Genomic DNA, 72,089 nt, shown 5'->3' on the forward strand with positions numbered 1-72,089 from the left:
GTTCGAAAATGTCTATATAACTTTTTTGTACATTTGGTATGAACACGTTTAAAAGCCAAAAAATCTCTGATTAATAAAAAATATATAGTGTATTTAAAAAGAAAAAGAGTTTATCGCCGCTGATTCCATCCTGTTGAACGCTCCTGTAACCTCCTCCCTTATTGGTCCAAAGTTTCCATCCTCGTCCAATCAGCGTGCGCGACCGAGCCCCGGGACCTCGACTCGCTCCAGCCAATCACAGCGAGCCTCCTCGAGTGGCGCAGACAAGGGGGTTTCTCCGCTAGTTTGACGCTCTTGCCTTCACTTTGACCCGGTGTCAACAAACAACAACAATCCTGTCCCGGGACCAGAACATTCTTTTGTTTTTAAACAATAATAACTTCATAACGTTTCTCTTCCTCGTGGATACAAAGTGTGGGAACTTGCCTTTTGTTTTTTAACGCGGAGAAAAGTTCCTTTTTTTGGGGGAGTTGATCTCGGACTCGGCGGGGAAAGTGGACCTGGTCCACGGACTGAACCTACTTTTTTTTTAAAAGTTAGGATTCAAAGTGTTGGTTCTTCGGTGTTGGAGCAGAAGCCTCCCCAGGAGGAGGAGGAGGATCCGGTAGTCCCTGGTTGGTGCTGGTGGTGCTGGTGGAGGAATGACCGCGTTGGCTGGGTCGTACCCCATGATGATGCGACCCACGCTGGCTCAGAACTACCCACGCACAGGGTTCCCTCTGGAAGGTAAAACTCGGTTGATCCTGGAGATTCATATCAGTGTAAATCTTCTATTTATGGTTCAGATTATTATTATTTTTTTTTAAATAAAGTTCATTATTTTGTATCAATAACTCCAGAGTTCTGATTTTATTTTATTTTCTTCAGTTTCCACTCCGTTGGGTCAAGGCCGGGTGAACCAGCTCGGGGGAGTCTTCATCAATGGCAGGCCTCTGCCGAACCACATCCGACACAAGATCGTGGAGATGGCCCACCACGGCATCAGGCCCTGCGTCATCTCCCGGCAGCTGCGGGTCTCCCACGGCTGCGTGTCCAAGATCCTGTGCCGGTACCAGGAGACCGGGTCCATCAGACCCGGGGCCATCGGAGGCAGCAAACCGAAAGTAGGTGGAACGTTACAATTAAGTTAAGGAAAAAAATCAAATAAAAAAAGACTGAACGCTAACTTTTTGGGGGGGACTCTGCAGCTCGGGACCACACCGGACCTGGAGAGGAGAATAGAGGACTACAAGCGGGAAAACCCGGGTATGTTTAGCTGGGAGATTCGGGATAAATTACTAAAGGATGGAATATGTGACCGAGACAACGTTCCCACAGGTAAAAAAAATAAAATAAAAAGGCGATAAAACAAGTTGAATTAAAACTAGAATCACTTGATAGTCTTATGTGTGGTACCCTCGTTTTTATTTACACAAAAATGAACAATAACATTTCTTTCAAACGTTCCAGTGAGCTCCATCAGTCGCATCATCCGGAATAAGTTCGGGGGAAAAGGGGAAGAAGACGAGGATGAGGACGAGATGGTGAAGAAGGAGCTGGAGGAGAGCAGGGCCAAACACAGCATCGAGGGGATCCTAGGAGACAGATGTAAGTGGCCCCTTTGAAGTGCGCATGTGCAGGAGGTCTCACCTGCGCGTGCAGTTTTTTTTTTTTTTAAAAAGAAGAAAAGTTTGTTGTGAAGTTTTGTAGTGTTGTAAAAGTCTGAGAGGAGGAGGAGAGTGCGTGTCTCGCTTTGTTCACGGTTCTTTATCGACCATGTCTCTTTGGGGTAATGGTTTTCCCATGAGGCTGTGCTGTAAATCAAACTGTGTGTTCGTGCGTGCGCGCGTGTGTGTGCGCATCGTTCACTTCTCTTCCATTAATGCTCAAGTCTTTTTTTTGTCTTTAAAACGTTTTAAACACAAAACTTTTATCAGCGTTTCAAGACATGTGAAGAAAACTTTTTAGTTTTTTTTTATTAAATAGAACAACACGTGTTTGACTAATTAAAATACTTTAAATATGATTTCATACTGTCTAAAGTGTATATACTATTTATCCAAAATATCCAAATAAAACGTCACTATTATAGCTTTATTTATGGCGAAGTATTATCTCCAAACTTGTTTATTTCTGGAGTTTTAAGAAATCGCAGTTTAATAATCCGAATAAAGTTTAATTACTATCATAACTATGCTCGTATAAAAGCTACAATTCAATTTTGAGCGATTTGATCCATTTATTTGCACAAAAAGAATCATAAAATAGTACTCATGTATATGTATCATTCGGGTTTTTATGTATTTTACCGGATTTAAAGAAATAAATCTACTAATTGTAAAGTGTAACGAAACTTATTTATGAGTCAATTTTTACTTTAAAATCAATTATTTTGGTTGTATCTTACATACTTATTATAATTACTTGAACATGTCTTGTTTTTTTTCAATTCGAACGTGGATAAAGTAAAACAAAACAAAATTAACTTTGAAAATATCAGGTTTTCGCACAAAAAAACATCTAAAATCCATTTCGTGCGAATTATTTTCCAACTGTACTTTCTCTCTCACTAAATGGGTTGTAATGTCGATTATGAGGCGTGCGTGTGTGTGTCTGCGTGTGTGTGAGCGTGTGAGAAAAACAAGGGAAGTTGTGGTTTTGGTTACAAATTAACACCAGTTGTCATCTATTCGATAAGATCTTTCAGCTCCGCGTTCACTTTTCAACTGTTGATACAAGTTTGGCACGAGCTTTACATCTCCAAAAAAAAACATGTCTGTCACACTTTTCATCTCTTGGTTTTCACAAGAAGATTCAAGTTTCTCACTTGTGTGTGTGAACATCTACTTAAGATCTAATCACGGGAAGAAAAAAAACAACTTTCGCGGACGTTGCTATGGCAACAACCTTAATGCTCACTTCTATCAACGCTTTTAAATACATCTTATTTATTCATCATGAATATTTATTATAATTTAATAATTATTTAATTTATTATATTATAATAAAAGACAGTTGTTGTCGATTGACGACTTATTTTTTTTTTACTGTATTTGCTTTGTTTGTTTCTTTATCCGTAAAGTGTGAACGATTTAAGGACTTTTTTTTAGTTTTTCCTTCGTGCATCTTGGATGTGTTTGGCTGACACTCGTCTCATGTCACTGTATCAACCGCTTCGACGCACAGAAAGGAAAGAACACAACGCTTTTGCACCTGCGCGTAAAAACCCTTGCGCGTAAAACCAAGCATGCGCCTCGACGCACAAGGCTTCACTTTGAGGGAGGGAGGGGGAGATAAAGGAGACAAAATGTCCCCTGGATGAGTTGATCAAACATTTGCTCAACGCTCTCCATCAGCTCACAAAGACGCGGATGAACTTGGGAGACAAAGGCGCGAGAGTCTATTTGGGGATCACGCGCGGACAAAAGAGCAGCTTGGAAACAGCCGGAGCTGCTTTAGAATTCAGTCCGAGCCAGAGGAGCCTCCGCCGCCGCCGCCGCTGCTCCAATGAACGATGAATTATTCAGGGAGGAGGGAAAATGGCCGTTTTTCACCTACAAAATGTTTCCTTTTTTGAGGGGCAGCCGAAGGCAATTGAAGCAACAATTGACGCCAAAAGAACGAGACGTGCGCGTCCACCGACTCACAGTATACGCGTGGAAAAAACTTTATTTGGTCGTTAAGAAAATTGTACTAAACCACTGTTTCTACTTAAAAAAAAAAAAAGACAACCCCGCGTGAGTACAGAAGATAAAGCAACATATGTGGTATTTTGATCATATTAGGAACTTAAATAAAATGTAAGTTAAGAGATCAAAAGAACATGAAAAGTAAAAAAAAACAAAAAAAAACAAAAAAATAGAATTATTTAACCATATTTAACTGCAACATTGTTAAATAAACATGTTAATTTCTCATTTATTTCATGTAATAGTGCACTTTATTTGTCATATGTTGTCTTGACCTTTTAGAGTTTTCAAATCTGTATTAATTTCTTAATGTGTTTTGCTTTTAATTGTTAAAGCGCTCTGTGACCCTGGTCTAGAAAGATGCTTTACAAATAACCATTACTTACTTACTTACTTACTAACTTATTAACCAAGTAAGTTGAATTCCAACCACACAATTTGTTCGTAAGGATTACATTATTACATGAATTATTCATTCATAAGCTGAATTACGTTCATTTTTAAAGGGAACAATTTAACGCAAATTACACATTTATCACATAATCATTTTAATAACTTGTCACTGAGAATCATTTGGGTTTTTCATCATCGTGAACGAGGCGGTGACGTCATGCATCACGTGTTACTCCCTAATGAAGCCGCGCGTCATAATTGGAGGTTAATTGCGCAACAAAACTCTGGTGCGGGTGTGAAGTCTCTGAACACCCGCCATCTTTTTTAGTGGGTTTTTCTAAGTTTCTAACGGCACCGTATCACGCACACGTCACGTCAGATATTAGAAAACAAAAGTTCTGTTCTTCCCCCGGGTGAGTCCAGGCTCTGGCCCGGAGCGCCTCCGCCACCATAGGGGCACCGGGGCACCCGTCAGCAGCTCCTCGAGCCCACCGCCAAAACCACCACCACCACCGCCCCTCCAACACCCCTCCCTCCCAAATCTCTTTAAGAAGATTAAATTGACTCTTTTATTTCACGTCACTTTCATGTGGAGCTACACCCGCCCTCCCTGCTCTGTGCGCCCGCGGCCGCCGCTCCTCATGACCGTCACCATCAAGTGACTTCACTGCAGTTGGTTTCCACCTCCTGATCTGCCTCAGTGTTGAGTTTATAGCTCATTATATATCAATACTATGGCGTTATTTAAACAAATATATTTTTTAAATATCATGAATGTGGTACAGGATGAGATTATAGACATTATATTGACACTTGGTTTTAGTGTAAGAGGCGGAAAAACTGTTTTAAAAGGATGAAATGTAATGATTTTATTGATATGAAGTACATTTTTACTCTTTATATGCCTTATTCTCTTAAAAAAAATGTTGTACTTGACAAACATGTGAAATGTCAATTAAATACAAAGGGACATGGTGGTGCTGATCCAGTAGTATGTGTTTATGTTTATGTTACACAAGTATAAACCAACAAAACAAGCTTCTTAGTTGTACTAAAGCAGGATTTCTGACATTTAGTGGAGTTAGAAAAAATCGTCTCACACATGAAAGATGACAGAGCCTCCTATGTACTGCTATTTTTCTCCTTAATCCTTATTTTTCCTCCAAGAAAACGTTTTAAATTCCATATATAAAAGCATTATATTGATTATTTACTTCTGCAAAGCTACACATTAAGGGTAAGTTGAAGGTTCCCCATTAGGAGAAAAAGTGCTGTTTCACTCTACTAGGTACTTTACTAAGACTATAATTGGTTTGTCAAAATACTGCTATATTTTAAATGGACTTAAAAAAAGAAACAAAACTAAATAAAAATTCATATATTCTCTTGCTGTTGCCCAGGTTAGCTTTTAGCTATAGAAGCTAAGCCAAAGATGAGCATTTCACAAAAGTCAATGTGGTTCAGGAACAGGAAATGTATTTTCTATTTTTTTTTTTAGCTTCAAGTTTACTAAAACAATAAGAGACAACTCTTTGTTGCAAAATTCAACTTTAACCTGTTGCTTCTCTGGTGAAATCAGACCAATATTGACATTTGAAACAAATATAATGACACAAAAACCAATATATTTTTTTGGTACATTGATTATTACCATCCATGTTTTTAATTTTTTTAATTTTTGCAAAACAAAAGTTGGTATTTTCTTGAAGTCACTTAATAGCTTCTGACTCTTGACACGTCAAGACGCTCGTTTTGGTGAAACTGACTGAAAAAATAAACCCGTAAACTAGTGAAAATTAGTGAAACACAAACTCAATCATGTGTCGTGAATATAACAACATTCTACTGGTGCACGCCGCAAAAGAAAAAAGATTGAGAACCCCTTGATTTAAAGCCCGTGCTTGGTTAGGTGAAATTAACCAGATAATACATGAGAGCCTCGTTGAGGGCTGATATGTTTTCAGTTAGTTGTGGGTCCACACACACACACACACACACACACACACACACACACACACACACACACACACACACACACACACACACGGTCCTCCTGGCAATGCAAACAGTCAAAAGGGATAACTTTATTTGGTGAAAGAGGATCCTGGAAAGGGCTAATTGAATAAGCCCGGGATCTTTGAAAAAGCCCTAACCATGGTGAGCGCAGTCATCATGTCATAATTAGGTTTATTGAGGCACATTCCTTCGATCTGCCTTCTTTTCTCCCGGGCTCATTGTATCCGGGGCCCGGGCCAATGGTCCGAGGCACAAAAGCGAACCGCGTGCAGAACAATACATGAAAGGGCCGTAAAGGTTTCTCTGGCTTTGTCACCCCGAAAACCCTGAAGGACTTTGTTTGCGTAAATAATGTGAGTGTGTAAATAATGACTTGGTCACCAAGTAGCATTAAGTGCAATGAGTTAATACTAAACTGTTTATTTGAGGCGTAATACCGGCGTTATTTAGCGTAACACATGAGGCTTTGACAACAATAGTTACAGTTACTGTACCCACGGTTTGAATGTTTGGAATACTTGAGCTCTTTCCACTGTTAAGACTTGTTTAGTTCACTATTTTAGCTCATTTTACGACCGCAATAGATTTCAATAACTATATATTCTAGTTCTATGCTCAACTAACCCATCAGTAATGATTATTAAAGGTTTTGTCTTCAGTCAGTTGTGACAGATTCCCTCGTTTTGAAGCTCATTTTCTCCATTTTCACATTTGGACAGAGAAGCTGAAATGAACCATTGATAGTTAAAATAGAGAAAATAAAACTTGTTTTGAGTTTCAAACTCAACAGATAAATCTAAACATATTTATAAATGAATTGATGTGACAATTATGTACTTGGAAAGTAGAGTAGAGTCCAATGCAGGAAGAATAAGAAAATGTAAAAAAAAGTAGCCTGTGGTTTTAAATGCTTTTAAACAATGTTTGTTTTTCAACTATTTAACTTTACTGGACAATATTGAATACATTGAATTGTCCACAGAGATGCAGTTAAAAAATAAAATTTTGTTTTTCATACACATAAAAACTGGATAGGACAGATTGTGAAACTTATCCCCCCCCCTAATTGTAATTTAATATGAGATATATTTGGTTAAAAAGTACATGAATCGAAAACGTAAAGTCTGTGCCATGAAGAAATTGTTGTTTTTCAAACTTTGTTGAACAATTTAAAATAAATACAATTGATATGAAGGCATCTGTGCCCAAAAGGATGCAGTTAAAAAATAAAATGTCTTCTTTTTTTTTTTTAAACAAATGTATAAATCAAAAGCTGGATAGGACAGATTTATTAAAGTTTTCTTTCCTCTAAAATTAATCTTAAATGAAATTCACTGAATAAATAATAAAGTTATAGTTATAATTTCTTTAAAAAAAAGTTTTTTGGCTATATAGCAAACTTTATTGAACAGTTAATAATAAATATCATAACCTCTTTAGGTTATGATATTTATTAATACATTATTTTTTTATGTACTTTCATGTAATCAATGGCTGTACAGGAAAGATTGTGGGTTGTTTATTCTATTTAAATACATCTTTTGGGAAGTGCTGAATATATTGCAGAAATCTCCCCCCCCACAAAAAAAACTGTACGGATTGATCCAAAAAAAATCAGGAGCTTTGAAGAAATGTTTTTTTATTAACTATATAGCAAACTTATTTATTGAAATAGAGTTACTTAAAGAGAAGCAGACAATATTTTAAAAATACATTTATACAATCTAAAGATGGACAGGAACGGACAGATTGAGATTTTCCTTTCTTCACTCAATGTAATTTAATATTAAATGTATTTAAAAGTACTTCATAGATTTCGGTGGGAAAAATGGAAAAATAACTGTTTCCATCAATGAAAAAAAATCATATATAGTCTTGTTGTTTTCCCAACTTTATTAAACAATTATGGATTTTTAAATACATTTATATAATCAGAAATAGTACAGATTATGATTAAGTTTTTTATTTTTAACTTCCTCCACCATTGATTCTGACCGTCTCCTCAGAATAGAGTCTCCGGACAGATCTTATGATAGCTGTTGGCGTCGACGGCGGCGCTGAAGAAGCCTCTGTGTGTCGATGAAAGAGCGAATGTGTCACTCACTTACTATCTGGGCAGGAGGGCAAAGGGGGGGCCAAAGTGGCCAACTTCCAAATCACTCTGCTCTCGCCCGGGGGCTCTCCCTCGGGCCCTCCCTCTCTTGTGAGTTTTTTTTTTTTCATTTTTCCTCCACAAACCATGACGTCCAGCATGAGAAGAGACTTCTGTGCATAATAGCTGCTCTATACGTAATTAAAGCCTCTTTCCCTCATTGTCGCTCCTCTGATATCCATTCAAAGGGCAATTAATGAATGGACAGAAACTTTGAAGTCGGGCTGATTTTTTGAAAAGGAGGGGTAGAAGGGGGGGGTCTATATATATGTGGAGTGGATCAGGGGGGTGTTGGGGAGCCCCCCACCTCCAGCCTTCACCCCGTGATGGACTGGCTACATTGAGCCGCGAGCGAGCGAGCCCCAAAGACGGTTTTGAAGAGAGTGAAAGAGTGAAAAGGCTCACGAAGGTCAAGTAGAATGGTTCGCCTTAGAATAAGGCCCCTCTTTATCTGGCCCAAGTATGCGCCGGGCACAACAGCTGGGGGGGGGTTACGAGGACCCCGAGGGGGGGGGGGGGGGTTTATGTATGTGTGTGTTTCTGTGCACGAGAGTGTGTGTTTATTCATTTACATCTATGCATCTCTGTCTTTCATGATGTGTGTGTGTGTGTGTGTGTGTGTGTGTGTGTGTGTGTGTGTGTGTGTGTGTGTGTGTGTGTGTGTGTGTGTGTGTGAGTGTGTGTGTGTAGAGTTGGGGGCCAAAGTGTCAAAGTTTACCGAGGCCAGTAAACGCAGCATCTAGGCACTGACACGGGACAAGCAGCTGTCAATCACCTGACTGATGAAGCCTGACTTTCGTTTGTTAACTAATTAGCCCGGAGGGTTTTTTTTGTCGATAAAGTTGTGAGGCTCTTTATTGAATCCTTGAATGAGTTGATTTTTATTATTATTATTCTTTAATCTGTGTCTTGTACGGTTTCCTAAAGTGCTGTTATGGTGCCCTGTAATAAAATATATTGTTTGTATTATAATTATTTAGTACTTTAATTTAGACGTACCCAATAGGTTTTTTAACAGAAAATATATAGTCTTGTACAAAACGTGTTTGATGAAAAATGTACTTTAATTCAATTGTATTTAAAGCTTCCGATCGGTTAGTTCTCTCAAAACTTTAGAGTTTAAACTTACTCTACAGAAGGAACAGAAAAACACAATCACAATGAGAGACACTGGCAGAAACCTTGAGCAGAACCAGACTCGGTGTCTCAGACTGTGACCATTATGGTTTAAAAGTGCTGATGTTTATGGTGTCGGCATGAAAAGTACCTTGAAAATGTTTTCAGGATTTATTGGGACACACTTATTTAAAGTATGTCCAACATTGGTTACTTTTGACATAGTGTGAGTAACAATCCCTTTCATGACAGTCTTTAATTATAATTTATATTATATTGTTCTATGAAAACATCCGCAGAAAATGAAGTGGTGTGAATTATTCTATGTGCTCTTTGAAATAAGACACTTTTAGATCATTTTTGCATTGGTGTTTTAAGTATTTATCTTAACTATGTGTCGCTAGAGTTGCTCAGATTACTTTAAAAGGTTCAGAAATTAGATTTAATTTTTTAAAACAAGCTTAATACGGCAAAAAAAAGCATTTTCAACTTGACTTAAGCAGAATTAAAATGAGTGCTAGTACTAAAGAAACATTTTAGCCTAAAAGTCTGCAAAGTTTTTCACTCCATGGACCAATTTTATGTGGCATTATTTTCATGGACCAAATGCAAAAAAAACAAATGTTAAGTCTATAAAAAACACATCTAAAAATATTGCTGAATCAGCAGGAACCAGGTAACAAGATGGTCCCATTTTCTCATATCCTTTAATAAACTTGACATATTATAATAGGGCTTGACATGTCAAAAGTCACAGGGTAATATAAATTTTGAGAAAATTCTGTCAAATAACTACGTATCGGGAGTAGCAGGGGTGTTGGGAGGCTATCCCGGCTTCACTGGGCGAGAGACGGGGGACACCCTGGACAGGACGCAAGTGGACACCCAAAAAATTTCAAATAATTAATTTTTCTCTTTCTTTAAAAAACTCTACCGATCGATGTGCATCTGTGACCAAATATGAAGCTAAATAATGCACTTTGTTGTCGTTTCCCTGCATGAATGTCCCAGTGTGGAGCGCGGTCATAGCTGCGTCTTTGTCCACGAGGCCCCGGTGCTGCCAAACCACCAGTTCCTCGGTGTATTTGCGATGCAGGAAAAGTATTTCCAGGGTGGAACCTGAAATCTGTCATGAGCCTCATAAAATAAATAGAAACAAGCAGATGCCTGACGCGGATGAACTGCTTTTGTATTTACAAAACGGCAGCCAGCGGTGAAAACTCTTCATCATCATCATCATCATCATCACCAGAGGGAAGTGAGAGTGACAGTTTACATGCACGGCTCAGCTCCGGGACCTCCACGCGTCCCCCCACTCCTGACCTGAGCGTAGGGAGTTGAAAGAGGTGGAAGAACCGCAGGGTCACAGGGCAGTGCAGGGGCTCTCTCCCTCGGCTCCAGACAGGAAGCAGGGTTAGAAACACATTTAGCTACAAATGACAGGTAACCGTTTCCTGATGCCCCCCCAAAGAGTCTCCATGTTCTTCCACCCTGTGACTGGTTGTTGTGACAGAGCTGGTCTTGATCTGCTTTTACTTCGTTTAAGAGATATTTCAGACTTGTATTTTTTCAACTGTAAAAAACAGGGATATGAAACGATACTTGGTGTCATAAAGGAACCGGTTCTAAAGCGACAAAAGTATTTTGTTGCTGCTTTTTTTTGCTTGAATAATTTCATAAAAAGTAATACCGTATTTACCATATTAAACCTTACCCCTACCCCTACCCCTACCCCTACCCCTACCCCTACCCCTACCCCTACCCCTACCCCTTACCCGGATTGGAAGGCGCGATTTCAATCCTTACCCTTTCTCAAAAAATCGCAGTACTTTATAATCCGGTACGGCTTATGTATACATTCTGGTTGTACCTACTGACAATGAACCAGTTTCACGTAGTACACGATGCTCAAAAATCTGCCAAAATGTTGGTAGTACTATGAAGCTGCACCCAGATAGTCTGGTGCGCCTGACAGTCAGTGAAGGATGCGATACATTCAGCAGGACTATTAAGAAACGCCACGTTTATTCTCCGAGTTTTGAGTCACTTCGTCAGGGATCAAAATTTCGACGGCACTTTACCGCAAAAGATTCAGACTGGGAAAGGTAAAACTTTGAAAGACAGTAGAGTGGTTGGCTTGTGGCCTGAGAAGTTGAAGGGTTGAATCTCTTAATTGTGTCCCTGAGCAACACAACCCTGTTAGTTTCGGATAGTCGATCTGGCGCGCTGGGTCGCGGCCTACTCCCATCAGTGTGTGGTTGTCCTTGTGAATGGGTGACTTCAATCATAGAAATTGCTATATGTATATATAAGAACTATTTACAGTATTAAGTTTCTTTGAAAGCCGAAAAAATGCCCCATCTTTGATAGCATGCTACAGGGAGTCAGCGCGCTGGAAGGGGGAGCCATGCTAGCACCGCTAGTTTCGTAGAAGTACTGTTAAAATGTAAAAGTTTTGGTAAATTTTGGCTATCTTTAAGCACTGGGCACCGTTTCAAAAGTACCCGGTTCCCCCTGGGGACGATACCCGTCCCTACGAAAACCACTACTCGGATTCTTTTTTTCATTTTCGTCCAGTCCAAGAGAGTCACAGATGGGCCCGCGAGCTGTCAGTCGGACCATTATTCCGACCCGGCATCTGCCCGCCTTGACTTCTATGTACTGTTTAATGCAGTCGGCCAGTCACTTAGTCCCCCGACCGCTGAATGGTCGTCCCGCCCCAAATAAATGCTGGGTTTGTCTCCTCTGCCTTTTGTTTTGTGTGGTTTCTGTGCAGTGTAGGTGGGTCGGAGGGTGGGTTAGGTGGGGGGGGGCATCGTGTCACGGCCTCGATTTACCCTTCGCTTTTAACCAAAGCCCCAGAAGAGTTACGGGGATGTGCAGCGAGACGGGTGTTAAGAGCCCACATATGGTCCGTCAATTCCCCCAAGTCCTCAATTTGGAGTTTGACACGTCCCCCTTTTTTGCCTCTCACGCACACATGCAGGACCGTACTGTCTCATGTCTCGGTGGACCGACCCCCCCCCCCCCCCCCCGCCGCCCCCCTGCCGCCCCCCTAACTCCTTCCAACAGCCTGTTTCAGCTAAATCCTCTTTCTCCGCCTCCTCCTCCGCCTCGCAATTCTTCAGGATGTTGTCGAGCAGCGGGAGCCATTTCGGGCGAAGTCTTGGCTCAAGGGGTTTTTGGCATTGGGTGACCCGTGCACAGTTCCCTCTTCACTTTGGTTAACAGTTTTTTCCTCTCTCACCCCCCCCCCCTACCCCCCTCGCCCCCCTGTTTTCAACTCTCATTTTGTGGCTTAATGCACCTCAGCTCCCGGGCCTTCTTGCCCAGTCCTCGTTTCAACCTCTTAAAGACTCCAATATTCCTCGTATTTCGATGAGCTAACCCGGGTCTTAACTCCTTGAAAGTAAACAGAGACTAGTGGAGTGTTTACGGCGCTACAACGCCAGATACGCTCTCGGTGTATATACAAGCAGGGGGCGACGTGAGGGGAGAGTGGATAATTTGATTGGCAGGGGCTATTTGACGGTGCCAAATCGATGTGATCTGAAGGATAGCGAGGCGATGACGGGCGAGGGGGGCATTTAAAAAAAACAACACAGATTGATTGAAAAAGATCTGGAAATGAGGGGAAAAATCCCCCCCCCCCTAACCTTTCATTGCATGTCTATAGTTTTGTTTTGTTTGTCTTCTGAAGAAGGAACAATGTTCTTCAGTGGTTCAATTAAAGTCTGCGTCCTGTGCTTGAAATCGTACGAGCAGTCACTTCTTTGTTAGTGGATGCTGGAGAGGAGACGCCTCAGGGCTGACAAGCTCCATTAACGTGGTTCGGGTGAAACATCAGGGGAACGCTGCACGGTTGTGTGGAGGAGTTTTTCTTTCTTTTTTTTTTAAGTTGCTCTGCCCTGTAGGAGATGATAACATTTAGGAGCAATATTTAAAATTGTAACTCGCAACAGGTGGGAAATGACAAGTGTTTAATAGATGCTTGTAATTGTTATAGCACAGTTTGAAATTAAATAAAAGTTGATAATTGCTTGAAAGGAATTGACAATTGAAGTTTTCAAACAAAATCAACAGAAACATTTTTGACAGTTGAAAATTGTTTGATTATAGTTGAAAATAGTTTGATTATAGTTGAAAATTGTTTGATTAAAGTTGAAAATTGTTTAAATATAGTTGAAAATTGTTTGATTATAGTTGAAAATTGTTTGATTATAGTTGAAAATTGTTTGATTAAAGTTGAAAATTGTTTAATTATAGTTGAAAATGGTTTGATTATAGTTGAAAAATGTTTTATTATAGTTGAAAATTGTTTGATTATAGTTGAAAATGGTTTGATTATAGTTGAAAATTGTTTGATTATAGTTGAAAAATCCTTTATTATAGTTGAAAATTGTTTGGTTATAGTTGAAAATTGTTTATTATAGTTTAAAATAGTTTGATTATAGTTGAAAACGGTTTGAATTCAGTTGAAACTTCTTTAAAAAGACAGATGATGTGAACACTGAGGGTCAAATATTTGTGATATTCCACTCCTTGAAATGTCCAGACATTTTAAAACAGTTTGATTGAGGCTGAGATGAACTCTAACAGTTGTTAAGATGAACATTGTAGTTGTTTTTTCAGGTCAAATTTAACAAAAACAAACGTTTTAATGTCTCTTAAGCTCGGACAAACCCTGGGAACGATAGCTGCGTATAACATCAAGGGACAGATGGGACGATGCTTCTTTGAATCCGACTTGTGTCGATGAACAAACTCTCATCTTTGGACCAACAACAACAACACAGATGCCCCCGACGCACAATCCCCGCGGGTACATTTTACAACCGCCCGCTCAGCCCCCTCAGGTGCTGTTACAGTTACCCCGAGATGAACGGGATTTCTTTCAAAACGGCGGGGAGTTGAAATGTCCCCCTTGTGTCCCCCCCCCAATCCCTCCGTGGAGCCTCTTTACGCCCCCCCCCCTCAAATCCAGCACCCCCGTGGGGCAGGTGACAGCCCTCCACTGTGAAGGCTGAGGGAGCCATGACGGATTCCACAGATGGAGCGTGGAAATCGCCGGCAAAGACTTCAGCCCTCTGTAGCAACAAAGAGCCTGAGAGTCAGAGAGTGAAAAATATGGGTGGAAAGAGGAGATGTGGAGACAAAGAGGGCCAGTGAGGAGTAGATGGTGCTTGTTTAAGGAGGCTCCAAAAGTTTGCTTGGGGGGTGAGGGGGGAAGAGAAAGTAAATTCGAATGTATCACATTAGCTATTTCCATGTTCCATCTCTAGTCTTATCGGAAGCGAGTAATTCCACGATGGGATAAACCCAAGCGGAACGAATCACATGATGTTTATCTCGAGGGCCGAAGAGGTGCCACTCTGTCGCTTCCCCGGGAAAAAAAAAAAAAACTTCAGTAGCACTCATAACTGATAGATAATTCCAAAGTGATTAAGGATTTTCCCGAGCGCCTCGGCTTTCCCAGGGCCCAAATCCCTGTGAAATGCCCAGGAACGTGCACGCTGGTGGATTCTTGGGGAGGGGGGGGGGAAAACGAGAAGGAATTCCTCGTGGCCCTCCTCTAGGAACCGGAGGGGGAGGCCACAAAAGGCCTCATCTCTTGTTTTTCTGCCGTCCTGTCCCGAAAAAACTCCAAAGTCTCCCGATCCAAACCAGAATTCCCATCGAGTTTCCAGATTGTTTGTTGTCATTTTTACAGCATTTACCAAATGTACGATAGAAATCTCTAAAAAAAACTGTCTAGAAATGAGTCAAAAACTCAACGCACAAGAAGAATAGCGCATCATCAGCATATTAAATCATCCGAAAACTCTCTTATGAAACGTCTCGTCGACCTCTTTGGATATATTTTCTTATCGCCCGCCCTCGTGCTCGAAATGTTTCTCCACCAATTTGCGCCTAATGCATGTTAAGTTGACTCCCACTGCTGTCGGAGAAAATGGCCAACGGGGCAGAAGAGGATCAGTTTCACTCGAGGGGCCCCGAGCTATTTGGGATTCTCTTGTATTTGATTGTTGCTTCTGAGGGGGAACTAATACAGTGTTGCACACAAAACTTCCCCCCAGTGTGCTGAGGGGGAATTAATTAAGTGTAACACAAAAAGTGGGCACTCTGGCCTTTAGTGAACTCATAAGAGAGTCAATGGAGTGTTTGAAGTGCTGAGAGAAAGAGGAACAAGGAAGGATTATAGAAAATGGCTCTGAATGGTGTTAAAACTCAAGATTAAAAAATTAGAAGAAAGCACGAACGTCAGGAGTGATCATATCGCGGCGGCTCATCCAGGCGGAAATTCAACATCAGACCAGTTCAATTCATTCGTAATAACGGTGTTCAGCGTCTTTTCATCCGGAAAGACATTTATTTAAGTCGTGGACGCTTCCTGCTGAGTCGCCAAAACATACAAAGGGAGTTTGAGATTCAAACTTCTCGTGTGGTTTACGTATGCTCTTAAAAATACTCATTAATACTTGAAAATATAGTTTTAAACGTTTACTTTAAATCAGATGTTATTTAGAAAAAAACATAAAAATAGAAAAACATAGATAAGTCCTCCTAAAATATGTAAATATCATGTTTAACTTTTAATTATGATAAGAAAACAACTCGAAACTGGAATTATTATCTAATTTTTAACTCTAAAAAAGCCAAAAATGACTATATTATTTATATGTTTCTTTTCCATCTTACAGAAAACAGTTAATATAGTATATAATAAATAATATATAATATAGTATATAATATAGTTAGTAAAATTGAATTTTTCTTACAAATCCATTACATTTCTTAAAAAGAAAAGGTTAAAAGGTGTTATAAATAATTAAGTTTTTACTATAATTTAGAAATATAAATGCAATTTTTAGTCGGGTTTGTGTCTCTATATTAATTTGATTTGTTTGTGCACACAGCAGATATAATCGTAATAAACAAAAAATAGAAAAAAGATGGAAATAAAATTAGAAAAAAAAGAAAACATTGGGCATAGTTTAATCAAAGTAAAATAACTTTTACTTGAGTATAATTTGGCTACTTTTTTACACCTTCTGTTTGACCATTATATTTTTTATTAATAATTCACAGGAAGGTACATTAACATACACTATATTAAAAATGTGTATCCAATTTATTAAAATATACTTCTTGTAATTAAATTAAATTGTTGTTATAAGATCTTATCTACTTTTTTAGTTCTTCACTCAAAAATGTGACAATTATGTAATAATATTTGTTTTTATATTTCACATGAAATGAATCAAAGCCAGATGTATTTCCAAAGTAATTCAAAAATATCCCTGCATATAGTTTTTAACGATATTAATAAAGCTAAGTAAATGAAATTGTTGTTTTTAGATCGTATCTATTTGTATAAACCTGGCAGTGAAAACACTCCAGACGTGGCTGAAAAAGGGCTCCTGGATCTGAACTAGTCTTTTGTGAGTCGACTAGTCCCCCTGCGGGTTCCTTTCTGCTGGGATTTGGTCTTTTAAATGAAGTTTTGTTTGGGCTCAACAGCACAAGATGGTGTTTGTGTGAAACATGGAGCAGATTAGGAGCCTCATCCATCTGTTAGCATCCATGCCAGACTGGGATATTTTTGAGGTTTTTTTGGCGTAAATATTGAACGTTTTATCTCGTTCTGGTCCACAGCGAGTCACTCGGACGAGGGTTCGGACGTGGAGTCGGAGCCGGACCTGCCCCTGAAGAGGAAACAGAGGAGGAGTCGGACCACCTTCACGACGGAGCAGCTGGAGGAGCTGGAGCGAGCGTTCGAGAGAACCCACTACCCGGACATCTACACCCGGGAGGAGCTGGCCCAGAGAGCCAAGCTCACCGAGGCCCGAGTGCAGGTACCACGACCCACTTCCTGTCTAACCCGAGACTCCTCGTGAAAGATCTCATGTGACTCAAGACACAAGCACACATTTATATTTCTCCCATCCTCTCGAGGGGGGGGTCGTAGAGTTGGAATTCCTCACCATCTGTCGCAGTCATCGTTGACCTCTGATCACGCGGACGACCAATTTATCTCTTTTTTTTAATAGGTCTGGTTCAGCAACAGGCGCGCAAGGTGGAGGAAGCAAGCGGGAGCCAATCAGCTCATGGCGTTCAATCACCTGATCCCCGGCGGTTTCCCGCCATCGGCCATGTCCAGCATCCCCCCGTACCAGCTCTCCGACTCCTCGTACCCTCCGTCGTCCATCGCACAAGGTACAACCATCAAGTTTTGATCGACCTTTAATACGTGTTTTAATCAAACATACATGTCAGCTGAACACATGTCTATGAAGGCACATGTTTAAATAAAAATCAAGTCATTTCACACATTTTTAATGAATTGAAAATACATATTTCTTACTTGTTATCCTTGATTATTCGAAAAACGAAACGCACAAGTTAAGACGTTTTTATTTGTTCAGGCTTTTCCTTGACTTTCCAGAACTCCTGTGTTGTTCTCACTATTATCTTGAACTTTAAAGTATATATTTTTGAGAGTATTGTTTTGATTGTTTAAGCGTTTTGTGACCCTGGTCTTGAAAAGCGCTCTATAAATAACAATTACTTACTTATTTACTTACTTACTAGAAGAATAGCGCATCATCAGCGTATTAAATCATCCAAAACTTGGTTGTTTTCTTCCTTTGCTACTTTATTTATTTTTTAACAATTTAAATATATATGGCAAACATTTTTTAGAAGTTATAATTTTGAGTACTTTAGTAATACATTAAAGGAAAAAAAACAAAGTGTAATAAAATAAAAAAAATGTAATTATCTCAGCAAAAATATTCCTGTTATGATACCTTTTTAGCAGAAATGTTTTAATTCAAACGCGTATTTTATGTGATGAACAGTATTCATGTAATCTGGCATTTTTCTTTTAATAACTTAGTTAAATTCATGATTTACTTCAACAGAGCCTCCCAGCACGGTGCACCGGCCTCAGCCGCTGCCTCCCTCCTCCGGCCACCAGGGGTCCGGCGGCGGAGGGCAGGGCGAGGGCAGCTCCCCGTACTGCCTCGCATCTGGACGACACTCCTTCTCGGGATACTCGGACAGCTTTGTGGGTCCCGGGGGACCCGCCAACCCCATGAACCCCATCGGAAACGGACTCTCCCCGCAGGTGAGACCTTCGAGTCAAACATGGTTGAACATTATTTTTATTAATATTCCATTTGGGTTATAACGAAATGAATCATCATTAATATGGTTAAAAAAATAATTAACACGTGTGTTGTCTCTGGGTCAAGGTCACCCAAAGGCCCGAGAACAAATGTGTTTGTGGGATCCCTTGTGTTGTTCCTGGGTCAAGGTGAACGACCTCCACCACTACATATGTATCTATGGAAGCCAGGGAGGTTGTTAACCTTGACCCATAGACAACACAAGGGATACCATAAACTCATTTGTTTTCAGGCCTCTTGGTCACCTTGACCCTGATATAACACAACGGTTAAAGTAGAATTTCTTGTCATGTACATGTTTTAAATCCAACAATAACCCAGATCTGGTTGAGGTTTTTATTGACTTTATTATTATTTTTGTTGTTATAAAACATTTATTTTTTAGTTGAAAATGTATGAAAAAGTATATTTCAATTATGATTATATTTATTTTATAACTTTAATCAACCAATTTTCAACTGTAATTAAACAATTTTCAACAATAATCAAACCATTTTTAAATGAAAAAATCTTTGAAAATGTATGAAAAAGTAACAAAACTTGGAGAATTTTTATTAATGAATCTTTGTGGTGATAATTGATTTATTCTGCAGTATAAAACAACATACATATCATAAAATTACATAATTAAATGAATAATAATTAATTGAAAAAAACAAACAAATGTCCTTTAAAAAAAAAAAAATACATTGTTAATATACTATATTAATTTTTTTCTGAAGCATATATAATTTCTCTATGTAGACATACCTTTTAGGTTTAACAAAAATGTAATTATTCATCTTTCTTAATCATAATTTGAATGTAAAAAAAATTCTAAAAATCTGTCAAATCTATTTACAATCATAAAAAGGGAATATTAATATTAAAACCAGACATATCTCAATATACCAACAATACAGTGAAATAAAAGGTCTCTTTTTGAGTAAAAGCGTACAAATCTTTTTCATACTTGATAATAATTAAACAACAATTAATGACCCTCCTTGATAGCTGAAGTCACATGAGCATCTATAGCGGTAGAGAGTGTGGCCTGAGAAGTTGCAGGTTCAATTCCAGCTCCGGATGAGATCGTGCCTTCATGATTGCTCCTTATATTGGCTGCGTCGCAGCCTACTCCCATCAGTGTGTGATTGTGTCAGTGAGGGGGAAGAAAATTGTTGCGACTCGCTTTGAGGAAAAGTATCTTATAAATGTTCTCGGTACTCGGCTCAATATCCTGGTCACACTTTTTTCCGAGAGCTCCTCAGAATTCTTATTTTATCTGATCAAGGAAATCGGTGATAAAAGTCAAGTGTGTCCAGTTTCCAAAATAAAATCAAACCTCTTCGGCTCGACGTCACGCTTCCAAGAATGTCAAGTCGGTAAATTGACAAGTAGGTACAAAGATCATATCTCGGTGTAGCTTCCAGCTGAACATTGAACTTGATAGTTTTTGAAAAAAACACAAACAACACGGTTGCCGCGGGCGCCCGGTCACATGTTCCGTATGAACGCTCGCAAACCTCCGCCTCCGCCAAGAGAAGCTTCCAGATGATTGCATTCCACGAATGTTTGCTTTGATATTCCCGCTCATCGTCTTGTTATTTGTGTGCATTTCATAGAATACAAACCCCCCCCCCCCCCCCTTTACCCCTCATCCATCCAGACTGCAACTTCCCCCCCGACTCCCGTTGATCCCGCCGGGCAGCGGCGCTCCAGACAACAGCGGTGAAAAGCTAGAGCTACATACGAGCTAAACATAACTTGAGTCAAAAACTCTCCATCCGAGTCAAACGTCCAAACATAAGTCTGGTTCTGCGAAGGGAGGAAACACAACTCTCTGAATCAACATCCTTTCTTCACCTCCCCTGCTTGGGAAATGATTTAAGCGGGACCATGTGTGGATGTGGACCAGCATGTCACCGAGCGGACCCGGACGAGCCCGGGGTACCTGCTTCCTATTAGGGTGCGAGGCCTCCGGGCCTTCTTTCGCGTTGGGTTTTAAGGGATGTGATGCATTTATCGGGCCCCGGGTCCCGAGCTCCGGAGTCACCTTCGCCGGTGTGATCTTCCATGTCTCGTTAACAAGTCGCCGGACGCTTTGAGGAGCCGCTTCCCACCGTCTGGTCCCAGTTGAGGAAGCGCTCGCCCCCCGGAGCTCTTTTTTCCGAGGAATATTCCCCACAAATTGAATTATGTGTTTTCGCTAATATAGACCAGGTCAAGCGGTTCTGATTCAACCCGTCCAGTCCAAGAGTTTCCAACGGTTATCTTTGTCTGTACATTTTGTTCTGAGGTTCTTCTTATCTTTAGTGGTGTGTATTGGCAAGAATCTCCTACATACGGGGTCGACGGTACAATATATTTTTTATAATGTAGTAACAAGTTTATATGTGTAGTATTGTCCAGTACTTGACTCTGGTGTTGCAGAATTTTCAGACCACATGACTCTTGACGAAGCTTCGAAACTTTCATTTGCTTCGAAACCAAAATATGTCCAAACATCAGCTTTAAAAGCTGCTGGACTCACTGTATCCTCTCGTCCTCAGTCGTAACTGTTTTCACTTGTTTTCAAACCAAAATATGTCCAAACATCAGCTTTAAAAGCTGCTGGACTCACTGTATCCTCTCGTCCTCAGTCATCGCCAGGATCACAGTTGATTTGTTATTCTATCGATACTAGGATGTGTATTGGCAAGAATCTAGCGATAAAATATACATCATGATACAGAGGCAACAATACGATATATGTAGTAACAACTATCTATTGGTAGTATTGTCGAGTACTTGACTCTGGTGTTGTAGTATTTACAGACCACATGACTCTTGATGAAGTCGTAACTGCTTTCATTTGTTTTCAAACCAAAATATGTCCAAACATCAGCTTTAAAAGCTGCTGGAGTCACTGTATCCTCTCGTCCTCAGTCATTGCAGAAATCATTCATCATTTAGGCAGGGTGCACGTAATATTTGCTGCCATCTACTGTGCAGGAATTTATTGCAACACAAAAATGAATAAATGCTTGAATATTAAATGGTAAAACAAAAACTTGAATTATTTTATACACACTTTACAATATAAATATAAAAATAAATAAAATATAAAACTAATATGATAAAATCAATACAATGCTGTTGAATATCGAAACAGTATCCTGGAAAAAAAAAATACACTAATATTACTAGGGTTTCGATATATTCCTGGTCGAACAAAAAACATATTTCTTTTCGAAGTGGGATTCGAACTCATGACTCTACCCACAACGCTCCCGTTCACGTGTGATTGACAGCCAATCTCTTTCGTCCGTCAGGTGATGGGGTTGCTCAACCCCGGCGGCGTCCCGCACCAACCCCAGAGCGACTACGCCATCTCCCCGCTGACGGGCGGGCTGGAGCCCCCTGCTGGCATGGCGGCCAGCTGCAGCCAGCGCATGGACCACATCAAGGGCCTGGAGGGTCTGACCAGTGTGCCCTCCATGTCGGCGCTGCCCTCCCTGCCCAGCTCGCAGTCCTACTGCCCGCCCTCCTACAGCTCGCCCGCGTACACCGTCGACCACGTGGCGTCCTACCAGTACGGCCAGTACGGACAAAGTAAGGTCAATAAACTTTATTTGAATTATATCGTTGTGCAGATGTGAGGATTTGAGCTCAAACCGTCTTCACATCCGCTATTACTTAAGTCGCTTTTTAAAATACAAACAAAGAATATCAAAGAACTGTTGAAGCTACTGTTAGCAAAGTTGCTACAGACTTTTTTTTATTCATTCACCAATTTTAAGCAACAAAAGATAAACTTTGTGAAAGTGTTCAATTAATTACCTCCACCTTCTGCAAACAGGAGATTCTAATGTTATTGATATTGTTTGGAAAAACAACCCTTTTTTTTTGTAGTTTTCCACTATAATCAAACAATTTTCAACTATAATTAAACAGTTTTCAACTAAAATCAAACAATTTTTACTATAATCAAACAATTTTCAACTATAATCAAAGAATTTTCAACCGTAATCCAACAATTTACAAGTATAATTAAACATTTTTCAATTTTTATCAAATACTTTAAACTATAATCCAACATATTTCAACTGTAATCAAACTATTTTCAACTATAATCAAACAATTTTTACTATAATCAAACAATTTTCAACTGTAATCCAACAATTTTCAACTATAATCAAACAATTTTTACTATAATCAAACAATTTTCAACTGTAATCCAACAATTTTCAACTATAACCTAACAATTTTCAACCGTAATCCAACAATTTACAAGTATAATTAAACATTTTTCAACTTTTATCAAATATTTTAAACTATAATCCAAATATTTAAACTGTAATCAAACAATTTTCAACTATAATCAAACGATTTTAAACCCTAATCCAACAATTTACAACTATAATTAAACATTTTTCAACTTTTATCAAATATTTTCAACTATAATCCAACATATTTCAACTAAAATCCAACGATTTTCAACTGTAATCCAAGATTTTTCAACATTAACTAAACATTTTTAACTTTAATCAAACAATTTTCAATTATAATCAAACAATTTTCAAATGTAATCAACCATTTTCCACTTTAATCAACAATTACAAACACATTATTGTATTCACACACACACAAATATAATGAAAGTAATTTTTGATGAAAGTTGTGGAAAAACAATTAATCAAAATGGCGTCTTATCCGCCGTCCTGAGATCATGTGACAAGAAGTTTCTTCCACGAACATCTCGTATGCTGAGATGAAATCGTTTGTGTCGCTCGAGCTTTTTAACTTAACGATCCTCCTGCACGACTGAAGTGTCTTCAGATCTAACCTCCAGAGACTCTGGTACCTGTCCAGAGGTTCTCTTACTTCTGCGGCTCCAGTGTTTTCCCTTCAAATGAATCTCCACCTCGCTCCGTTCCGTCCATGATTACAGCGACCGCCGTTTCTAATTGAAGTCCTCAGGGGGGTCGACCAATCAGGTCCATCACACGCTGACCTCACAGCCACCCCTAGAACACAAGTGCGTGAAACCTGCAGGTATCCAATGAATCTTCATGTCCAGGAACAGCAAATGTTCGATGAAGCATCTCGGGATGAATACGTGTGTCCGGAGCCGTGAACCTGGACGATACATCTTGATCTGGTTAATCAGTGGAGAAGCCGGCGTGTGGTTGGCTTGTGAGCCGGGAGAGGTTCTCGCTGGACGGATCCTAATGGCCTCGGGCAGAAGGACTATTGGAAACAGGTGGACCGGGGTCAGCTGGGGAGGCAGCGTTTAACGAGAGCTTGTAGCGACGCTCGAGCTGAACTTTATCTTTGCAGCGTTCAACATGTTCACCTGCGACGTTCTGGTATCGGGGCTGAAGAAAAAATCTACATTTTAAATCAATCTAACAGCAAAAATTGTTTGCATCGTGTCACCATCGCTCTATAGATGAAATAACAAAATGTTTGTCGTGTTAATAAATTATAATCAAACTTATGTTTGTTTTAAATATTTGTAAATATGAGTGAAAACTGAAAGAATCGTGTTTTATCTAATAATATATTATGACAAAAGGATTTTATTGAAAATAAATATTATGAAGTCAGATATATTTAATTTTTTCCGATGTCAAAAGGTGTAAAACAAATGAATTCCCAAACATTTTTATAACAATTTATATTCTTAAAACATCTGAGTCTATAAATACATTTGGAATAGTAAGTCAAATCTGCAACATTTTGAACATTATTAAATAAACAAAAGATCAATTCATTCTTTAATCAACTCATTTTCAATTAAAATCAAACAATTTCATCTAAAACAAAACAATTTTCAACTATAATCAAACAATTTTCAACTTTAATCAAACAATTTTCAACTTTAATCAAACAATTTTCAACTATAATCAATCATTTCTCAAATATAATCAAACAATTTTCAACTATAATCAAACAATTTTTAACTTTAATCCAACAATTTTCAACTATAATCAATTATTTTTCAACTATAATCAAACAATTTTCAACTATAATCAAACATTTTTCAACTATAATCAAACATTTTTCAACTATAATCAAACATTTTTCAACTATAATCAAACATTTTTCAACTATAATCAAACAATTTTCAACTATAATCAAACAATTTTCAACTATAATCAAAGAATTTTTTAACTTTAAGCAAATCATTTTCAATTATAATCAAACAATTTCAACTAAAATCAAACAATTTTTTACTGAAATCAAATAATTTTCAACAGAAATAAAAAGTCAACTATAATCAAACAATCATTTCAACTCTGTACACTTCACTCAGTGTGTTAAAGTCATTATGGTCGCTCCCCCCCGACTCTCCAACGGACGTCTGTTAGCACATGCTACGCTAACAACAGCCACATGTCGGTGCACCGGCACGCTAAAGGAATTTATTAACGACCATATATCTCTTTTATTCTTCTTTCCACGTATGTTTCCCGTTTCAAATCCCTGTTCGCCGCTCATAATTTAACACTTGTCTCATATATTTTTACTTCTCATCCACAGGTGCCCTTTCTTATCTGAGGCCCGAAATCACCTGAGCAGATGGACGGAGGTTCTCACGCCGACCAAAAAAAAAGGACGGAGGAGCAAACGTTCACAAAGACTCTTCTGGGTGGATTTAAAAAAAAGAAAAAAAAAAAAGAAGAAGGGACCACGAGAAGAAACGACCAAAAAAAACAAAGATGGTGGTTTAATGGGACACACGTGGATTAAGAGACCGTCATGTTTACATATGGTAGGGTCGCATGAGAACGCCCGCTTCTCCGACTTAATCCACCGACGGGGAACCAGGAGTAAAAAAAAGGGCTTTGCTGAGTTTTTATTGGACGTGGCATTTATTTGAGGTTCCTTCACATCCCACACACGGAGAAATTCCACCGGCACGAGAAAACAAATATACGTGAAAAAAAGTCTTATTGCGTCAGGAAGTGTAACACACACTCCGCCGCCCCGACTCTTCCTCGCTCCTCGAAGCCCCCCCCTCTTTCGAAAAAAAACCTTTTGTAGTCCCGGAGACGACTCGCCCGGGGGGTCAGGGGTGACCCCCGGAGAAAGTGACAGATGAGAGGAGCGGCGGCGCTGATGTGGCTTTAGAAGGAGAAAGTGGAGAGGGATGGCGGGGGGAGGGAAGGATGGAGGCGAGATCGATCACAGGCTGGAGGAGGCTTTAAAGGACGCCGGGACTCGGGCGAGAAAAGGAAAAAAAAGCCGGACCCGGGTCACAAGTCACGGCCGAGAGACACTCGAGAGCCGGAGTACGATATCACGTGTCCGGCGAAAAGTCTTAAAACACAAATCCCACGATGTTTAGTGAAACTTTTGTGGCCAGTTGTTTTTGAAAAGTGTTTACCAAGTTAACTTTCATATAAAACAAGATCAGCAGCTCCAGATTCCACTTTTAAATCGAGGAAAACTGAAGTAAAATTGGAGTTTTAGTGATTTTTTTTGGGAAGAAAAGCAACAATTTTGACGAGGTTCCATTTTCATTCAGAACTTTAATTTGCCAAATATTTTTATTATTATTATTATTATAATTTGCTTCGTGATGGATCCAAATTGAAGATGTTATTGAATCCCTCAATACAAGAAAATTCTGGAAGAATTTTTGTTTAGGTTTAAAAAAAGGTAATTGTGATTGTATGTGGCCCTCAAGAGCTTTCAAGAACCATTAAGTTCTAGTTTCATGGTTAACTGGGAACAAGACCAGCTGGTCTGATCCTGTTTAAACCAGTCGAACTCCATCAAGGAGTCACATTTTTGGAACTATCACTGGATCATTTAAAACAGATTCTTGTTTCAAAACATCAAAATATTACAGTTGAAAATATTACAAAAACAATCAAGGAAATCATTTCCAAAAAATAATCTTTCATTACGGACTCAAGATGTAACCACTAGTTCAAAAACATCAATTTTCAACTTTAATTAAACACTTTTCAACTGAAATCAAACCATTTTCAACTGTAATAAAAAAAAATCAACTATAATTAAACAATTTAAACTGAAATCCAACAATTTTCAACTTTAATAAAACAATTGTCAACTTAAATCAAACAATTTTCAACTTTAATCAAAAAAATTCAACTATAATCAAACAATTTAAACTGAAATCCAACAATTTTCAACTATAATCAAAACAATTCAACTATAATCAAACAATTTAAACTGAAATCCAACAATTTTCAACTATAATCAAACAATTTAAACTGAAATCCAACAATTTTCAACTATAATCAAAAAAATTAAACTATAATCAAACAATTTAAACTGAAATCCAACAATTTTCAACTATAATCAAACAATTTAAACTGAAATCCAACAATTTTCAACTATAATCAAAAAAATTCAACTATAATCAAACAATTTAAACTGAAATCCAACAATTTTCAACTATAATCAAACAATTTTCAACTTTAATCAAACAATTTTCAACTTTAATCAAACAATTTTCAACTGAAATCAAACAATTTTCAACTATAATCAAACAATTTTCAACTTTAATCAAACAATTTTCAACTGAAATCAAACAATTTTCAACTTTAATCAAACAATTTTCAACTGAAATCAAACAATTTTCAACTATAATCAAACAATTTTCAACTTTAATCAAACAATTTCCCACTGAAATCAAACAATTTTCAACTATAATCAAAAAAACTCAACTATAATCAAACAATTTAAACTGTAATCAAACAATTTTCAACTAAAATAAAAAAAAATAAACTAAAATCAAACAATTTAAACTGAAATCCAACAATTTTCAACTATAATCAAACAATGTTTAACTGTAATAAAACAATTTTCAACTGTAATCTGACAATTTAAACTGAAATCAAACAATTTTCAACTATAATCAAACAATTTTCAACTATAATCAAACAATTTTCAACTATAATCAAACAATGTTTAACTGTAATAAAACAATTTTCAACTGTAATCTGACAATTTAAACTGAAATCAAACAATTTTCAACTATAATCAAACAATTTTCAACTATAATCAAACAATTTTCAACTATAATCAAACAATTTTCAACTATAATCAAACAATTTTCAACTATAATCAAACAATTTCCAACTAAAGACTACGACTCAAGAAGTAAACATAGTTAAAGACATCATGGGTTCTACAGGTTAGTGTAAAACTTCAATAGTCCTCTGAAGCTCTTGAGGGCCACATTAAATGACTTGGACCCTCGTTTTTAATTAACATTTTTTGCTCAAGTTTTAAGATCAAAACGACTCTTTGCAGCTCTGTGTAAAAAAATGTTCTGTATCCATTAAACAAACGTTTGTCCTGAAGCTCGAGTAACAACTTCATTGTTGTTTTCACATGTTTGATTAAAATGGTAAACAGTTTATAAAAGTCGCCCCGAGACACAATAATCAAAGCAATTATGAGGAATGTCGAAGCCAAGTCTGTTGAATAGGTTTGCATGAGTAGAAAGTTCATTCCAGGCGTATTTATTGTGACCAATATTCCTGACGTTCCTGCAGAGAGAACGTTCCTGAACACATTCCCAGAGTCTCTCCTGAAGGTCCAGCATGGTCGTCCTGTTAGAACCGTTTTAGTGCCTGATATATTTTTTCTACTATCTGACAAAGTGACTTGTGTATAAGCGCATTAATTCTATTTATAATGAAATAAAAATGCGGAAAATAACTTGTGGCTGTGATGTCATCATTTGAAAGAAGCCGTTGTGTGAAAAATGTGAACTTCCATACGTCATGTGATCAGTCATGTGATCAGTCATGTGATTGGCTGACAGTTCATGTACTGTCTGGTGAAACTATTATAACACAATGTTTATATTGAATTGAAAGGAAATTGAATTAAGAAATGTTATTTTGGATTTATTTCAATGTAAGAATATCAAACTATTTAAAAATATATATTTTTATAATATTAATATTTTAATTTTTGGAATTTCTGATTAAATATGTATGTTTACAAAATATTTAATTGAATAACTGAAAAATTATATTTAAAAAAAATTCATTCAACATCCATAGAAGGTTGAAATTGTTTTTTTAGTAGTCCATCCATTTATGTATCTATTTATCCATCAATCCATCCATCCATCCATCCATCCATCCATCCATCCATCCATCCATCCATCCATCCATCCATCCATCCATCCATCCATCCATCCATCCATCCATCCATCCATCCATCCATCCATCCATCCATTTATGTATCTATTTATCTATCCATCCATCCATTTATGCATCCATCCATCCATCCATCCATCCATCCATCCATCCATCCATCCATCCATCCATCCATCCATCCATCCATCCATGTATCTATCCATCTATTCATCCATCCATCCATCCATTTATGTATCTATCCATCTATTCATCCATCCATCCATCCATCCATCCATTTATGTATCTATCCATCTATTCATCCATCCATCCATCCATCCATCCATCCATCCATCCATCCATCCATCCATCCATCCATCCATCCATCCATCCATCCATCCATCCATCCATCCATCCATCCATCCATCCATCCATCCATCCGTCCATCCATCCATGTATCTATCCATCCGCCCGTCCATCCATCCATTTATGTATCTATCCATCTATGTATCCATCCATCCATCCATCCATTTATGTATCTATCCATCTATGTATCCATCCATCCATCTATTTATATATCTATCCATCTATGTATCCATCCATCTATTTATGTATCTATCCATCTATGTATCCATCCATCCATCCATTTATGTATCTATCCATCTATGTATCCATCCATCCATTTATCTATCTATCCATCTATGTATCCATCCATCCATCCATGTATCTATCCATCCGTCCGTCCATCCATCCATTTATGTATCTATCCATCCGTTCATCTATCCATACATCCATCCATCTATTTATGTATCTATCCATCTATGTATCCATCCATCCATCCATCCATGTTTCTATCCATCCATCCGTCCGTCCATCCATCCATTTATGTATCTATCCATCCGTTCATCTATCCATCCATCCATCCATCCATCCATCCATCCATCCATCCATCCATCCATCCATCCATCCATCCATCCATCCATCCATCCATCCATCCATCCATCCATCCATCCATCCATCCATCCATCCATCCATCCATCCATCCATCCATCCGTCCATCCATCCATGTATCTATCCATCCGTCCGTCCATCCATCCATTTATGTATCTATCCATCTATGTATCCATCCATCCATCCATTTATGTATCTATCCATCTATGTATCCATCCATCGATCTATTTATATATCTATCCATCTATGTATCCATCCATCTATTTATGTATCTATCCATCTATGTATCCATCCATCCATCCATCCATCCATCCATCCATCCATCCATCCATCCATCCATCCATCCATCCATCCATCCATCCATCCATCCATCCATCCATCCATCCATCCATCCATCCATTTATGTATCTATCCATCTATGTATCCATCCATCCATTTATCTATCTATCCATCTATGTATCCATCCATCCATCCATGTATCTATCCATCCGTCCGTCCATCCATCCATTTATGTATCTATCTATCCGTTCATCTATCCATACATCCATCCATCTATTTATGTATCTATCCATCTATGTATCCATCCATCCATCCATCCATGTTTCTATCCATCCATCCGTCTGTCCATCCATCCATTTATGTATCTATCCATCCGTTCATCTATCCATCCATCCATCCATCCACATTCTTGTTCTCGACCTCGTCTACTGTAACAAACTATCTTTTGTTGTTGCTTCTTCGCCTTTAAGGGATTAAGGAAACACACATAATTGCATCAACACACGCACACACACACACAAACACACACACACACACACACACACACACACACACACACACACACACACACACACACACACACACACACACACACACACACACACACACACACACACACACACACACATACACACACACTCACAGAGACCCTCTGTTTGTGTGTTTGTGCAACATGTTCATATATTATCGTCATGTTCTTGTGTGTGTGTGTGTGTGTATGTGTGTGTGTGTGTGTGTGTGTGTGTGTGTGTGTGTGTGTGTGTGTGTGTGTGTGTGTGTGTGTGTGTGTGTGTGTGTGTGTGAGTGTGTGAAGCCGGAGGGTCTCCCCCTGATTATAACACTCTTATGATTAATGGCGTCTGCTTCTCTCTGCAGCGCCGCCGCTATAAATACAGTGTGAGTCAATAACAAGGCCGTGGATCACTCCGCGATCTTGTCACTCGTGTTTGTCGAGGCCCGGCCAGGACCAGCTCTAATCACCTGTAACACACACACACACACCTACACACACTCACACAGTGTTTACTTCCCAATCAGCCTATAGCGTCGCAGACAAATCCCACCTGCACGAGTCCAAACGTGGAGACTTTTCCTCGGATTAATGATCTCGCTCTGAAAAGGCAGTTTTGTCTTTAATGTCCGCCAGAGGGTTGTTTGACATGAAGAGACAAAGTCTGTCCTGTTGGAACCTTTCGCTCGAATAACTACTTTTTTTTACTTCTTAAAGTTAAACTTAAGTGTTGAAATTGAAATATTGACATTATGAAAATGATCTTAAGCCCCGCCCACTTCTGGAGAATAAATCTTGTTCACCATAGCCACTCTGCTGTGATTGGTCAATGCCTGTAGTCTCCACCTAAGGTAAGGTAAGGTAAAACTTTATTGATCCCTCAGGAGGTCTCCTTCGGGAAATTGTTAACCTCCGAGGGACTCTTTGTATAAACAAAGCGGGCTGTGATCACAGCTGGCTGGAGGAGGAGTGAAGCCATCAATACTCAGCATGTGTCGGTTTCAGATTTCAGATGTGAAGTCAGGAAAGATGTTTTTTAATCATAGTTACCCTTAAATTTTACTCAATTTATCAAATTGTCCCCAAAAAAACCATTAGGTTCAGGGTTCCCTCCAGGTATCACCATCTCCGACCACACAGGTCAATTTGTGTGGCCGCTTGAGACCTTGGCTCCTATGCCATTCACTTGATTTGATGTCATTAAAAGAAACCGTGTCTTCGTTAAAGCCAGCACTTAAAGCATTAAAGAAACTTTATTTGGAAACTTCTTGAAATGGACTCGTTCAATAATCATCAAAAGTCAATCCTGGTTCATGTGAGCACAGAGGTTCGAACTGTGAACGGCTCTTCTTCAGGTGCCGACGCTTTTGATTCTCACTTCTACAACCCTTGAACTATTTTTTTTTTTAATGTTTGTAGGTGTGATAGTGGTATTATTATTTCAAAAAAAATCAACCAATACTTGATAAAGTGTCTCCAACTCAAGGTCAATCAGGTCATTTTCTGTGGACGGTTGTTTTTAAGATAAGATAAAGAACAGAGTATATAGATGTCAACAATTATACAGACTTAAAATAAAAGTAAAAGTAATTTTAACCATTCAAATATATATATATATATATATATATATATATATATATCAGACTTAAATCTGTTAAAGACAGTTAGATTCTAGTGTGAGATACATTTATTTAGATGTATATATTTAAACACATATGGACATGTGTTCATGGATGGTTTGTCTTATTTAAAATACCTTCACAGTTATATATTCTTCTCCTGCAAACTGCAAATTATTCTTTTTAAAAAAAAATTCTAATTAAGAATCAGCATCAGTTTGTTTTCCATCAACTTTAATCAAAATACAAAAGTATATATTTCTCAACATATGTCAAGAACCTACAGTCATTCTTGTGATCCTACACAAGATGCGGTTTTGTGTTTATTTCAAGCTCATTATTCTTCAAAATAAACACTTGTTACACGCACACACAATAACACACAAAACTTGTGTTACCATGTGATCCAGCCTCTGATACCAGTCCCCCCCCCCACCGACCCCCCCAAGCCCCCCCTGGGCTGAAGAATTTGTTTGTTTCAGCAGCGTTGTGATCTAACATGACCTCCGGATCACGCCAGCAGCTGCTTCTGTCGTTCTCAATGTGTTTAATGTCCGTCTTTACATGTGTGTGTGAGTGTGTGTGTGTGTGTGTGCGGAGCCTACATGTTCTCATCGTCTGTGTTACTGTGTAAACATCACAACTGGACGACAAAAGAATCAGTTATAACGATTATAAAGTTATTTATAAATGATTAAAAACTAAACTAAATGTTCATTTTAATCACAGCTGTCAGTGAAAGACCTGCTGGTCCTCAGAAGGTGGTCATGCCCGCGCACACACACACACACACACACACACACACACACTTAACCCCTGACACTAGCCGGCGTTCACACACTCTGTCATCACAGGTCCTCGCCGCTGCTGACCTGAGGAACCGACACATGCTGAGGACAACTTAACCTCAGGACCTCTCGCTGGAGGGAAAAACACGTCGACACCGGAGCCGGAACCCGAGCGACGACACCATGTTTTTCCTACACAACGTTCTCGAAGAGACACACACGTACAGAACGGCGTCGTCGGCGTACAATCCTACATGCGTCGATACAAATACACAAACATCTCGTTTTTACTAGTCCGGAGCTCTTGCTGATTCAGCAATTATTTTGACAGTTTTTTGTTTTTTTATTCTGACGCTAAATTGTAGTTTCTTTGCAGGTCATATTATTGTATTTTTACTTTTTTTCTACCAGAACATCGGTCCGTAAATACATTCCTGACATTTAACAGGTCTACGGGAGAAAAAAGCTTAGTGACCCGTTTTATAGACTTACAAACTGAGCGACAAAATGTCTTGAAAATGAATAAATATCAACTTTTTATAAGATAAAAATCACGTTCAATACATTTTAAATGGGTAGAATTTAGCTTCACTCCTTTCGGCAAAGCTTCATGATATTCCTCTCTTTCTCTTTTTACAATCTTTTTTTTGGTTATTAACTATTCAACATTTTTATTTAAACAACAGAACGTATTTTAACTAGCAATAAATATAAAAATAAATTCACTAAAATTCACTTTATGTCGCTCCATCCTCTAGGAATCTTTTGAGACTCTTCAACCATAAATACTGAGATAAGAACATGACAATAATATATGAACATTATTATCGTCTCAATAAAGTGTTAACAAAAAGCAGATAAAACTTTGGGTTTCTTTTCGATGGAGCTCCAGTTTCGATCATGCAAGATTTCCCCTGCGGTAGTTGTGTAAAAAAACACGGAAACACTTGAATGTCGCACATTTTTTACACAGTACCGTATCGATAGTCAACAGCACTGTAATGATTATTTTGTCTGCCTTTCAAAAAAGTGTGTATATAATAAAACAATTGAATGTTTTATTTACAATTTACATCTAAATAGTTAATTTTGGTGTTGCAATTAAACTAACGGCCCCTAGATGGCAGCAGTCTTTATGTTTCTACCCTCTCCCCCCAGCTAAAAGAACAATGACTGAGGATGAGAGGATACAGTCAACTGTAAATTCTTCCACTCCAGAGTAAAGTACTGGCAATATATCCTGGTTCTAGTGTATCACAATATTATTGTGCCAGTATCGTGAAACGTACTGTGGACGAGAGGATACAATCAACTTTAAATCCTTCAACACCAGAGTAAAGTGCTGGCAATATATCCTGGTTCTACTGTATCACAATATTATTGTACCAGAATTGTGATATGTACTGTGGACGAGAGGATACAGTCGACTGTAAATTCTTCAAAACCAGCAAAAAGTACTACAAATATATCCTGGTTCAACTGTATCACATTATTATTGTACCAGTTTAGTGATGCGCACTGTGGACGAGAGGATACAGTCAACTGTTAATTCTTCAACACCATAATAAAGTACTACAAATACATCCTGGTTCTACAGTATCACAATATTATTGTGCCAGTATCGTGATACGTACTGTAGACGAGAGGATACAGTCAACTGTAAATTCTTTAACACCAGAGTAAAGTACTACAAATATATCCTGGTTTTACAGTATCACAATATTATTGTGCCAGTATCGTGATACGTACTGTAGACGAGAGGATACAGTCAACTGTAAATTCTTTAACACCAGAGTAAAGTACTACAAATATATCCTGGTTTTACAGTATCACAATATTATTGTGCCAGTATCGTGATACGTACTGGGGACGAGAGGATACAGTCAACTGTTAATTCTTCAACACATCAGAGTAAAGTACTGCTTGTCATATCGTATTCCCAGATTCTTGCCAATACACACGCCTACATTTTACTTTGACGAACAGAAAAACAAACTTTAACGACAAATCCACTGAAAATTATCAAGCAAAAGCAAGATGCTTTCCACGAGTACTAAAAAAAGAGAATTGAAGAAGAATTGTGAAACTAAAACCTTCCATAGAAAATATTAGTCGAGGGTTTCAATGAAATTGAAATCCCTATGGAAACTTTTGTTTAATAATCCTGCTCTATGGAAAATTAGAAGTGACGCAATCCTCAAATAAAGGAGGAGAAAAATGAAATATATGATACAAATTTGAGAAAAATTTCGAGAATGCCACAGAGACTCTTCGCTTGCTTTTTTTAAATTTTTTAAAGTTGAACTCTTAAAGGGTATTTTTAGATGTACAACCACATTCTCTATTTCTTTTTAATATTTAAATGTGTCAGCTTCTTTTAAACGACTCGAGTGCTCTTTACTGACACCATCAGGAGAAACGTGGTATCACAAGACTGACCGAGAATTGTACAAAATAAAAAAACACACAAAAAGTTATCTTTTTGGTTTTAAATTTAAGTGATTCTTAAATTTAAATAAAAAAAAAGGATAATATAAAGTATAAAATGTTTTAAAGTGTTGTTATATGTGTAAATGTTATAAAATATATTAAACTTAATAAAATACTTTTTTTATATTTGTCTTTTCATTTTTGTTACCTTATTTTGTTAAAAACGGACATAACATGTAAATATAACATAAATTACTTGAAAAAATAGGTTTTTAGATGTATTTCTAAAGACAAGACATCTTCCCAGAAAAGTAGGAAAATATAAATTGAGAACTTTTTTTTTATATACAGTTGTAAATAATGTATTCATGATCTACTCTGATAATTATATCCATGTATAAAACTCGATATAAATTTACAATATTAAATATTAAAAAGGTGTTTTATTTGTTTGCTTATTCTGTTTGAACTTTTGTAATTTAAACTCTGGAGACGTGTGGGATTAAAAACCTGAACCTCCAGAAACTAAAGATAAAAACAATATTTGACCTCATTTGACAGTGAACAAATAATTGCCTTATTCTCTAAAATCTAATTTAATAAAAAATGTTCTCAGGTATTTCTAAAGTTTAATTTTCCAAAGTATACTTTTGTTCTCGGGGACGTTTTTAAATCACTCGTCATTTTAAAGCTTCTCTCGAACAATAACTCGTCTGTCAAGAAGTCAACGACCTTCAGTCATCTTTAGAGGTCAGAGGGTAATTGGTCAGAGACGCTGATTCGTGTCACATGATGGAGTAAAAAAGGTTTGGTCATGTGATCGAGAAAACAAGACAATCATAAGGTCCAGTGTCGAAGAAAACCCAGACGTTCCGGCTCAGCCTCCGTGATTGATCCCGACAGTCGTCTGGACCAACAAGGAAACTTGTGTCCGAACCGAACACGTGAAGACGACAAACTGGAGATAAATCAAACTTTAGTAGCTCAGGGAAGAATCCAGGAACAAAGTGTTTGCCTCATAAATCTCAGTGAAGCGTACTTTTCATCTCCACGTCCTGTCGGGCTCGTCTCTTCTGCGTCGGCCATGATGGATTTGTCAACAGAATATAATTCCCCGAACATCGTTTCTCCGTCGTTTATTAAAGCAACATGTGTTAGACGTGTTTTGATCAATGTTTCTTGCTTTTTTCCTTTCACTTCAAACTGAATCACTGATAAAATGTCGAGAAAAAACATCACTTTTTATTCCCTCGTTCATTTGTTGATTCATATAAAAATACACAATTGCCGTTTTCAGTTTTTCATATAAATAAACAAATACAAATGAAGTTGTCATTCCACAATTATAACTCCATACAAATACCTTCATTTAAGTTTATATTTTAAAGGATAAAATAACGATAATACAAATAATATTGACAACAACGACACAAATGTTTGTATTGTGACTTCCTTCAAGGGTGTTAATTAACATTGTAACTTATGTTGTTGATGATTATTATTAATGTTTTTAATGTTATATTTTGGTCCATTCACAGTCCATCGAACAACAACCTAAAATCTTGAATTAACAAAAAAAAAAAAAAAAAAAAAAATCCACAAATAGAAACATTTTTCACAAAGAATTTCACCAAAATGCAATTTAATCAAAAAATAAATATTTCCTTTTAATTAAAAATATAATCTACACAAACACACACTTGTAAACACAAACACACCCATCCATATGCCCTTGTACAGACACTGATGCACTCACTAACACAAAAAAACTCGTCATGAATCACATAGTTACCCACAAGCGGAAGACAATAAACGGCAGACAGGAGAAAAGTTACAAAAATAAAAATGTATTAAACACAAGAACACCAGAATGGCCACAGGATAGCAAAGGTCCAAAACAGTATTTTCCAAAAATAAACATCAAGTCCAGAGTCTTTTCCCTTTAAACAAAAAAAAAACAGTCCAGAGAAAACAAAGGGGCAGATTCTGACAGGGCAGCAAGACGCATAATCCACTTAGGGGCAAAGAATAAAAGTCAAATAAAGCACTCACCAAAATCGGAGTAACAAAAAATGCTGACTAGAAATACGTCAGGAAAAACAAGGTCCGAGGAACAAAGTAAGTAAAGCAAGCAGGTAGAACGTAGTAGATTCAAAAAAATGTAGGCTTGACTGGAAACGAGCTGACAACTGCTGGCTGGAGATCAGCCCCTTAAAGTCTGTCAGTGCTGACTGATTGATCACCAGCAGCTGTCAAGAACCGCGCCCGTCAACTGTCAAAGAAAAATAAATAAATGGCGAAGCAGGAAGTACTTTGACCAAAATAAAACAAAACAGAAGTGGATCGTGACACTTGCATCTTTAAAAAGAAGGTTTTCTACGGCAATGGAAATGAACGCAACTGTCGTCTTAAAACAGTTCGATCAGGTGGGAAAAAAGTTTTACTTTCATTTTAAAACCAATCCAAATGAATGACTGAGGACGAGAGGATGCAGTTGTTGTATAAATGGTTAAATGCCAGAGTCTAGTGCTCGGAATAAAAAAAAACAACTTTAAATAATGTGAGAACTTTAATTAGATGAATGTAACAGTGAATAAAATAATAAATACAAATGGAAAAAAGCCCGAGAGGAATGATGTCATGATGACATCACAGTTTCTACCTGCAGGTGAAAGTAGTTCCATGTCTTTGTGCTGCTGAGCCAACATTTCTGCACCATCAGGGTTTCCTGGTTCAAGTGCAGCAGATCGATGTGCATCCATAATACATGCCGTCAATCCTCCTCTTCCTCGCTCCGACTGAAGGAATCTCCTCCGAACCCACGACCGGAGACGTCAGGAGGGCCTCGTGGTTTTGGCAACACAATCGCTCGCGAGTCGCACAAGTTCTGAGGTTTTGGCGCCGACTCGCTCTGGAAGAAGCAACGACTGTTTCAGTGGTCGTGTCGAGCAGGAGTGTGAAAGTGGAGAAGACACCAGGATGTTTGTGATTAAGATGCAGAGAAGAAAGAGAATGAAGGGAAGGGATGAAGAGAAGAGAAGAAGAGAATGAAGAGAAGAAGAGAAGAGGATGAAGAGAAGGAGAGATGAAGGGATGAAGGGAAGAGGACAAGAGGAGAATTAAGAGACGAGGAGAAGAGAAGAGGAGAAGGGGAAGAAGGGATGAAGAGATGAAGGGATGAAGTTTGAGTGCAGTTAGTTGTGACGTGTGTGGACGATGTTCTTGGAAGTCAGTGATGTTGGTTCATGTTCACGTTCACTGATCATGAATCAAAGTGAAGCTGCATGAAGATGTTGAACCTCATGAGCTTCAGATGGACCTTCAGCTCCAACATGAAAGAATATATACACTAGCGCACACACTTGTACACAAACACACGCCCTTGTACACACACACATACACTTAAATACACACACACACTTATACACAATTGTACACATACACTTATATACACACACACACCAATGCACTTGTAGAGACACATGCACGTATACACACTTGTACACACAAACACATACATACTTATATACACACACTTGCAAAATCCCTTGTACACACACCCATGCACATGTAGAGCCACATGCATGTATACACACTTGTACACACATACACACACTTGTACACACACACTTATACACAATTGAACACTTACACTTATATTAACACACACACCAATGCACTTGTAGAGACACATGCACGTCTACACACTTGTACACACATACACATACATACTTATATACATACACACTTGCAAATTCACTTGTATAAACACACTTGTACACACATATACACACACACACTTGCACACACAATTGTACACAAACGCATGCACTTGTACACACACACTTACACACAATTGTACACACACGAGCACTTGTAGAGACACATGCACGTACACACACCTATACATACAAACATATAGATACTTATATACACACACACACACTTGCAAATTCACTTGTTCACACACACTTATCACATACACTTATAAACACGTGCACAAACACACGTACTGAAAACATGCACTTAAAAACTTACACACACGCACTTACAGTATAAACACGCACTCACAGACATGCACGTATGATCACGCACAAACGCGCGCACGCAAACGCACACACACACCAGTAGAAAACAAAACGTTCATCGACAGGAAAGAAAGATTTTCCAGCGACACGATCTTCACTGAAGTGTTTGAGAACTTCCGGTCTCTTTGACACGTGACTGAAGACGCTGAAGTCATCGTTTACACAAAACTTTATTAACAACTTGTAAATGAACGCGAGACACTCGAAAATACAATTGTGATGAAAACTGACTTTTATTTAATAAATAAATCAATGAAGATATTTTTGTTGGACACAAAATCATTTCTGGAAAATAATGTGAATAATAATAAATATAATAATAATATTAATGCAGGTTAAAACATATTACAGTACAGTACGGTACAGTTCAGGCTTCAAAGGATATTATCACATATTTATCTTAAATCTACTTATACATAAAAGTTAATAACGTTAAATTCTAAATGTATTAAATATATTGTCTTTCTTAAAATAAAAATATAAGATTGATTTAATAAATAAAATAATTATTTTCTATGGAATATATTTATTTTTATATAAAATACAATTTGATGATTAATTCAAGAGTATTTAGCTAAAAATAGATGTATCGTGTTATTAAAAAATTACTGATTTATTTATTTTAATCTAATATAAATGTTTCAATCTTTTTTTTTTCTATGCAATACAAAGTGAACTCCAGTGATCAGAGATTTTTCATTTTTTGAAGGAGATTCATGTGAATGTAGGAAAAACAAAAACAATATATTTTTCATAGTTTATAGGTAATTAAGCATCAGATTATTATGATAACATTTGTACATATATATTCCGTTTAATTACAATTTGAAAATAAAAAAAACAATCCCAAGTTTCCCAAGTTTCTATATATTTGGTCTACGATGAGTTTGACTTCAACTGGGAGGTCCTTCGCATCCAAAATGTCCTCCAAATAAACACACAACGGCTGAAAACAGACCAGAGAAAATATCTGTGACGGCTTGTGATCATGTTCATTTCTGCTGCTGCTGACCACTGCGGTTCCAGGGCGGTGTGGCGTAGACGCATACTCTCGATAGAGGCTCGTCCAGATCACTTCCCACAAGGATCGGACTAAAAAACACGACACAAAACGATCTGTCGATGTTGAACGTATTCTATGTGATTATGTAATAAGGGATTCTAAAAAAAAAAAAAAATATGAGTCTTTGAAGCACTGATGGCGAAGCTTTATGAAGCAGTGTCTTCTTTTTCAGAGCCACTCAGGCTGCTCTATAAGTAGTTACAGCTAGTTAATTAACCCTCAAGATTTTGTGTTTGAGGTGTTGATGTTTCATGAAACACTCAATGAGGTTTCATGAAACAGTAACATCATTTTCAAAGCCCACTAGATGGCACTATGATCTAAAGTTGTTATTTTTTTCACAAACTTGTTTTTATTAAACCTTGATATAATTTGGGGTTAATAAGGTTTCATGAAACACCTGAGGTTTCATGATACAGTAACATCATTTTCAAAGCCCACAATATGGCCCAGGTCCCTCCAAATGGCACTCGCTGCGCTATTGATTTTAAACAAGTTTTTATTTAACTTTTTTTTGTTGTTGACGGGTTAATGTTTCATGAAACATCTGATGTTTCATGATACAGTGTCATTTCCAGAGCCCTCTATGCTATAGTTTTTGTAGAACTAGTTTGATTAATTCTCAATATATTTATACATATATATTTTGATGGATTGATGATGTATCATGAAACACCTGATGAGGTTTCGCGATACAGTGTGAGAGCTCAGTAGGTTATGCTCTCATTAATGGTGTGAGGTGTAATAACAATTTCCCAAAGGAGACCTCCTGAGGGATCAATAAAGTTTTACCTTACCTTACCTTACCTTAATAGTTTAGATCCAAGGATTATATAACGGGGAATGAAAATGAAGACGCTGTATCATGAAACATGTGTTTTGTGAAACACCTCATGATGTTTCGTGATACAGTGTCAAAGCTGTATGGGTCATGGCTCTCATGATAAATGATGTGAGGTGAAACCTTCATACCCATCGCTAGTATTTAGGTGTCAAACAAATCAGTAAACAGATGTATTAAACTATTAATATGAAAATTCCAATAAATCATTAAAAATGTTTTGGCATGGACCACAAAGTGTATTTTTCTGTTAATCTAGTTTTTTCTTTACCAATATCTTCTCTCAAAGCTACTTTTTTCATCCTTCTTGACACAATTGTCCTCATAAACCATGCAACGTTCAAGCTTCTCTGTCAATGTCTTGCTATTATAACAGAAGTGATCATCAAACTTGAAACTCTTTATAATCGAGGGTTGAAACAATGAAGTTTATTCAACCGCTAATGCTAGAATAATTATTTATTTTAACGTCTTAAAGATCCATTTACACAGAAAAAACTCATTTACTGCCAAACACTGACCTCTGCTGGCCGGCGGAAGCTAATGACGTTTCATTATTAGACCTCGAGAAATCTCATTTTTATGTATTATTTTTATTAGTATTACTTATTGTCTTGAAATTAAGTCGTAACAATGTTAGTTTCTTAAAAAACAAGAATTCAAAATGTACTTTATCTTGATAAATACCAGTAAAATATCAACGGATGTATGAATATCTGTATGAAAATGTATATTCTAAAAAAATTACTTAATTATTTCAAATTAAATAAATAAAACATAATGAGACTTCAACTTACATTTTTTATATAAAAAAGGTGAAATATAAGGGTTACAGTTACACCTAACCATGAGAATCTGTTTAAAATAATCAATTAATCATGACTTTTCATTTATTTCCACATTCTTTTTGTGTTTTTGGAATTAAAGTTTGAGAAAACAGATTATTTTTTTTATTTTTAGAACAAACATCAAAATAACGTGGCAAATGCAATCAATTAGTAATAAATGGATCAAGCAAAATGGAATCTATAAAAGTAGTAGATGAATGAATGATTTCAACATTTAGCAAATAGTTGAAACTTTGACTTTCTTTTATTGAAATGCTATTGATTTTTTAAGAAATTAATTTTTATTGAATTGTATTTGAACATTTCTTTATTTTTTTGTTTAGTTTAGTTTCTTTATTTAAAAGGACAATTTGCAGTAACATTTAAAAGATGGCTGCACCAGATTAAGTGCAATGTAGTCCTTAACAAAGATGGACAGTTTACATAATGCATCAACATACAAATAAAGCAAAAACACAATAATATACAAAAACACAGTACAATCCAATAAGGTGCATTCTGTTTGTTCACAGTATAATTTGAAGTGCAGAAGTAGATAAAGTGCGACAGTTTAGTTTGAGTTTTAAGTCCATCATTCACAGTGTGGCAGCTATCAGATGGTAGCCGCGACGGTAGCCAACTGATAAATAAATACCCAGTTGGTACTGTAAGTGCGAACAAGATAACAAAATGACGCTGATTCTTTTGTAATTCGGTGGCATTCAGATGGTTCCCACAAGGGTATTATCTAATGGCCGAATACCTATCTGGTACTACTAGAGCGAGCAGGACCGGTGGTCTAAAAGCCAGTCTTTGACAGCCTGTGAGAAGCAATGAAAATCTGCTTTTTTACTTAGATTGTCTGGGAGTCCCTTTCACTCTTTGATGGCTTTGTACGAAAAGGCTGATTGAGAGAACGCAGATTTTCTTTTGGGAACATTACAGTCGCCCCTGGACTGCTTGTTGGTCCAGAGCGTGGTTGTACACAGTTCTTCAGGGGAGGAGGGGCAGCATCATGCAGGATTTTATGTACCAGACGGATGTTGAAGAAACTTATCAAGTTGTCAAAGCTCAAGATTTGATGTTTTATGTTGCAATGGTAGAGGTTTTTCTTTAGACCATGATGACAAGAAATACAAAAAATGTGAGATTATCATTTCATGAAAATAACATTTTGCTGCTTCCGGTGATAAGGAGCTCCTGGGGTGTTGAAAGTTGGCAATAAAACCTTGATAAGATGTTTTTTAAAAATTTAGTGTAGGGTCCAAAACGACAACCAAGTATTTCACTTCCTCTACATTTTCGATTGTGTAATTATCACATAGATATTTGGAAGGACACTTCTGTGGTCAGTGTTAGGCAGGACCTGTCAAGACACATGCTTTCTTCATTGCTGTAGAGTCTCGCTGCTACAGAATTTTCATCGAGGTTGTGTGTAAAGAAGATTGTATCATCAGCGTACATCAAGACCTCCACATAAAAGGTTGAAAGGTAGCTTATTTTTTATTGAATAATTGAATTAAAATTAACTTTATCTTCATAAATAGGAGTAAAATATCAATGTGATGTATTTGTGATAGAATATCTGTAGGAAAATGTGTTTTAGTAACTAAATTATTTCAAATAAAAGTAAATACAAAACAATTTGACTTCATCTTTTAATTTTAATTAAAAATAAGGTGAAATAAAATGGTAACATTTGCACCTAACCATGAGAATCTGTTTAAAATAGACAAACAAATTAATCATGACTTTTCATTTATTTCCATATTCTTTTTGTGTTTTTGGAATTTAAGTTTGAGAAATGGAAAAAAAGGTTTAACAAACATCAAAATAACTTAGATGCAAAAATGAAATCTATGAAAGTAGTAGATGAATGCTTGATTCAAACATTTAGCAAATAGTTGAAACTTTGACTTTCTTTTATTGAAACGCTATTGATTTTTAAGCATTTAATTACTATTTTTGAACAAGTTTATTCGAACATATCTATATTGAAAGGTATATATTTTTTAAATTGAATAGTTGAATTAAATAATTTCTATATTCAAAAGCTCGATTATAAACAATTGAATCAATAAAAAAAATCCAGATTGGTTTAAATACTGTCCTGACTGTTTGCTCAAATGCTTCCTTAAATAAAAAAAACCCAAATACAACCAGCGAACGCTAGATGGCAGTATGCGCACGCAGTAGAGGTGCGAGTCCTGAACCCATTAACCCCCCAAACTGTGTCTCCTCCTGAGAGGGAGAATCTTCCTCCCTCCCTCCCTCGAAGCACAGATATGTCTGTCTGCACTGTTTTAACTTTGACATGGAGCTGCCTGACTGAGCTCCGGGATGACACACCGTGTGTGTGTGTGTGTGTGTGTGTGTGTGTGTGTGTGAGTCCGAGGCACGTGTGTGGGTCTATAGGAGGAGAGTCTGGATGTATTTCCAGTGTGGGGCTGAGAGTGTTGCCACTCTGCCCTGACTGCTAATGTCCTACCTGCTTCTCATTAAAGCGTCCGTATGAAAGAGGCCATCTGCCCCAGCTGCTTGAAAAAGAAAGAAAGAAAAAAAAACCTTCTGCCAGCTGTTTGATGTCAACAAGGAGCTCAGTGACGGGATCATGACGATCTCCCGGCTCCAGACATAAAAAGGATCCTTTGTAGTTTGTTAACGCTGTGAACGAGTGAACATTAGCGATGTTTTGAGTGGAGACGGTCTCGGGATCAGGAGCGCTTCAGGTTTGTCTTGGCGGCCGTCGAGACGAGGAGGAGAGAGACTCGTGTTCTCGGAATCTTAAGGTGTTTCCAGCCTGGATGACCTGGAAGAAACAAGACGGTCGGACGAGCAGAGAGAACACGAGCCTCGGACTTGAAGAGCCATCTCGTAAACATATGGTGACGCGCTGATGAAGCTTCATGAAGCTTCATTATAATAACGATAATAGTTCAGTGCTGATGAAGTTTCATGAAGCATCATGAAGCATCATTTTGATAGTGACGTGCTGATGAACCTTCATGAAGCATAATGAAGCTTCATTATAATAATCATAATAGTTTGTGCTAATGAAGCTTCATGAAGCATCATTTTTATAGTGAATATAGTGATGTGCTGATGAAGCTTCATGAAGCATCATTTTGATAATGACGTGCTGATGAAGCTTCATGAAGCATCATGAAGCTTCATTATAATAATGATAATAGTTCAGTGCTGATGAAGCTTCATGAAGCATCATTATAATAATGATAATAGTTCAGTGCTGATGAAGCTTCATGAAGCATCATGAAGCTTCATTATAATAATGATAATAGTTCAGTGCCAATGAAGCTTCATGAAGCATCATTTTGATAAAGAAAATAATTCAGTTCTGATGAAGCTTCATGAAGCATCATATTGATAATGATAATAGTTCAGTGCTGATGAAACTTAATGAAGCATAATTTTGATAATGATAATAGTGACGTGTTGATGAAGCTTCATGAAGCATCTTAATAATAATGAAATAGTTCAGTGCTGATGAAGCTTCATGAAGCATCATTTTGATAATGATAATAGTGACGTGCTGATGAAGCTTCATGAAGCATCATTTTGATAATGATAATAGTGACGTGCTGATGAAGCTTCATGAAGCATCATTTTGATAATGATAATAGTGACGTGCTGATGAAGCTTCATGAAGCATCATTTTGATAATGATAATAGTGACGTGCTGATGAAGCTTCATGAAGCATCATTTTGATAATGATAATAGTGACGTGCTGATGAAGCTTCATGAAGCATCATTTTGATAATGATAATAGTGACGTGCTGATGAAGCTTCATGAAGCATCATTTTGATAATGATAATAGTGACGTGCTGATAAAGTATATTTTTGATAGTTAATAGATTGAAGTGCTGATAAAACATCATTTTGATGAATCGTATCACAACGGCATGATGGGAAATCTTCCTGCTGTGTTTCTACGACAAAGAACATAGATATGGAGTCACATGATCCACTCAGCCGGACGAAAGTTGAAGAAATATCTATTTTATTTAGTGAAAAAAATATTGAAAACCCAGCTTTTCCATCCATGTCGATCACGGCGCCACCTGTGTTTGCTCGGGTCGCTCCTCTGCCCGGAACCACTGGTGTGCGACACCGCCGGGGTGACCTTGGGTCCGGGCCTGGTCGGGGGGGAAAGTTTTTTTTCCAGGCGGATGGAAAAAAAATATGACGACGAAAGTCGCCGGCGGACGCCGAGGCCAATGAGCAAACATGTGTTCGGCGATAGTGGATCAGGGCAAACACAGCCACGGGCGGCGTCTGACACCAGCTAATCCTCACCTCCATCTCTCTCCTCCTCTGGGTCTGTTGCTTCTTCATCATCATCATCATCTTCATCATCTTCTCCCACACTTGGAAGACGTAAACACAGCTGAGTGCAGCCAGGTATCCGGGGCGAGCGGCAGGAAAGTGATGGGAGGAGAAGATTTAAACATGCTAATGGTGGACACTCCATCATATGAAATCTCTCAAACACATCTGTGTGTGTGTGTGTGTGTGTGTGTGTGTGTGTGTGTGTGTGTGTGTGTGTGTGTGTGTGTGTGTGTGTGAAAGAGAAAATGTGCGAAAAGAAACATTAATCACAGCCTGTTTCTCTTGGCTTGACTCGTCCTCGTCGTCTGCGTGGAGCGAAAAACAGAAACTTGATTAACATATATAATCAGCTTCATCGCCCGAGATTTTAGTTCATTCTCACAGTAAAACTTGATTTTTTACGTGACTTTATTAAAGCGATTCTTGTAGGTGAACGAGAGGAGAAAGACCCTCCATGTGAGTCTTTGGTGTTTGCTGGTGTCGTGGCTTAGTAGAAGTTTTTGAATCTGAAGTCAAAAGGAACAGTTTTTTATCCTTTATTTTCCTTATTTTATTTACAGCTTTAATTTTAATTTGTTTAATTTAAATCCATTAAATCATTCCACTTCATCTACATCTTCTACATATTGTCAATATTTTCTACTTTGAATGGGTGTATTTATATATAGAATCTGTGTATTTATATGAATAAATCTTAACAAATTTTAAATTAAAATAATTATTTTCTTTTCTTTTTCAAGCCCTGAGTGAAGAGGGGATTTCCATGATGATGGAAAATATTTCTGACACAGATTTTACTTTATTTTTAATGTTTGTCTGACGTTATGCTTGAAAATGTGTATTTTTAAAAAAGTTTTCTTGGATGATTCATTTGCTGAAGTTGTTTTTTGAATTCAAGATCACACGGGGCCTATAGCTTTTTGCAGAATTAGTCGTTGGTCGAACAAAATGCAATTGAATAAGCTCAATATATTCTAATTTACCCTTTTATTCGCCATCAGATTCCTTTACTTTAACATCAGGTTTGCATTTATTGTAAGTGTCAGTGTAGTTTTTGACATCGATAATCTCTGATCCTTATCTTATCTTAAACACTGACATCTATATAGGTCAATATGAACATTAATACACATAAAGTGAGCTCATCTTTCCTAATACTTTAAAGAAAACTACAATAATTCGATTGAGTTTTTTCCTGTGCTTAATATCCCGGGATCAACCTTGAGATAAAAACCATACCTGAAAGAAAAACAAAATAATCTAGAAATCACCATAAAAACGTTAGAAGCACATGAATTTCAAGTATAGTACCAGTACTAGTACTAGTATTATGAATTAATTATTGTTTTCAAACATTAACAAATGTAATTCTTATCAAAAAATCATAATAAAATAAGCTTTTTTATTAATATAATTCATTTTAATTGACGTAATTGTGGACGAGTGCATTAGAGTCCACAGATTTGGATGCTAAATAAATGATTGACAAAATAATAGATTATAAATAAATCAGTGTTTTTGTCGGATTGTCACTTATACACTTATATTTTGACACATTTAAAGCAATTTTGGATCGACCTAATGTTTTCGCCCTGAGTAACTATCAATATTTTAGGGTTATTTTGAGCAAGTGATGCAAAATTCAAAAGCCAAAGAAAGAACTTGCTGTATTTTTAATATTCATATTTGCTCCATTTTTTGGCTATTTTTTGCCTAAAGTCTCTTTTTTTTCTATCAGTCGCTGACTCACTTGCAGCTTAAACCCCCCCCCCACACACACACACACACACTCTTATGTGAAAGCGGTGACCCACTTTTTTCCCGAGGAAACAAGGAAGTAGAAATGGAAGGGAGGGGATGACAACACAGTCTTTCTCCTCCGTGTCTCGCGGTTCAGTGTTGAATGTAAACATTTTTACAGCAACACTCATCACAAAGACCTCTAGGGGAAAAAAAAACTCCCCCCACCTGCCATCAGATCAAATATTCATACCCATCGTCTCCGTGTGTGTTTAACCCCCACATCGTGTCACTTCCATCTCGGCAACTCCCACTCCTGCTATTCCCAGTGTGGAATCGTCTGTGTGCGGGTGTGAGAGGACAAGTCCGGGGGGGTCTCTGGAAAGCACCTGACGCCATAGAAAGTGATGGTAAATATTGTGTAACCGAGGGAAGAACATAACATGTGGTTTGAGAAAAGGGTTTCCATATGAGGAGTGTAACGTTTGAGTTCAGGAAATCTTATATAATAGTTTTGTTTGTGTATGTTTATGTCAGTTTGTAGCATTTCTTTACATTTCTTTCGTTTTCTTAAGCCATAATAATCTATTTTCTTCGTATACGAACCTGTTTATTTTAAATTGTGTCCTTGAATATATAAAAGCTGATAACAAACATTAGCAGCAGGATAATACAGTTATTAGGTTTGTATCAGAAATGCATTTTACTTTCATAAAATCTGTTATTTATACAAAACCAGTATTATTTATTTATATTTATTTTTTATTTAGACAAATCGAAACACATTATCAAGTATATTTTTGCTTTGTTAAGCTATAATAGACACCAATTTTTCTCAAGGAATCTCAAGAAAGGATGATCCAGAATGTTCTGTAGTACCATCTCGCATTGACAGTTAAACTATCGTCTGAAATAGTTTTTCGATTCTTCAGGTCAGCTTTGGCTCTCGATATCTTCACGATATGTCGTCTATCAAATCTCACCAGATTGTCTCTTTAAACATACAAAACATTGTCCTTGTCTGGGAGTTTTTTTATTGACATCAATGAGATTCCTTTGTCATTTTCACTAGTTTAGAGGATTATTTTTGGAGCGTGTTGATCTGTCAGGGGTCAAAGAGTGATGTTACTTCAGAGAAAATACCATCTTTTTCTAAAACAAAACATGTGCATTTGTGCATCATATTAAAGTGACTCACATCTTTTAAAAATGGATGGATGGATGGATGGATGGATGGTTGGATGGATGGATGGTTGGATGGTTGGATGGTTGGATGAATAGATGGATGGTTGGTTGGATGGATGGATGGATGGATGGATGGATGGATGGATGGATGGATGGATGGATGGATGGATGGATGGATGGATGGTTGGATGGATGGATGGATGGATGATTGGATGGTTGGATGGTTGGATGAATAGATGGATGGTTGGATGGATGGATGCATGGATGGATGGTTGGATGGATGGATGGATGGATGGTTGGATGGTTGGATGAATAGATGGATGGATGGATGGATGGATGGTTGGATGGATGGATGGATGGTTGGATGAATAGATGGATGGATGGATGGATGGATGGATGGTTGGATGAATAGATAGATGGATGGATGGATGGATGGATGGATGGATGGTTGGATGGATGGATGAATAGATGGATGGATGGATGGATGGATGGGTGGATGGATGGATGGAAGGATGGATGGATGGATGGATGGATGGATGGATGGATGGATGGATGGATGGATGGATGGATGGATGGATGGATGGATGGATGGATGGATGAATAGATAGATAGATGGATGGATGTTGAATGGATGGATGGATGGATGGTTGGATGGATGGATGTTGGAAGATTGTGTTTCCCGTACACAGCAGATGATAGTTCCATAAAAACAAGCAGAAAGTGCAAATACAGAATGAAGTGCAAGGGATGACAAAGTGCAAATATAAGGAACATATTTCAAAGGAAACAACGCAAAAAAAGGAAAATGATGATCACACAGGAAGAAAATATAATTTAACTTACAGTTTATTATTATTATTATTTAAGTGATGACATTTTTTCTCTTTGTATAGAAACTATTTTCTTGTCCATGGCAGTACGTGAAGAAACACTTATAAAACGTTTGTCCTCTAAGTTCAAGTCCACACATGTCGGTCCGTCCTCCGAGGTGTCATTGATTTTTCATGGAATCATGAAGGCGGTGCAGGACGGGATTCTCAGGGAGTCCGGTGGGACGTGAGGTCGGGCGGAATTAAAGAACAGGGAAAGTCAAAAGAGATGCGGCACGTGGCCGACCTGCCTCCTCCTCCTCCTCCTCCGCCCCCCCCACCCCTCTCCATGAATATTTGATGTCAAGGACTAAAACCAGCTCTGTGAACTCTGAAGAAGTGTGACAGCTGAAAGTGTGCGGAGGAGAGCGACCCACAACAGAGGAGCACCTCGGGGATAGAACACGTGAGCGCGTGGGAACATGAGAAACATCAATACTTAACGTAAACATGCACCTGATCTGAAGATCGGACCCGTCGTTACTTCCTAACGTATACCAACCTCTCTCTTTAAAACATGCTCATTAAAGGAAGTTTGAACGTGGAAACTCACGCACTGTTAGCAGAGCACAGCCATTGAAATATTGATGCCGGCTCTCTCCTCGCTTTAATGAAAAATCTTCCTCCGATAAATGTTTCATCCCTTCCAGATGCATCTCCTCACCTTTTTTTTTTTTTTTTAACAGGCAGGAAAATTTGTTGAAGAGACCATCATGGAGGGGATCTCGCCTGAGAACGATGAGACGAGGAAATTCACTCAATTTCTACTCGCCCTCATGTCCACTAAGGGTTGGGATTATTTATATATTTGGATGTTTTTAAGTGTGTCATTTTGAAACAAAGACAACTGAGCTCCAGTCACTACATTAAAATGAACAAACATTTTTGTCTATAATTCTAAAAAGGAAGAGATTACTCTGTTTTTTTTTATGGGTTAAATATCAATTTAAGTGTTTGGCTTTCAGTAATTCTAGAGATTTTAAACGCTTTCAGAGTTCAAAGGTCAATTGTGCTACTAAAACGATGGTTCTTTTGCACTCATAGTAAACCGAGGTTATAAACCACAGCATAATCAAGCTTTTTCAAGACACGGAAACACGCCTTATGACTTTAAAAAACATTGGTTTAAAGTTTGACTGATAACTTTGGACCATCACTGTTGACGGGTCAAGACGTTATGACCATCCTTGTTTCAACTTGAAATATATTAGACAGATCATAAGATTTGATCTAAGGGCTGATATCTATGTTTATTTCCCCCTGTTTTTTCATGATAATCATTCAAGTTCTGGAATCAATATCCATTATGTTGACAAAAATAGTGCTTTTAGGCATTCCATGTTTTTTCTTTTGTCTCCGTTAGACATGTGATACATTCAGGAGTGACAACATTATTGTTTGGAGACGACAAGAACGTCCTAAAATTATACCTTAAATGTGATTTTTCAATGGCTGTTGGTTATCATGCGAACCAGAAAAGTTACATGTCAAGAAAACGCTCACAGACCTCTGCCAAGCATCTCATTTCCATTTCTACATCATCACATTTTTTTCTCCCACTTTAATTGCTTAGGTTGTTGATAACCTGTTTTGTTTTCAAATATCAGGAACACTTAGTAGTATAAACACAGTAGTATAAATATCTTCTTTAGCAACTCAACCATGTTAAATGACCAACAAAAATAATAATAATAAAGTGTTCATTTCATTGTATGTTGTGTTGTTTGCATTAAGGAAATATCTCTCTTTAAATAGGGAATCCCCCGATTCCTTGATGATCCGAGACACCGTCAACAGTGAATCATCTACTACAGGGGTGTCCAACTCAAAAGGGGACAACATCTTTTTACTAGTTGAAGGGTCACGAGTGAGTAAACGGACGACCCCGTAGAGGGAAGACCATGAATGAAGTAGAACCAGAAAAGCAGCAAACATGAAACCAAGTCTCCGGTGAAATGAAATGTATATTTACTTAACAAAAAGTCTTATTATGATATTTTCTTTTTTCTTTCTGAATTCATCTTAATTATCTCTGTGTTTTATTGTTCTTCCCCAAACAAATTCCTTTCCTTTAACATCAGTTTTACTCTTCAAACGGAAATCTTTTTGGTAACGTATCAACATTCATCTATTTACGTTGGCCCCGAAAGATGCGTCTTGGCGGGCTTATTAGCTTTATCTTCAGCCCTGATCTCCTTCATAAAATGTTTATAAAAGCATCCATGGAGGAGTTACAGTTGGATATATGACATCAATAAATGGTTTCCAGTCCTACTTTGAATGTGGTCTGCTAGTCTGCTGACTCTGCTGTAGTTATAAGACAATCCGTGTGAGCCTCAAAACCCCCCCGACCCACTTCACCTGCTTGTCTTCACCTGAACACCCTTCCTTCTTACTATAAATATCCATCCTGCATGTCAGATCGTGCCACGGTCGCACACATGCCGTGTAAATCAATCCGACCGTGACGGCATCAATCGCTGGATCGGAAAAGTCCGCACGCCACAACAGAACCGCTCCCGACTTAACGCCGACTTGTGCTGATGCGTGGGAACATACGATGGCTTGAGGTTCTGATGTACACTAAAATCATTGTGGCTCCTCTGAGGTGGAAGACTTGTTTGGGACATATTTTCTTCCTTGGTTACAGTAATTAGAAAAGTATTTTGGCCCGCTTAAAAGAGCAATCATGTACAGCAAATCCGACTGCTTTGGGCTATTTTCCTTCATTTTTCTGCAGACTGTTGTAAACGCAAGAAGTTTGACTGGCAGCACATGCGAGTATTAAATGTATAACAGACCGAAAAAACATCATATTAAACCGAATCCATCCGCATTAAGACGCAGAACGCATTCGTCGATCCAGTCGTCACCCTGTCTTTCATTGTTATTGAAGGAAAAACCCATTAAAGCCGGGCTTAACTTGGCGAGCACGCAGGATGCTGCCAATACAACTCCTCTGACATTGTCTGTACCCTTGATACCTCAGCCGCTGAATGATAGAAATATTAGAATTCCAGTGATTTCCCCTGGCAAAGCCGAGGCACTTTTCCAGCTGCAGCTAAACACAATGTGAGAGGTGAGCGAGCTAAATTGAAATGATAGAACCATTTCAGCAGACAAATGTGCCAATCAGGACGAGGCTAGAGGAACAGATAAACAAGAGAAATAGCAATGAAATTTCCAGGGAGGACTACCAAGTCGCTCGGTAAATTAACAGCATTCTCCGGCGCTTATCCTGGGAATCTGTCGGACGGGAAGGTCACCGGAGTCGTCACGCTTTTGAGCAATTCTCAATGTGCCATGTCTTATTTGCGTTATACAGGCAATTCTTAAACCATTTTTAATCACTCACCTCCTCGGCGGTTTGTAATTTTACCTTAAATTTGATGGTCCACTTCTGCTGCGCTGGCTCTTGCCCAAAGGCACTGAGGCCTGGCTGTTAAAATAAACAGCACGGTGACAACTGAGATATTCCCAGCAAACTCAACATGCGGTGGTGACACAATGATTTCTTTTTCTTTTTTTGCACTAACAGAGGTGGTAAGAGACGTGGAGTGATCGCATACACATTGTTCTAGTTCTTCTATTTCACTGGGAACGCTTTTGCCTTTGATGACTTCATAGAAGTCACTGTGGATTTAAAGGATCCGTAACATGTTGGAGCTATGAATGGTAAGAAACGGTCTTTTATCGTCGTCAAGTTACTTCTGCTAAACATGAATAAAAAGCTTTTCCACTACACAGTTCCAGCTCTGCTCGTCGTTTCCACTAGGGGCGGCGCACTCATAACATAGCTCACCAAAACTTGGAAGCATTGGTGACACAAAAGGGTCTGGACCTGGTCCACGAAAACACTGAACAGCTTTTCAGACTGACATACTGTACGCCTTCTTGCATTGTTTTTTTTTTTTCTATTGTTGCAAGTCTTGAATGGATGACTCTTCAGCGACTTCGATCTCGGACAAATAAGTAGCCGCTCTCACCTTTTTTTAGTACCTACTCGGCACCCTTGGAACTAGATCAGAGCAGGTACCAAAAATTGTAATGGGATGACAAAGTGCAAATATAAAGAACATAGATCAAAGGAAGAAAATAAAGAGAAAAAATAAAATTATACAAAGATTAACATAGAATAACATAGAGTAAGTAAGTAATTTATATTTATAGAGTGCTTTTCCAGACCAGGGTCACAAAGCGCTTAAACGATCAAAACAATACTCAATAAAATATATACTTAAAAGGTCAAGATAACACCAGGAACAACACAGGAGTCTCAGAAAATCAAGGAAAAGCCTGCACGAATAAAAATGTCTTGAGATGTTTCTTGAAGGACATCATCCTAACACTTCGCTCCTGCCCCCCAAACTGAGAATTATACAGCGCGAAGAATGAATGAGTCCCTGAGTCTATTAGTGTTGCATAGGCGATATGCTGAGCCGCATCAACAATCTTTTCATCTGGTCATATAGAAATGTTTGTGAAGACATCAAGGGAGTTCAAGCCACTGTTTCAGGCATATTTTGTAGGTTAAAACCCTAAAAAAGAAAAGTCAACTTTACACTTTTAAGTCAGCCTATGCAAAAAAAGCAAAAACTGAGTGACATCACCACTTTCATATGTAAGTAAGTAAGTAAGTAATATTTATTTATATAGCGCTTGACACTAAATGAAGCTCTGCCTCTTTGGTCTGACATTTTATTTACCCTTTAACCTTTGACCCACCCCTCAAAGGTTTACCTACTTTTTTTAGTTGCGACTCTAGACACAAGAATTGTTTTGTCGCGCGAAACCACTCAAGCATAACAAGTGTGTCCAAATGGTGTTTTAAGTGAATGCATCATTTGCACGAATAATGGCCATCTTAGCAGGGATATTAGCTACTTGGAAGCAAAGAAACTGAACCTATTAGTAGATTCTATTACTTATTTTTGATATTATTTCATTCCTTTATTCCTGTTTTACCACCCTAATAAAAATGTATTGTAGAAAAATCATCACACCCACTTGTAGGCCAGTAGTCAGGTCTCCCAGTACCGGCTAAGGATTGACGAGTGAAACTGTAGTTGTCATTATTACAAGTCAAATACAAACTAATGTCATGAGTCACATCATGGGGTGTTAGCTTAATAATTAAACAGACATTATACAAGTGAAAGAGCTGCTGAGCTTCGTCTTGTAATCTTTAAAAAGGACACGCCCGCGCCATTCAACGTTAAGTCAACAACGGTTAAAAAGTGACACCAGGGTCACAAAGCTCTTAAACAATCAAAACAATAACCAATAAAATATACACTTAAAAGGTCAAGACAACACTGAGAACAACACAGGAGTCTCAGAAAATCAGGGCATAGCCACGGCTCTACAAATATAAATGACTTACTTACTTAATAACTACTTACTAGGTTTTTTTGTGAATGTAGCATCGATTGTTTAAGTGACCTAAATTAAAAATGTGTTCTAGTTCAATACATTTGTCAAGATTTAGTCACCAACGTCACAGTGATATGGCAAGAAAATGTATGTATAAAAGATAAAAAAGAACACTTTAATGTCAACTAGTTGTTCATTCATTTTGGATGGTCTTGTGAGCACATGTAGAAAAACATGTCAAATATTGCTAATTGGAGCACATAGTTGTGTTTAAAAATGTTCTTAAGGATAAAAAAAAAAAACTGCAGCCAGAGTTGCTCATAGGGGCGCCAAGCAATATGCGATAAACAGGACAATGAAGACGAATTATAAGAGAACTTTAAGTCCCTCTTGACCTCATTTCTTCATCGCTGCAGACTGAGAGGGTAAAAACACTTTTGAAGAAGACGTCAGCTGCTGTAATCTTGAAAATAACTTGCTGACTCTGGCGGTTAAAGCCTTGGAGGAACTTTTCTTTTTTTTTTTTTGTCAGTCACCTTTGGGTTTTGATATTGATTTCGCTCCCAAATGCATCTTTGGACTCGTTCCATTTCATTAAAATAGTTGTCAGAGTCGCACCATTAGCCGCGCTGTAATAAACCGTTCCAGGAAAAAGGCAATCGTTGTGCAACAAGAGGAATTGTACACGGAAACAATCCTGCAAATGAGGTTCTGTCAATGCTTTAACAGAAAACTCTTAAGCCTTTATCAATAAATGCCTCTTAATTCATACACTCATGATGACTTTTCTAATATAGGAAAGTGGATGAAAGTCAATGCTGGACTTCTAGACGAAAAAACAAGAAACTTTGAGAATTCATCTGATTCATACTGAGGTGGATATCAACTTTTGTATGTGATAAATAAGGTTTTGACTTTGTTACTGTGATTGTTTACAGTCTCACCACAGTTCTTTCAAACTATCGGATTAATTTGTGATACATTTGACCTGATTCAAGATTTGTTTTGGCTCAGAGAAATGATTAACGTCTTTTAAAACATGGTTAAATTAACACTTTTTTTTCCTCAAAAAAGACTCTTTAAAGTGGAATGAATTGTAAAATGTGTTTATAAAAGTCAACGTTTTCAGAAAATGGGCATGTGAGAAGACATGGAACTGAATGTAGAAACCTTCAAAATCACCCTTAATCCAGATGAATCTATAGACGACAACCTAAATCAGAGCTCACTGACTCGAACCATTCCTTAAAATTAATGAAAAAAATACTTTTGACTAGCAGTTAATGAACAGAAAAGAGGATCATCTCGGCTCCATGCTTTACCAAAAGATTTAAATAAGGACCTTCACTTCTTACTGAGCACCAGAGGTGACATTTCTATTATCTCCAGATATATGAAATGTGTATCTCATGATCATGATCATTCTAAAAGTACCAACCGCCAGATTTACGCAAGTTGAAGGTGAATATTGTGGAGCGGGAATGCTTTATTAATTCAGGAATGACTCATGAAGAGGTCATTTAAAATAAAGGCAGAAATGGTATTATTTTGAGCAGGAGAAACATAATCCTTAACACTCAGCAATATTGGAACAGGCGAAGTGATAAACTTTATTGACGAGGAGCCAACAGGCCTTGGTTACAGGTGGATGGTTGGAAAATGTTAGTTTCAATGTTTCAATCTCAATCTTCTTCGGCTTCTGGTATCAAACACTCAAACGATAGACGACGCCACCTTGTGACTGAACTAATGAACTACAGTTATGAAGATAAATTGTGGTTCGAAAAAAGACTTGGGCCTTTACTTAAAAGAACTGCTCTGCCATCACTACTGGACAATATCACTGTGTCGTGAACTGTAGAGTTGAAATAAAGTGGGAAGCGATTTCTTTTTATCTTGAGATACTCTTATGTAGTTAATCAAGATAAAACATTTCGCTTCTATCCAAATATTTTGACCAGAATACACGTTCAGCAGAACCTACATGATGGACGAAAAAATGATTTCTTACTAAATATTAATGCTTAGTTCGAACATAACGTGACTTTTTTAGGTTAAGGTAGCAACATATAATAACCATGTTGTCATATGAAAAGTAGTATTTCTATTTTTGTGTGTGTATAATTTTAATTAAATAATGTGAAGATTGGTGAAGGGTTTCTTACCTTAAATATTGTGTGCTAAAAATAAAATGTTGTGTGCCTGAAAGGTAGGACTTGATCAAACAACTGCATGATTTATGATGATAAAACTAATTTAGTCAACAAATGGTTCAGTAAATATACAGTCATGCTGAAGTTCACATGCTGTACTGAACATAAATCAAGAGTCGTATCATGTCATGATAATGAATCCAGCCGCGCACGCTTCCTCATGCACATCAAAAAATAGAAACTTTGGCTCAACTCTTTGTGTAGCATCGCGGGGTTTGTTTGCAGACGGCGATGACTCAGTATCGAAACAGGAAATGAGGTCGGAGGTCATGACAATACTGTGCGTTTCCCCGACACAGTGGTGGGTGGTTAAAGGTGGGTCCATACATTGTGCTCTTTTCGTCCTCTTTGTTTTTCTCACCTCCTTCGTTCCTGTCTGCCCCTCTGCCCGCCGGTCCGGTTGTTACCAGTCGTGAGTGGGAAGGTTAATTACAGTGATGTGTTCCTAACAACAGCAGATTCTGACGAAAAACACGCCTCGTCCACGTTTCCAAACGGATGTTGTGTTTGCCTGAGGAGGAAATGTAGCTTTGAAATGTACTTTTTGTTATTGCCAGGTTTTCTTTATTTGACGTGATTGTAAAACTGTTTAAAGGGAACCTATTGTGCTTATCTAAGTGTGTCCTAAATTGTTCTAGGACCTCTTTTATACTCATCAGTATGTTTCTTTTTGCACGAAACTCTCATTTAAGAAAGATTTTTACATTAGAAAATACGCTTAAGCCCCTAAAATGCGCTGGTATGGCTGGAGAAGAAGTCTCATCCAAGAAACCACACCCACTCTGCTCTGATTGGTCACAAAAACACGAGTTGCATTCAAGGACTCACGTACATTTTTTGTACATTAAAAACGAATAATACAAATACTGTTTGCTGCTTAATGTACCCATTACAAAAACACATAAAGGCTGAAGTAACTCTCACCATGTTTACATATATATTGATTTAGTTTTACTATTAACATGTAGGTTCTTAACTGATTTAGCGTTTCTAGGGGAGGACACCTGCACCAGAGTGATGTCAGAATGTTTAATTTAAACCGTAATCTCATTTGGCGAGATTTCAGACGGGAGAGAACTTTGTTAAGTATTAACTTCAAAATGGAGCAACGTCATGATGAATGAACTACTGCATTTTGAAGACTTCAACATTTACAACATGTGAATAAGTCAGGAGAGTTGGTTTTTACATTCAGTCCCCTTTAATGGAATTTGAAAGTAAAAACTTTAAAATGTATTCAAATATGGTTGAACAGGTATAACTTCCGTGATTGTAATGTATGGATTTATGGAATGGTAGGAATTCCTACGTAGGTGACAGCGACTGAGACGGATCAGAGGTGACTTTAAAGGTCAGCTAATGTGTTGATTTAAGTGAGTCTTCAATAGATCTTGGACTCTATTGTACTCATTAGTATGTGTCTGTTTGTATAAATCCATATTCTTGGCATTTCTAAGGGGTTGACGCTGCACTACCTTTCCAGGAAGTCCACCAACATCCCTATGACTATATCTTGAATAAACTTTCAAATGACGCCCCCTACTGGCAGAATATTTTTCACTCAAAGCTCAGCTGTTAAAACAAGTTGACAAAATAAAAACCTTACATTTACCTTCAAGGCGAAAGAAGCAAGAGATTCATTGGGCTCTCAACGCCACCGGTGACGGATCGGCCCCGTTCAACATGTCACCTGATAGCCAACATGGTCAGGAGACACCTGGAGCTAAAGGAGGACGCTTGAAGACGGGGGTCACCTGAGGTGAGGAAGCAGCACGGAAGCGAGATTTAATTCCATTACGCAGATGTGTCCATTCTATAGAAAAGGTTGTGTGATTTAATTTGAGAGTTGGAGGGGAAAAGTCAGGCTGCTCTTCGTACGGCTTATTTCCCCGACTTCCTACCGAGTGTCACCGTCACGCTGAGAGAGAAAAGGTGAGGACGTGCAAGTTTCGTACGAGTCGCAGCAGCGAGTTTGAAAAAAAAAGTCTGTGATGAGAAGTCGGCACAGTCGGAGAGCTTGGAAACCACTTTCCAACCTCAGCCCACTAAGCAATCTGTGGTTTGGTTTTGTAAATATCGCACACATGCATATTCAAACTCGCATTTGCACGGCGACACAGAAGCAGACAGTGAAATGAGAGCATGATTCTCATTAGTTGCCGTTGATTTTAGGATTACTTCGGAAGATGAATTCATCTTCCCCGGAGGAAACCGGAGAAGATGAAACCACATAAACTAATGCAGGGCTAAAATTATAATTATTCGTTTGTTTATTGTCTTATATTGAATGATTCATCCCCAAAACACAATAATTCAGAATAAAGTAACCTTTTTTTGTTTTCTATCATCGTACAAATCTTTGACCTTTTTTTTAAGTTACGTTCTTGCTTTGAGCAGACTTTCACTCACCCAGGATTTAAAATCAAAATTTAAAACGTTGTTTTTGACCCTGATTTCTTTGAAAGACACACATGTGGTAGAAAAAACAACAACCAGCAGTGGCAGTGTTTTCTCAGATAGTATTATTGTCTTTCTAAATTATTTACAAAATCTGTAAGGATTTCTCTCCTCTGGTCCGGAAGCGTGTTCAGGAACCATCAGTAGATTCTGATCCACAGACCTCAGAGCCCGAGCTGGGGTGTAAGTCTGGATCAGAATCTACTGATGGAAGGTCTCACCATGAATAGATCTGAAAGTAAGAACCAGAATTTTTAAAATTGATTCTGAAAGAAACTGGCAGTCAGTGAATTGTTTTAAGGATCGGAGAAATGTGAGTTCTTCTACTAGAGCAGGTTCTCGCAGTTAAAAGCCCAAACTCTTTACAGGACAGCTTGTCTAGATTACTTGTGATTGATGAGAAGACAGATAAGGTACTAACAGATATCAATCAATGCATCTGTGGTTCACTGTCGTACATAAATACAAATGAAAAATAGATTAAGGACCAAATGTGTCTTCAACTTCAAAAAGCCAAACTGCACCTGAGAGGTCTTAGATCTTGCTTGATATCTATAAACGTCTCACAGAAGAGTCCGACTATCATTTTCCCCCCAGGCTACCGTTGCCCCTTCACCTCTGCGCCCCCGGAGACTCCCCGATCTAACCAACTGTCCTTCCGAGCCGTAAACCCGATACGGCCATTTAATTGAAACCTTTTTTGAATGAATGGGGGACGACAGAAGGAGCGGCGCTCTAGTCGTCAATAATTTGGGAGGCATTTGTATTACGTGGCATTGATTACGCCCGAGTCATCATCTGAGGGCCGAGGGCCGGGTTCCGCTTGCCTTACCCCACTGGCCTGGATTCAGTGATGAATGACCGATCAATAGCAACCGTTTGATAAATCTCAGACCGAACTGAATCTGGATCTTATCTCTTTATTCTCCATGAAGTTGTACTAAATCCTCCTTTATAGGACGTGAGCTCCATCCAAACATCCATCCGTGGATATTTGACTTCAGTCTTGGCAGGCTTTGGGAGCAATACCTATAAAAAGAATCTGTAAAACACAGCTTAAACTGTGGTGTTGATAAATAAGTAATTAGCAAAGCGCAGCGAGGGAGTATGCGGGAAACCGGCGGAGTATTTATGATGCTGATAAAACGCGTGAAATATCACCATGACGACATGTGAGCAGCGTTCATTTGGTTAAGTGATCTGTGAGTTAGAGATGAAATAGTGTGTCAGTAGGTGGGACCCTGGCAGGCGCCCCCGCTGCCCGCTGCTTTACCCACAATCCATGAGGTTGATTAAGATGCCACATCCCGCTTTATTGCATTAGCTCAGAAGCGATAAGGGCAATTAGAAAGATTAAAATAATAAAAAAAAAACAAAAAAAAACCTTGCCGAGCTTCTAGACTTTGACTAAAACTGTCTTGACACCGGGAGCAAGAGCTCTCATTAAACCATGATCGCAGGAAGCTGCTGGGTGTCGTATCCAAGTTTAGGTCACGATTTTGCTCGGTGGGGAAGTGAAAATTATAGATACCAGAGCATACTTGAAAACAAAACCACATTCAGTCTGTGGAGATGTTATTTACCTTTACATTTAAATTAAATTAATTAATTAGTCCATAGTAGGTGACTTGGAAAGAAAATGTTCTCCTTTGAAAAGGAACGAGTAAGGAAGATGGATATATTATTATATATATTTAGTGCTGTGTATTGATGGCTACTTAATATGCTGTACTAGAATGGAACCAGTTCTGACAGAAATAACCTATACGACATAAGCTATATGTAAGTAAGTAAGTAAGTAAGTAATATTTATTTATATAGCGCTTTTCGAGACCAGGGTCACAAAGCGCTTAGACAATCAAAACAATACTCAAAAAAGTACATACTTTAAAGATCAAGATGTGCTTGTGTCTTCTCATTTAGACTATTGTAACAGTTTATTTTTGTGTTTAAACAAGAAGGAGCTGCAGCGAGAATTCTGACCTGCTCTAGTAGAAGAACTCGCATTTCCCAGATCCTTAAGACTCTTCACTAGCTGCTGTTCTCCTGTGTCTTGGCCTTTTAAAGTATATATTCAAACTGTGTATTGTTTTTGATTGTTAAAGCGCCTTTTGACCCTGGTCTAGAAAGATCTTTACAAATAACCTTTACTTTCTTTAAAGGATAAGAATAGAGGAAGGTATTTCATCTGAAAGTAGTTGGTTGTGATGGTCGCTCTTCTGATCATTTGGAAGATGGCGGTACATAGTAGTGGGTAACGGGTCCAAACTCTATAATACTCTCCCTGGTAAACGCCCACACTTTCAACAACAAGAAACCTAAACCTAAACAGATAAGACTACCCACATCATTTTCTGTTATTTAACAGGTTTATATTGCAGAGATTACCAGGCCACAGAAATTAATTTTGTTTTTTTAATTCTTAGTGATTTAAATAATCCATGAATCCTTAAAGAGTTGACAGGCATTTCCAGCCGGGGTTTAAATACAGTACTGGCTCTTGTTATGAAAAAAGACATCCTGGATTTTTTTTTTCAATTGGTAGCCTTCGCGATAACGGATACAAATATATGAATTTTTAAAAATCCAGTCTTGAAATCTTGGGCTTCCTAGTAATGATAACAATAATATACTTTTTTATCAATTAAATGTATTTAATTTTCTTTAAGATTTAATAATTGTTTCAGTCATCATATCTGTCCTTTAAGAGGTCAAATATGTATTGTTCCTTTAAATAATTAAAATAAACATTCCACTCATACTAAAGGTGACAATCATTCGACTCTTCTTCAACTAAGAAAAGCTTTTTTAAAAGTGGGTCAGCCACCAAACACAGACACCCGTGTGAACTTGTTTACCACCAAGCAGGGTCTTGCAACTCCTGCCTTCTTTTTCTTCAATGGGATCTGAGCCCTACCATGGTAATGTAATTATCCAAATGACGGAGGTAGGCAGGAACACGGGTTCCATCATGCACACGGTTGTTCCGTTTGTACAATCCGTCACAGGTAATTACACGTTAAATTCCGCTTGTCTTTGAAAAGGAGCGTCAAGAGGAAATGGTAAACTCGTCCTCCACTAACTCCATCCCGATTGGCAAATATGTAAACACCCTCCAATCCGATGCCCCGCGGGCATGCTCCGAAGAGAGTATTCTACAATCTTTTATTCATGCCGTTTAATGTAACCGTATAATCTGTGTGCAAACCCATGGGGGGGGGGGGGGGGGTGGGCTGGGGTGGGGGTCTCTAATCCAGGAGAACAGGCGGTCTGGTCTGTGCTCTACAGCTCCCCGTGAACACTAGCGTCTATTGTGGCATCAATCAATCACACTCTCATTACACCGTAGCCATAAACGCCGGGGTGTGCCAGCAGCCGTGCCCACAGCCTCGGTTCGGCTCCGACTTCAGATCAGGATCACCAGTGTGTGGGCTCCGTCGTCTCGCTGTGTCAATATGTTGCCATGTTGGCACGTGACCCTCCCTTGCTGGGTCACAACATGAGCCTGTTATCTTCGAGTTGAGCCATCAGGCACAATAATACACTTTGAATTAAAAACTGCAGAATTATTTTAAAATATTTTTCTTCACAATATTTAATTTTCTACTGACAGTGGCGCAGAAGGTTGCTGGTTCGCTTCCAGGCCGAGCCAACTTGTGACCTTTCTGTGGTGAGTTTTTTATGTTCTCCCCCGTGTTGCGTGGTTTTACTCCGGGCACTCCAGTTTCCTCCCACAGTCCAAAAAACATACAAAGGTTGATTGAGAATTTGAGGAAATTGTCCATAGGTATGAGTGTGTGTGTGAATGGTTGTCTGTCTTTGTGTGCCCTGTGACAGACTGGTGTCCTATCCAGGGTGTCCCCTGCCTCTCGCCCCATGATACTGGGATAGGCTCCTGTCTCCCCGCGAACCCCAATAAGGGATAAAGCGATAGAAAATGAATGAATGAAATTTAGCTTCCCGAAATAATAGCAGGAGTGATAACAATACTCACAAGAAAGAATGCAAAGTGAAAAGCAAAATTATGAATTATTATGTTATAATTTAGCTCACTTTCTTTTTTTTTTTAATGTTCTTTTAATCCTGATTCCATAAACTAGGAATAGACCAACATTTATTTTGGAGGTCAAGTGAATACTGATATAAAGGCACAGTAGTACATGCAAAACATAATCAGTAGTATTCTCTCGTAACATCTCTTTCATCAAGATTCCAGTCGATTTTCTGTAGATGAATTCTTGTTTACCTTAACCACAACCAATCTGCTGTGATTGGTCGAGGTGTGTCACCGTGGGTCATTAATCAAAGACCTCCAAGGGACTTGTATAAACAAAGCAGGAGTGATTACAGCTGGCTGGATTATTATGTCATAATGGACTCCACTCTCGTAACCTCTCGTTCGCCCAGATTTCAGACAAACTTTATTAAGTAATAAGTTCAAAAGATGGTCATGATGAGAGACTTACTGCATCTTGGAGAAGAAGACTTCAACATTTACAACATGTCAGTCAGGAGAGTTTGGGTTTTCACATTAGTCGACCTTTAAGAATGGCGATTAAAACATTACATTTCACTAAATGTGTTCGGAACATGTTTGTCATGACAAAGACACACGTCATCCACGAAAGTGGGCGAGGATGCTTACGACGAGTCCACGTGAATAACTCAAATCAATCATCCCATCATCGCGTCTCCTGGTAAATTTGCATCTATTCCCATCATTTCCAATCTATTTAATCCAACAGTTCATTAGCTAAATGTGCGCTCTTTGATGCTGTCACGCCGCGACTGAATCATCATCCGAACGTCCCAAAATTTAAATCAACCGGTGCCGTGATGTCACATTAGTCAGGGCGGCTGTGACAACCTCTAATTAGCCCGCCGTGATAAGACGAGCGCGACGGCTGGGAGACCAGCAGCCATCAATCTCTCCGGGTTGACACTCGGAGAGTAAATGTTTAGATGTGCAGCCGTGTTACTTCCCATGTTAACACAGACAGCGGGTCTATCTTCACTCCCTCTGACCCGACCGGGGGCCTTTATCAGTGGGAGACCCGGCACCTGGATGTGGCGACCGCTGAAGGTTCCACGATGTGTTTCGGAACATTAGACATATGTAGGGTTTTTTTGGGGGGGAGTCACAGGTCATATTAGGGCGAGACTGGGACCTTGATGGGATCGTGACACAACGGCCTCGACACACACACTCCCATGCCTCGCTCCAGGAATGCCATTTTTCAGCCCCGTTCTGACTTTCCTGTTTGAATTAGAGGCGCAAACATCAGTCCCCGCTTGATAAATGGTGTTTATCCAGGGCCGAGGGATCAAGGGAACTGTAACGTAAGTGTAAATTGATGAAGGGACAAATGAAGCCGAGGAAAAAAGAGGGAAGACTTGTTCTCTGTGGCGATAGATTCAGAAACAAAAGGGTTTGGATGGATTTGAGGTTGGGATAAGGAGAAGGAAGAAAGGTAGGGGGGAGTATGGGGGATGTGTGGGGGGGGGGGGCATCAAGAATGTCTGGAGGCTACTCTTATCTCAGTGATTGACTGGAATGCACAATCACACACCCCGAAACAGCGGCAGCTAAATTAAGATGTGCACTGAAGGAGAAGCGAAGAGCGAATCAATGGGCAGTTTACAATCGTCTTCTAGGGGGTATAAATACACCTTTAGGCGAGAGAAGCAAAAAAAAAAGGGTGAGTAGAGAAGGGGGGGGGAGGGTACCCACACCTCAATAAACATCCTCTTCCCACTCTGGCAAACCCCGGCGGGCTTGTCCACCCAACTGCCTGTGACCGAGATTGTGTGCGTGGGAGGAGGTTGTTTAAAGACAAAAACTTAAAAATATATATAAACGGCCCTTATGAACTGTTAGAGGTGTGAGAAAATATGGTACGTTTCCACGATACTGTACTGATTCTCAAAAGCGCTACTTATTTTCTTCCAATTTTTGTGTTGAAATTAAACATCTGGCCGCTATATGTAAGCAGTCGAAGAAACAATCCTGCGATGACTGAGGACGAGGGGATACGATCGACTCCAGTTGCTTTTTAAAGCTTTTAAGAAAATATTTATTTTGTTAGAAAATATAGTGATAAATATATAAACATGCTCTATTCATATTCAACAGCACTTTATCGATTTTCTTTTTTCCCGTTTTGCTTTAAAATCATACTTTACTTTAACCACAGTAACTTGTTGGTTATTTCAATTCAGTTTGTATGAAATTAAATTATTAAATTTGTTTTTAAAATATACAATTACGTACACACATTCACTCTTCAATTAAACGTCAGTCATTGCTCAGCTAAAGGGACAATGAAAAATCCCAGGTGATGACTGAGGACAAGAGGATACAGGGACTCCAGCTGCTTTTAAAACTGATGTTTGGACATGTTTTGATTTCAAAACAAATGAAATCTGTTACGACTTCGTCAAGAGTCATGTGGGTTGTAGACAAGTACTCGGGCAATACTACAAATATAACAGTACTCCTACAGTATCGCAATATATCCTAATATTGCCCCTGTAACGTGATAGATTCTTGCCAATTTACATCCGTAGAAATGTTTCTTGCAGACAAATATTTTTCTATTTTGAATGTACTTCTATTATTCATTATTCAAGTTGTATGGTTTTAGGATCATCCTCCTCTTTTTCCTTACTTTTAATTTGTTTTATTGTCGTACAAAACCCCTGTTTTTTCATTTTTCATTAACTGCAGATTTTTTAAGAGAAAAACATTAGTCTCACACATGTATGTATGTGTATACAGTATATATATTGCAAAATCAAATGTAATTTTATATTCAATAATCAATTGTATTTAAGCTTGATTAAAAGTACACGCACAACAAACAAAATGTTATTTTCCTGAGGTAATTATTGTCTGTTTCTGTGGGGGCGTCTTGAGGGCGATACTAATACTCCACGGACGAGACGGTCGCACCTGCTTATTTAATAAAACCTCTGAGTCACGCTCGGTGGTGCATGAGAATCTACTTAAGAGTTGAGAATATCTTAACTAGTGGTCACATTTTAACAAGGTTTTTTTTGTTTGCAGTGAGATTATGAGGATCAGACCTCAGCTAGCAGGGGTTAACTTCACAACACACACCACTTCAAAAGCACCAGTTAATACTATTGTCCAGGCAAACAAAAGAGAATACAAAAGGATGTGTAACCATTGTTGTTGTTTTTTAAAAGCTGCTTAATACAGGAATTATTTCATTAAAAAATAGTATTTTAAAACGGGATGAAAATAGTTTATGGATAGATAATTGTTTGGATCATTTTTCTAATTGGAAATGAGAATATTTATTTTTCAATAATCACTCTTGTTGTTTTGCATAATATTGTATATAATTGTGTTAAAAAAATTAATAATGTCTAGTTGAAGCAAAAGAGCTCTGAATTAGTTTATCCAGATTTTGAAAGGAGCTTAGAAACACAGTACAAACTGCCACTAATTTAAAATACCTCTACATCACCAGGTCATGTTATGTGGCCCCGTCAGATGGTTGGTTCAAAACTAAAGAATTTAATTAAAAATAACATTAGTATTGTGACCATAAATGCATTAGATAAGTTAAAATAATGAAGATAAATTGTCAAAGTCAAAAACTAAAACTGACAGCAAAGCAAAAAGGTATTTAATTTTAGTTAAAAAAAACCTTTATTAAATCCAAAAACAGTGTCAGCTGCACAGATCACACACTTATTCACACAGTAACGTATGAGCATGTATTGTACAATAAGTCAGTCATTTTAAATAAATATATATTGAAAAAGCTAAACATTAAGTATATGTACACTATCACAATAAACAGGAATATGCACTAGAAGGTTCAATGTACAACAAAATGCTTGTGGAAGTGTAGAAGTGAGGGATGAAGTTAGAAAAACAGGAAGTTCTTCACAATAAATAAAGGAATAAAGGAATAAATCAGAATCACACTGAAACCAAGTTTGGTAAATGTACATCTTGAAAAGACTTGATTGCTAAAATCCTTATATATATATATATATATACTGTACATACATACATATATACACATACATATAGACACACACACACACACACACACACACATATATATATATATATATATATATATATATATATATAAACATAGGGAATAGGGAAAAGTGACATTATCTTAACGTTGTTTTGCCAACAGACCCTTCGAGCGAAGATATCAATATATAACTATATAGTGTAAAAAAGATCTATTACTGCTACAAATAACCATAACAAATATTAATATCCAACAAATATGTGTAAATGAAATATTAAAAAGAAAAATAAAGTCATTTATTTTAGTTTCAAGAATGAGTGAGAGCAGTTTTCAAGTCCAATGATTAGCTTTTAATCTCCAACAGAAAACGTCATCATAACTAATGGCTCCTCTTTGATTGTCTGACACACTCGTGCTTTACACAAACACACTCCGGCGTTCACCTCGAGTCGTCCTTTATTAGTGATTAGAAGTTATTTCCGTGGCGCGCCCGGAGACCCGTTCGAGGGACCGTCCTGGAAATAATAATAAATAATAATCAGACTCGCCAATTAAGACTGATTACACCTTCTGTGAAGTGGAGTCACACACATTGTACGTGGATTTCTTTGATGGTTATTTTATTTCACAAGGTCTCATTGTTTAATCTTCAGGACCAGAACCGGGGGGCTCTCCAAGGAGATCCCACCCCCTTGCTCTAATCCAGCCTAGAAACAAAGTAGGTGGCTCTGGAAGGATTAGCTCTTCGGGGTAGAGACGGTTGACATCCCAAAACGTGATTAAGTGTTTGGTAAGTGAGTGAGGAGGACTCGTGAGATTCAAAGCAACGCAGTGAAGACCCTCGGTCTTTTCTGATGTTAACTAAGGCTGGGACACGGAGCTCAGAGGGGGGAGGACGACTGGGGAAGATGCAGAAGACGTCAATAAGGGGGAAGACTTGGCTCCTGACGTGGAGAAGCTGGTTTCTTTTGTAACCCCTGGTGTCCTGAGGGGCGAGGACAGAAGGGTCTCAGCTCCAACACCAGGACTGATTCACACAAGCCACGTTCATCTGAGGATCATTTATCAATTTATCAGCCACAAAAACGAAAGAAAGACTAGCTTTAAAAACACTTTATTTGCCCTTAATTCACATAAAAGAAACGTATTATGTACAGAGATACCCCTGATTAAACTCAACACCGATCATTGGTACGAATAATGTAGAATTCTTTCCGACCACCAAATTCTTTTATTTTGAATTGTATTTTAATTTATCTGAATTTAATTAAAGTAAAACGTAAAGTAGTTCATTAATTATCAAAGTAATTCCTCTGATTAAAAATGTCAGACTTGATGAGTATAAATATATAATTTTTATTGACTTCCAGATTGAACAATCTATGGATCTTTGTTGGAAATAGTAGGAGAGAAGTTGTACTTTTTTTTCTTTGCAATTATTCTAGTTCTTTCTGTAGATGCTCCACTTCCTCTCCTGTCTCTCCGGCTTTTAACGGCACGTAATTGTCCCGAGTCAGCGAGCGGTGCAGTCGTCCCCAGCGGCAACGCTCTGACTGACACCCACAGAATCTTTAGGAGGCGCCATATGGCGACAGTTTACTCCCAAAATACTGGACTGTAGCACATGTTCTTGACACGAGAGTGACAGCAGTCAGTCAGTGTGTGTGTGTGTGTGTGTGTGTGTGTGTGTGTGTGTGACCAGATGGCAGTTTCCTAAAATAGAATACTAAATAAAATGAATCTAAAGGGTATAAATGCAATGACTACTCCAGACCAATTTATTGAAGATATATATCGTTTTATTTATTTAAATAAATCACTACTTCAAAATCTTATTCTTCTCAATATTAATACTGACAGATTAGGTTTAATATTAAGTCTTAAAATGTATCCTATGACAGATAAAACTTTTATTTCCATCTACGACTAGCCAGGGCTGAATAAAAAACAAACATTATTCAGTTCATTGAGTTTAAGTATCATGTATTCAAAATACAAAAAAACACAAACAACACAGCAGTAATACGGCTACATACGACTACATATTCTATTGTTGTTCCAGTAGGTGGTTTTTGGCTCGGCTGATTTCCCTCTTTACTTCCAGTCTTTGTCCAGACCCAGACTAAACACTTCCGTCCGTACAGGAAAACCAAAAGATTTAATTCTGGTCTGATCTGCTGACGTGTTTAATTTGTCATTTTAAAATCTTTATTTGTTCTTTTATTTGTGTTGCTAATTTTTCCAGAAACATTACGTTTCTAGTCCCCTGTCAAAGTCTCACAAATATACAAAAGTCTGCCAGATAGCAAAGTTTAAAAGATGCAATAATTAAAAGCAAGGGACTGAAAACAAAAATCGATTTATACATAAAAAGATTTCCCTCAGTGCTGTTGATGATCTCCATATATCCTCACACAAAAACACTTTTTTTCTACCTTTTCCTATTTTTTTTACTGCATTTGTTTTGGTCACAAAGTTTTTATTTCAAACCTTTTCCCTACTTCCTGTGGTCAGTACGGCCCGTGGGCCACATAAGGCCCCCTGACTGGATTTATGCGGCCCTCATGAGATCAGAGTTTAATACTTATCATGTAGAAACGTATTTTATTTTGAATACATTTTTTTATAATGTTTTCGATGCTTTAGAAACACTTTTCTCTCTTTCCTACTATCGTTTATATTATTTCCCAATCTTGAAAGAATAAAAAAGGAAAAATTGTAAAAATGAATATACGTTCCATTGATAACAATAATACTTTAACCTAGCAATCTATATTTTTACTTTCACTACACACACAGATGATCCTTTGAATTCGATTTTTTTCTTTAAATTTTTTTTTTTTCCAATGAAATTAGTACTATTTTTTACCCTTTTCTTCTTTGTTAATGGCCCATGAAAGCAGTCACAGTATTTATTCTCGCTCACTGAAAAAATGTATTCGTCTTCATCTGGTTTATTATGACAAACTGGTTTAACAAATAGAAAAATAGAAAAATGCTAACAGCTAGCGCATAGCATATTAGCAATACACTGATTCCAGATTCACCACTTTGTTTTGGACAAATTGTATTTAGAGAAACGTATTAAATATTGCTCATAACTTTTATATAATTCAAGAATATCTATCCATATTGAGTAGTTTCGTAATGGCCTTCTAAACTCACGCGAACAAGTCAATGTAAAAAACGTGTGAGACACACAAAGAGGCGTTAATAAAAAAAACAAAAAACACAACAAGTGCCACCTTTTTGAAAAAAGATTATATTAAAATCAGTCTGACAAGCGCTGCCCCTGCATCACCGATCATGTTCCGGGAAAACTGTACATGTGTGACAGAGTTCCAGACGCAGTCATTTGCCATCGGCTTAGTGTGATAAATACGACCTGTCTCCGCCTCCATGGCTTCCCCGCCACTGAGGGATGGCGACTGTGTTCCGCCACTGAGGGATGAAGCGGCGAACGGGGTCTAGTAAATGACTTTAACCCTGGGATGGAGTCCGGGTTATCATTAACGGTGGCACAGCGGCGCGGCAACGCTGTCAGGGTTTTCGAACCCGTGACACAAATGTGACAACGACGTGAGATGTTGTGCTACGCTTTTGACCTTGTGTTGTTTTTAGGCTGGCGGCTCAGCTGCTCGCTTGGCTGCTTTCCCTTATTTTTGTACTTTTAGATTAATGTGCCGCGCATGTTTTTTTGGTATGTCCGGAGCGAGAAAAACTTGCTGACACACACAAACAGAGATTTTTCCCACTTACTATTTGTCATCCGTGCGCCCTCCGTCCTGCTACGCCCGCATTTATTATACTTCCAGCTCGCCTGGACGCCCGGTTCACTGGTTTTCAGCCCTCAAGGGA

General features: G+C 38.0%; 1 protein-coding gene across 4 annotated transcripts; it reads left to right on the forward strand.

Annotated features, from left to right (window-relative positions):
* The first annotated feature begins 500 nt into the window (after positions 1-500).
* On the forward strand, positions 501-25,172 carry pax3b (paired box 3b). Of its 4 annotated transcripts, none has more exons than XM_087795276.1 (9): positions 501-726; positions 868-1,103; positions 1,188-1,317; positions 1,450-1,587; positions 17,002-17,201; positions 17,397-17,562; positions 18,270-18,475; positions 21,830-22,109; positions 25,044-25,172. In XM_087795276.1, exons 1-9 carry the CDS (start codon positions 642-644, stop codon positions 25,076-25,078), a joined length of 1,476 nt encoding a protein of 491 aa, XP_087651402.1. In that variant the 5' UTR covers positions 501-641; the 3' UTR covers positions 25,079-25,172. The 4 variants fall into 4 exon arrangements, with proteins under 4 accessions (XP_087651402.1, XP_087651404.1, XP_087651403.1 ...); XM_087795278.1 differs by having other exon boundaries at positions 1,188-1,245; XM_087795277.1 differs by having other exon boundaries at positions 21,830-22,114; positions 25,044-25,147.
* The last annotated feature ends 46,917 nt before the right edge of the window (positions 25,173-72,089 follow it).

Source organism: Callionymus lyra, chromosome 7 (genome assembly GCF_982586985.1).
Source record: "Callionymus lyra chromosome 7, fCalLyr1.hap1.1, whole genome shotgun sequence".
In the NCBI taxonomy this organism is placed as follows: Eukaryota; Metazoa; Chordata; class Actinopteri; order Syngnathiformes; family Callionymidae; genus Callionymus; species Callionymus lyra.

What these genes read in the sequence shown, in the direction of transcription:
- pax3b (XM_087795276.1), top strand. Translation starts at nt 642, where the DNA reads ATGACCGCGTTGGCTGGGTCGTACCCCATGATGATGCGACCCACGCTG. An exon ending in GGGGATCCTAGGAGACAGAT is followed by an intron (nt 1,588 to 17,001) that starts GTAAGTGGCCCC and finishes TCTGGTCCACAG; the next exon opens with CGAGTCACTCGGACGAGGGT. An exon ending in TCACCGAGGCCCGAGTGCAG is followed by an intron (nt 17,202 to 17,396) that starts GTACCACGACCC and finishes TTTTTTTAATAG; the next exon opens with GTCTGGTTCAGCAACAGGCG.